Here is a 64190-nt window from a genome sequence, read left to right on the forward strand (position 1 = left end):
TTTAAAACTTATTCCATCCATTGAAACTAGTCTAAGCTGCTGACACTAGTTACTTTTTCCAGTGGTAGTTCTGTTGGGCCATGATTACACAGTGCTATGATGACAGGACCTTGAACTGACTGTAGTTATCCATCTTACATTTTACTTGAAAATTTATTTGTCCAGATATTTCTGTTTTAAAAAAATACATATTTTTTTCTCCCAAGTCAATTCTGCTTTCAAACAAATTATAAGATTATAAGTATATTTTCATGCTATCTGCTAGAATTAAAGACATGCAAGGACACTAACATTGAAATTTCCTTCTAGAAATGTAGACTGAGAAACAGTAGATGGTGACTATGAAGCATAATTTTTGCAACTACTGGGACTTCCTTAAACTTCAAGAAACTGGAAAAATTAGTCAGTGCTGCCCTTCATCGTTGAACTTCTTTCTTTTTCAGTTCCAAGGGTGCAGTTAAAAGTTGGCATCTAACAAACAATAGTGATTCTATACAGATGTAATAGCAAGACTTTCGCCTGTTAGTCAGTTTTCATCATGAGGATCTTGAATGGCTCTTTGGCACCTGTAACTGAGCTCAAAAATTTCTTTTGCCAAGGAGTAAAACAGTGGATAGCAAAAATCTGGAAGTGAAGCTGTACAATACTACAAAACTGGGGTTTTACAGAAAGGTGTTTGTTACATTTCCTGTACAATACCATAAATAAGTTCTTCTGCATGCTAGTATGGAACTTCCTATGTTCAAATTCTAGGCCATGGCTCCTTGTATCACTACACACCACTGAGAAGAGCCTGGCCTCATTCATTTGCCTCCCATCTCCCTTTAGTTATTTATAAACATTAATCAGATCTCCCCTCAGTTGTCTTTTCCCCAAGCTTAACAGACTCAGATTACTCAGCCTTTCCTCATACAGGAGGTGCTCCAGACCCCTAACTCATCCAGACTCATCTTTGTGGCTGGACTCCTTCTAGGAGTTCCTTGTCTTTTCTGTAACTGGGGAGCCCAGAAGTGGACACAGTAGAGGAGGAGGATTGTCTTCCTCATGCTGCTTGCCATGCTTTTTTTTTTTTTTTTTTTTTTTAATGCACTCCAGGATACCGTTGGCCTTCTTGGCCGTAAGGGCACCCAGGTCCTTTTCTCCAGAGAAGAGCTCCTCTCTAGCAGATCAGTCCTTAACCTGTACTGAAGCATGTGATTATTCCTCCTCAAACTGTATCCTTGCTCTTGTTAAACCTCATCAGGTTCCTCCTCACCCAACTCTCCATTCTGTCCAGGTCTTGTTGAATAGTAGCACAGCCTTCCAGTGTGCTTCCATAAAAAAATATTTTAAAGTTGCATGATGTTTCCAAGTGAAAATCTTTCAGAAAAACATATTTACATGTGACCCACAGTCAAAACTAAAGTCATAAATATTTTGCAGTTAAGCAAGTTGGAGTTGCTTTAAAAAGGAACAGTCAACATTTTTTTAATAGAAAATAAAAATAATGAAGGGCTCTTCTTGATCCTTGCGGATCCTTTGCCCTTGAAGAAAAAATTTATCCAATGTACCTTTCAAAATGATTTATTATGTGTTATTGTTACAGTGTTCAATATTGTTCAATACTGAACTACTGTACTGATTACTACTCTCCCAGTCTGCTTTAGTTCTATCATGTGCTTTTATTTACCACCTGAGGCAAAAAAATATTTTAATTGGTTTAGGGAAGCTTGAACTCTCTTTCATCAATGACACATTTCAGAAAAATGGAAGGAAGCCAGGTGTTATATGTACTCTCCCAGTGTGGAAAAACAATAGTTATGTTTGGGGCTTAACTTTGGAAATGGATCTTTGAACTGTAAATTACTTAATCACTTTAAGTTAAGTAAGATAAGTTAAGTAAGATAACAGAATATCTTATTTTGTTCTTCTTCCCTTTTATTAATGGCAGGAAAAACTATATACAGATTTACCTAACTGATAGGAAAGATATAAGGAAAGACCAGTAGAATAATTGTGTATGTTTTGTTTCCTTTGGAATTCAAGCCAAACAGTGGTTGAGGTAAAACACAAAAAAACACAAATATGTAGTTGTGAATTCCAGAGCAGATACCACAGTCAAAAACATTTACAGAATACACGGGCATAATTTACTTACAATTGACCTATCCCAGAAAATGCTCCCTCTGCACAGTTAACCTATTTCTCTCCCAACAAGAAGACAATCAGACTTTGTAGCTTCATCCACCTCTTTCCCCACTTTTAGGGGTACCTTATGTATTACAACTATTTTCTTCTTTGATGGAATTTGTCATTCTCAACCAGTTCAGTTTTATTATCTCCTTCAGTATGAAATGACTTCACTACCTCCTAATTCATAGTTATGTAAATGATTTTGTTAAGCTTAGTAAGGACTTTACTAAAATGAAGTGCAATAAGGAAAGTACATTACACGAGGCCTTACAGTCTATCAGTTTTTGAATTTAAAACATACATGATACAATTATCTGGAGAAGCTCATTACTTACTCCTGCTAGAAACCAGATATAGCAGCTATTAACCAATTCAGGGTGATTATGTGTTTTGAGTGACTTATCTCCATCTTTTTCCTTATAGGCATAGTGTAATAGTATGGCTTCAAGATGCTTTTGAACACTTCAGTCACTGCTGAATACATAATGCAGGGGATTGTTTCATTAAAGCTTCTCAGTGACATTCAGGTGCTAAATAAAATAAGTCCCTCTACCATTATTGGTCTGGGATTGTTTCTGAGGAAGCATTTCTATCTAAAGCCTCCACAGACATAGACAGTATTTGATAACAGGAACTGGTACCAAGATATTAAGACTGGGATTTACATCTAAAAGCCCAAGAAGCATTTCTGCTGCCTTCAGGGTTCTAGGTGAGTTTTCAGAAGAGCATTTGGCAAACCTCTGCCAAACCTGCAGGTATTTCTTTGAGCTTACACAGGTTTGAAAGCATCTGTTGAAAATCCATCAAACTTTGAACTTGGGTGGGCTTAAAGTTCTGATTACCTCGGTCAGCATTACTTTATTTCTTGATCATGTACTGTTAGATATTAAAGGAGAAGAATTTTTTTTTCATGCTTATGAAAAGCTTACTGGCAAAAGAGCAGATAAAGTGTTTGTTGAAAATACTTTAAGGTGTCTCAAAATTATTCCTTGAAAAATACTCCAAAAATAAACGGCAGGAGGTGAAGGTTCCAGATCTGACCCGATTCCCAATGAGTCAGTAACAAATTTGGCATTTATTCTGTTTAGTAATCTAAAATATTAATTTCAATCAGTGAGTGAGATCAAGTATTGAAGACCATGCCTACTAAGAAGCTCAAAGAGAGGTAAAGACCCAGCTACAGCAAGACCTATAGACAAATAGCAAAGAAGCTGTAACATCTGGTTGCATGGGAGAATTTGGCGCTTTATCACTTCATAGTCTTTGCCTTCACAAATCTAGCTCAAAAAAGTGTGTGTGTGTGTGCGTAAATTTAAAGGCTCAGTGTTTTCATATAAGGCTTGGCTAATCTCACATGGAAGAGTAATGCATGCAAACTACGCCAGAATCTGTGATTTACAATGTTTTCTTCAATGTTATTTATTACACTGAATGGTTTTAGATATATAGCACACAAATTTAACATTCATCCTTGATTGTTTTGAATTAGTACATTATTTCTTAAATTCTATTCCTTTTCTTTTGTTATGTTTATTGGGCACAATAAATTCTTATTGTTTTCCTTTGTTTGTTTTACAAGGTAAAAACTGTACTTAATGCCTTATCTTCTGGGCATATAAATGGAACTTGATGGAATACATTGTTATAATTTATACTTCTTCACCCAGAACTGTCTATGTATTTAATCCCACAGTGAGGATATAATGTTTCTATAACTACCATTTATTTCTGAATAAAATTACTTGATACAAGAAATATATAACTATGGGGTGGGGGGGGGGAAACCAACATTTCAAGAATAACAACTGAGAAAGGCTAGAAGCAGATCAGTTATCAGCGTGTGATGATCAACATACCTGAGACCAGATCTTAGACTTGAGTATGCATGGCAGGCTGGTTTTGTATTGGTGCTTTTCCTCTCTGGAACATTTTGGGGAACAAAAATGATCCCTTAATTGATTCCTTCCTACACACAGACTTTTCTTCACACTAAGTTTTCAAATACTGGACTGTCAGAGGGAGAAATCTCAATTCTCTAGCAAGCAATAGGATGTGAAGGCACTAAGAAACTTCAAACTAAGTAGTTAGCCACTAAGCTGTTAAAGAAAGCATTTGACATATATCTTATACAATCTCTTCACACAGTTGTGTTTACTCAAGACAGCTAAATTTCAGGAAAATAATTCTACTCTCCATTAGGGTGAGCCTTCAGAAAACTCTAATGAACTTCTTTTAGCAGTAAGAATGCACAGAACTAGAACAATAATAATGATGCACAGCAAAGCCTCCCAGTTAGATGGAGGGGAATGGAGCATGTGGGCCACCACCAGTGTGTGCAAAAAATGTTGTGATGTGATTACATTAAAAAACAAAACAAAACATGTCCAATTCCTGAAAAGTTTTTAAGAGGCAAAAGATCAAATGAAGTATCAAGAAGATATAGAGAAAGTGGAATAAATATAATACTGTTCATGCACTTCCAAGACTCTTATAGAATACTATACAAATGAAAACTCATCACTCATGTATTTTTTCATTTTAGTTACTTCATCTTTATATTCTCAGCTGCAAAATGAAACTCAATTGGCATGTACCTCATGCTTTAAAAATATGAATGAAGAGTAGAGAAGATAGATCTTTCTGGCTAGAGTTAGCCCAGACATTCAACAACTACCACTTAATACATCTCTTGTATACAATAGTGTTGCTTGGAAAGAATATTATTTACTCCAACCTCTACTTATTGTAGGTCCAAATAAATCATAGTGGGGTCTGTGGTCAGTTGAGTTTTAAGGGATAGAGATTCCAAAACCTATCCAGGCAACCTTTTCTGTTACTGACCGCCATCATTGGAATTGGGATGGAGTTCCCATGTTCCAGCTTCTGGTTCCAGCCTCTTGTCCTTCCACTATGCTTTCCTGAGAAGAGTTGGGCTCTGTCTGCTCTACGTCCTGCATCAGACAGTCATCAACAGCAATAATCTTCCCTGTATCACATTCATCTTCTCTCATTAGGATGAAAGAAACACGTTTTCTCCACTTTTCCTTGTATATCACATGCTCCAGCCTGCTCATCATCTCCATGGTCCTTCACTGGTGTTGCTCCACTTTGTCAATGTCTCCCCCATACTGGGGAGCCCAAATCTGATCACAGGGCTCCAGTGGTGATCTCACAATTGCCAAATAGAAGGAAGCATAATTTCCCTTTATGTGCTGTCTATCCTGCTCTTCGTGCAACTGGCTTATTTTTTGCCATGAGGATACACTGAAGGTTTTCATGAGGTTCCTGGCAGCCTATTTCTGAAGTCTGACAAAACCCCTCAAACAGCAGCCCTGCCTTCCATTACAATGATCATCCTTCCAAATTCGTATTTTTTCCAAACTTGCTGAGGATGCTGTCGTCCAAGTTGTTGCTGAAGACAAACATGATTATCATCACTATCAATTCCTAAGCTGTGCTGCTCAGAACCAGCTGCCAGGTGAGCACTATACCAGTGACCACCACCTTCAGAGCTCCATGGCTGAACCCATTTACCCCCCACCTTACTGTCTGTTTATCCAGCCTTTAGCTCATCAATCTGGCTGTAGTAACAGTAGACAGACTGTTAGAGGCCTTGCTAAATTCAAGGCATCCACTCCTCTCCCTTTACCCACTCAGCAGTCACCTCGGCACAGGGTGTAAGCAGATGTTCCTGCCAGCTCACAATGCACAGAGGGCCTGTGGGCACCCTAAGGAAAGCTTACCACAGATCATAGAATCAGAATCATAGAATCACCAAGGTTGGAAAAGACCTAAAAGATGAGGAGGAGCTGGAGTACACAGAAACCAGTTGCTTGGCAACTGTTGCAAATCAGAAAAAATAAAATCCAGAATCCCGGGAAGCCGCAACCAGTTCTCTTGTGACCTTGTATTTTATTCTGGAATTTTGTAAGGAAACTTCTTTGCTCCCAACGGTTCTGTTCATTGCAAACACAATGCCCTCTGAAACTCAAAAGAAACAGTCAGGATTTTAACTTGGTTTGTCAGTGTAGCAACTTACACGAACATGGTAACACTGAGAGGTACAAGATTTAGAATATACATTCTCATCATTAATTGCTTGAAATGAACTTCAATGAAAAATACAAAGCTTGTTGACGTTTTTTGCCACATTAATCTACACAACAATTTTTCTTTTCAGCATTGTGAAATAGGAGTCCAATCAAAAATGTGCTTCTTTCATCATGTGTTTCTCTATAGTACAAACTTGCTTTCACAGCTCCTGACAAGCTCTTGGGTTTTGCCTTCAGCTGCACTGCTCCAGAATGAAGCTTTCAAAGGCAGAGTAGAAGAAAGCTGCCCAAGGATTGTTCTGTACATAGCTGGTGCCACTGAAAGAACATAAATACTATAATAAAATTGGTGAGGTTATAACAGAAAGTAAAGGATTTTGAAACTTGCACACACATTCTTCATGTAACACTAAGTTTTGTAAAACGCAGTGCAAGAATGTACCATATATCAGACTACAGAACAGACTCTGACACTACCTGTTTTGTACAAATTAATAACAAGCACCTCAACCATTTCTAGTGACTCGAGATGTTTGAATATCAAATTTTCCATTCTGTTCTTTATAGACAACCATGTTAGGAGCAGAGTTGCCACAGTATTCTTAATTATCCTGCTGATTACTTATTTCTTAACGATGGTGCTAGTAACAGTCCTACTATTGGACTGAAAGAGCAGGATTTCCCTTAGCCTTATTTTTAAAGAGTTCACACTTTTCAAAAAGAAAACTGGGCTTAAATTTTCCATACTTTTGGACAGCTTTGCATTAATGACATTTTAAACCTCAGGCAAGTTTTTGCCTTCCTGTAAAGTAGAATGACCAGAGTATTTCATAGTTTAGGATAGTTTTGATCCCTTACAAATGTTCCGGACCTACAATCATTAACAATCAAATAGCAGAAACCATTTAACTGAAACAACAGATTTTTAAATATATTTTTCAAAGTGCTTTATCTAATATTCTTTAATAAAAATGCTATTCAATCTAAAAAATGCAGTTTAAACTTTACAGAACATCATCCAAAGAGAGATATATGTATCTATGTTACATATATATATTTCAAATGTATTACAGTGCACACATAAATATAACCATTAATATAAAGTAACAAACAAACAGAAGTTTGGAACTGGAGATTAAGAATGGAATCTACAGTTGAGAAATGTGGCTTAACATTTAATTCCTTTGAATTTTGCTAGAAGACACACCTAATTATGTGAAAAGGACTACATGATTTTAAGCATAAATCTTCACACAAACACACCAAAACTCTTGTAATTGTGTGTCTCATTTGCACAGGCAATTACTCTCCTTTCACACAGTCACCACTACTGTGATTGCTCTGACTACATGTCCAAATTGGAGGAAAAAAATGCAAGCACAGTTGCACAGTTTCTGCCTCAGTGACTGCAAGTCATTAGTTTCTTCTCGTCTGAAAGGTGGATTTAGCAATACAGAACACACTGGATACAAATGAACAAGTGTGGCTGCAGGGATCTAAATCTCCTGAGTATTAAACTCTTTTACATTGCACTGAAAACAAAGTATGCCAAGTATTGAATATTACGGATGGACAACAGATGTAAACACAAGTGTAGAGAACTACATAATAGCCGTCCTAAGCTATAATAGCTAACATATGATGGGAGGATAATAGCAGTCACATGTTCTGGGAATATAATAATGATGATGGTAGTTGATAATCATTGCCAAGATGCTAAGGAGTAATGCTGGATGAGAACATTAAACTACAGAAAGACTAGCAGAAGAGTAAGTACATACGATTTGCAGGGCAAGTGCACGAGGCAGTAAGAATGGCATAAGAAACACCTAATGAGAAAAGACTGAACAGGTCACTAACGCCTGATGGACAGGTAGACACTGAAATGCAGACTGGTTCCATAGCACATCAAATGTAAGACCACAATAAGAACTTTTCCAAATCTTTTCCAATATCTAAAGATATTTCAAAGGGGCAAAAGGGAAGTAAAATATACATACATATCATTAAGATGCTCAGATGTTTCTGGAAGTGATTGTTATACAAAACGCAAAGAAAAGTGATTTCCTACAAAAAAAAAAAAATGAAACTTACCTCTTTCTGTATGGCTAAATTTCAAAGAAAACCTCTTCTGGTACTTGCAATTATGGTCCCTAACATATGAATCATTCAAAGTATATTATCTCAAGAATAGATTACATTAATTAACAGAGAAATGTATTTTTGAGGATAAACTCCTGTTCACTATTCAGTTTCTAACTAATAAACAATGTGTCTTTGAGGATACATTCTTAATTCATCTAGACAGTTTCAGATCATAACCATCTCACAAAGCTATGACGCTGAGGTAAAGATGCCTATCAATTGTGTCTTAGAATGACAGGAGAGTCTTAATTCTTCTGGTATTAAAGAAAGAAAAGCAGAAGCAAACAAAAATGTCAGCATAATTTTGTATGGGCAGAAATATAAGGGGAAAAAAAAAAGTGTTTTCTGTGTTCAGGAATAAAAGTTGTCAATAAAAATGGCAACAGTATGTGAAACAGTGACAAGTCATAGTTGTTGTGGGAAACCATAAATTTGAAATCCTTCACTTTATGTGTTTCAAAGCAGATGTTCAGCTGCTATAAATCAGCAAAGCTCCCTGACCCTTAATTTCTTAACCACAGGACTATGCCACGGGCTTTTTACACTGAATTTATTTAAACTATATAGCTTTATTCTAGCTATTCAAAGAACTACAATACCCTCTAGTGGGCAAAGAATTTTGTTCATAGAAACTAGAGTTAATTGGAACATCTTGAAGAGATCAGTGGTTGCACTCTTTAAAATGTCAATGCTGAGTGCATGATTCACACAGATAGAGCCTAAATAATAAGCTAAACAAAGGATATAATGATTAATACAATCCTGTGATTTATTTTGGTGTGATAAAATTGTGTAAAGAGGAAGTAGGAACTGGTCTCGATAAGTAAGAATACATAGTCTCATGAAAGAAAAGATCCATCTTAAATTAATTTTTAAGTTACAGTAAGTTTTACTCATGAGTTCCCTTTCCCTATAGTTCCTCATGAGTTGGATGCTTTTCTCAGCACTGGCCAGCATCTCCTCATTCACTGATGTTCACAAATGATGTTTCCCAATAGGGACGTTTGTCTTTGCATTTTTCTTTACATTTTCTTAAAATATGTTGTAAAAAATACACTGAAGTAAACCAAAAAGGACTGCATAGATGGAGCATGTGTGCTCATGTTCTTTATTACTTCCTTTTGTGGAGAAATGTTCTAAGATGCTGTGTAATGAAATTAATAGAACCAAGCTAAAGGAAGTGAGTTTATTAGAGCATAGAAGGGTGAGAATGGTAGTTGCTATGTTTCAAAAATAAAACAAAACAAAAAGCCACAGGAAAACACCAAACAAGCATACAGATGTCACTAGCAGCATCTGACAAAAAATAAGTGAATTCTTAAAAGACAAAATATGTATCTCGCACCACAAAACCAACCACAGGTGGCAGCCCAACAGTTAAAAGGAGAAACTAAAAAAAGAGGGAAACCACTAATAGAAACTATTGGGAAAAAAATAAAAGTAGCTTACAGCTGTGCACTCAGGATACATGCAAGTAATGCTGTAGAGCAGTTAGTCTAAATCTTTCTTGATTTGCTTACTTCTACATGTATTTAAAGTGGTAATACAGAGAAGCTTGCTGTTATCTTCCACCATCTCCTAACTGTACAGTATGGCTGTATGGTTCATCCCAGACTCTCCTGAAACAATATTTAAATAAATCAGCTTCAGAAGTTTAGAAAATAGGATTTCCATGCATTAGTGTGCTATTCTGAACACTCTCCATTCACAGTTTAGTTCCCAGTTCACATACATTCTGTGTCTGAAATACAGAAGATAGTTTGCCCCTTATTGAAGAAAGCCAACCAACTGAAAAAAGTGCAAGTCCTGTTACATTCTAATTCCAAAATATCAGACTTCTGGTTCAATGCTTTTCTCCAAATCCCGTTTTTCAGTTTCCTCTTGGAGTCTTGGAATACTCAAAACTTTAAAGATGATCAGTGAGAGATTAAGTCATAATTTATGACAACCGTGGCCCCATTTGCGTGTAGCCAGTGCTGCTTGCAACAGCCGACTGTGTGGTTTGCCTTTTACCCTTTGTATTACTGAAGCTAATGACTTCAGTGATATTTCCAAAATAATTTCCTAATGCTTTTTCTAACCACTGCGTGGCAGATTGTTGCCTCGTTCCCAGATTCATTAATTCGTCTACATCAAACCCCATGTGTTGTACTGACAACCAAATCATCAAAATGGGTCAAATTGCTTTCCATCTTGTTTCTCATTACTTTGTTTTCATCTGTATAGTGAGTAACTCTGAACGGAAGTTTTCTCATGTAAGTATTCAAACTACATGGAGCAAATTAATAGAATCAGATGTGCTCAGCAATGAACAGCTAGTGAGACATTTTAAAAGTGATATCATTCTTATATAACATGAAGCACGGGTTATATGAGGTTATTGTGACTCTACAGGAGTACTGGCTGCTAGCTCGCCTACTGGTCTATAGCAGACATACGATTGGTGAGCAGGCTTCCACTCTATGACAAGAAAGTAAACCTGTTGCACTTAGGGTTTTTTGGTGCCGCTGGGTAGTAGCATCACCTAGCTTCTATCCCTACAGCAGTGACTATCATCCAGCTGTATGCTCAGCAGCCTGAAATCTTGAGTTATTTCTTCTCGTAAAGACTGCCCATCAGTGAACAGTATATAATTGGCCGGTGCTCGTAACATTGCTCCATTTTGAAATGCTTCTATTAACTTCCTGCTCATAGGATGCTTATATTTTCAAGCCTACTACCTACTACACTCAAAGTATGAAATCCACAAGTAAATTTTTATTTTACTTTATTGCACATCATTGAAGCAAAACTTTTAAATCTAAAGGACACTCTTATTATAATATGTATGGAATCTGATTTTGTTTTGATACTTCAAAATCCAATTAAATTCCACTTGCTTGGAGCTACTCTTTCTTTATGCAAAAAAAATCTAAACCTGGACATTTTTAGCATTATTTGCCGAAAACCCAAAATCAATACTGTTAATCAATACCGAAAGAAAGAGATAGCTTTTCAGTAACTCAGGAAATACTCATTTGTGCATGCACTGAAAAACGCATAGCAATCAGAAGTACAATCACACCATCTTCTGATCAGTCTGTGGTATTACATGTGAGAAAGCTCAAACACTCCAGCGCTGGCTGTTCTCACTGTTAATTCAGCATGATTACATATGTAACAGTCTCAATAAACATTCAATCTTTGTAAAGGTAATAATTGTATGTTGAATAAAAAGAGATGGGCACAATATTCCACATCAATTTCCAGATGGAGAATTTTGAGCGGAACATAAATTGCAGTTTCATCTAGAAAGACTTCATATTGAAATGTTTTGTTTTCCTTTCCGACAGAACACCCTGAATCTATCTAAAAAAGCAAGCTCTCTCAATATGTTGGTAGTACAGCTGAGTTCCCTTACTTAACCCAGCCACATTAAAGATGAGAGCTCTTCACACTGAGTTCTGTTTGCCTCATACTAAACCTAAAAAGGCTCTGTTATGTAGTGCAACTGTCCTCACCGCTGCTGCTCCATTGCTCACAATTTCAAATAAAGCATCTAGGACAAGTAATAAGGAGCAGCAAAAACTAAAAGGGAGCACATGCAGCATCAGGGCCAGAGATCAGAGTTACAGAACTTTTGGAGTTGTAAGGGATATCTGGAGACCACCTAAGCCAATGCTCTGCTAAAGCAGGTTCCTTATAAGTTACACAGCAAAGAATCCACGTGGGTTTTCAATATCTCCAGAGAAGGAAATTCTACAGCTTTTCTGAGTAGCGGTGTGGGGCCCTTGGGAAAATGATGCACCAGTTTCTCTTCTTCATGTTTGTACGGAACTCCCCTTTCAGTTCCGTGCCCATCACCCCTTGTTCTGCCACTGGGCACTGCTGAAAAGAGCCTGGCTCCACCCGCTCGCTTCCCGCCCTGAAGGTATTTATATGCCTTGAAAGCCCAGGAGTTAAGAGAGGGCTGAGGACACTTGTCCCAGGTAGCTGTGACAGGATGGGAGGGAATGGCCTTCTTGTCGTGCAAGGGGAGGTTCAGGTTGGAAGTTCTCAGGAAGCGCGGTGAGGCGCTGGCACGGGCTACCCGGGCAGGTGCTGGAATCACGGACCCCGTGGCCGTTTGAGAAACGAATAGATGCGCCACGGACATCACGGTGGTGATGGGGCGAGGATTGGACTAGGTGACCCTAGAAGCCTTTTCCAAGCGTAAGGATTGTACGATAGCATTCTGTCCTTCTGTACAGGTACTGCTGTCGCACTGGGGCTGCTCACGACGCGCAGTACTGGCAGTGGGACACCATTTGGCTTCACCTTTATACACTCCCCAAAAATCCCGCACACTGTGCCGTGCCTTCACAGACTGCCGTCGCGCTGCCGACCGCATCAGGGACACTGCACTCCTCGCCCGCCTATCCTCAGGCTGCGCGAGCACGGGGCGCCACACTGGAAGCGGAAGCGCCAGCCGGGGAGTAAGAAAAGAGGCTGCGGCGCCTGCGCAGCTCCGCTAGGAGCCCGGCTCGGCCCGGCCCCTCCCCTGCGCAGGGGCAGCGGCTGCCGTAGCCACCTCCTTCGCCGGCCCCGCCTCGCCCTCCCGGCCCCGGGGGCCGCCGCCGCCGCCCCGTCATGTCCGAGGTGGGCCAGGAGCTGGTGCACCTGGTGTGGGGCAAGAAAGCTGGGCCCCGCGGGCTGGCCGACACCATATTCTGCCGTTGGGCTCAAGGTAGCTGCATGCGCGGTGTCCCGCGTTCCCCTCCGCTCGGCCCGGGGCCCGCGGGGCCTCCACCGGGCTCGGCTCCCACCTGTGGGGCGGGGCGGCGCCGCCCTCTGCCTCTGCGTGCGTCCCCGCGTGCGTGCCAGGGACCCCGTGGCCCTGTGGCACCGTTTGGGGGCGCGGGGCAGTGTGAGGGCACGTTCCCGCCACGCGCGGCGTGGAGCCCTCGGGAAAATGATGCAGCAGTTTTGGTTCTAAGTAATTGGGGTGGATTTGTTTGTTTGTTTGTTTTTGCAGCTTGGGCGTCTTTTGCCTCGAATTTGAATAGGAAAGGAAACGTGTTTCTTGCATGTCTCTCAAGGGTATCTTATTATCTTGCATAGCTTGTGGAAGCAGGAGTGCTGCGGTGCCTTTCATACTTCAAAAACAGGGCGGTCACAAACGGCCTTTTCTAAAGCAGGACAGGCGTGAGTCAGAAGATGTGGATGTTTGTAAACGGGTTCTTTGGCAGCTGAAGCATGTGCATGGTAATAAGATGGTGAAGGGTCTGGAGGGGAAGACATGAGGAGTGGCTGAGGTCCCTGGGTTTGCTCAGCCCAGAGCAGAGGAGCTGAGGGGAGGCCTGATGGCGGCTGCAGCTCCTCACAGGGAGCGGAGAAGCAGCGCTGGGCTCTGCTCTGTGTGACAGCGACAGGACCCGAGGGAACGGCATGGAGCTGTCAGGGGAGGTCACCTTAGGTATCACGGAAAGGTTCTTCAGTGGAGAGTAGTCAGGCACTGGAACAGGCTGCCCAGCGAGTGGTCCTGACACCAGGCTGGCCAGAGTTGAAGAAGCATCTGAGCAATGCACTCGGGGTGTGGGTTGGTTCTTGGGTAGTCCCGTGTGGGGCCAAAGAGTTTGACTCAGCGGTCCCTTCCGACTCATGATATTGTATGATCTTTGCGAGGTGGCCAGAAACAAGGCAGCAATAGTGGGCCATAGGGTATTTGTAATGTGATTTTCTTTTTTTTTTTTTTTTTTTCATAGTAAATTACACGTGAATCCTGTGCATAACTTCTTGATGGGAATTTTCTGGTATTGTATGAAACCTACAGTTATAAGGGATAATAAGGCAACTTACTGATAGAAATGACACAAAAAATGTCAGTCTGTGTCCCTGTCTTGTCTTCAATGTATTCTCTGTAACATATTATGGGAGCACATCAACTGATGCATGACCAGTTAGCAAAACTTAACTGACTGAAGTGGATATGCAGTTTGAAGATAATGATGGTTCAAGAATTGGAAATAATTCCCACTCCATGATGCATTGGCAACTTTAAATACCTTCTTTTGATTCCAGAACTTGCAAACACAAAATTGTGAAGCTGTTGATTGTTTTTTATTTGTGTGGTGGTTTTTTTCCTGTGTTGTTGTTTGTTTGTTTTTCCCCTCCAAGAAAAATCTTTCTGCATGATTGCAGAACTTGCAGTTTGAACCCAGGGAATTTCATTTATCAGAGTGCTCAGGGTGTACTCCAAGCAAGGGCTTACTTGGTCTGCACTTCACTGTTTCCCCCTGGACTGGGGAAGGTGGTAGGAGGGCTGAACCCTAATGAAGCAGGCATGTGTTGGGAATACTTTCTTTCATTGATCCAGGATATAGATTCCATTCATAAAGTTGCTCTGCAGATCAGCCCTGAGGTGTGCTGCGTCTGTGCTATGCAGCAGTTAGTGTCTGGCAGGTTTGAGTGCAATGTCATTTTGCAGTTACCTAAGCTGTTTTCTCACTGGTCTTTGGAAAGACATGGATCAGCCTTTTCAAAAGAGTTGCTTAACCTCAAAAGCATAGTATGAATTGATAGTGCTATTGACATACATATGTGTAACATACAGCATAGAGAGATCTGTTTCCTTCCAGTTCTCATGTCTCCCGTTTTCTTTCCAGGTTTCCTTTTTTGGATCTCTTTTGTTTAGCCTAGTATGTTTAAATAGCACAAGATTGGCTTTTTTTGCATCCTTAGTTGAGGAGCTACATTCTGCAGTATAGCTTATAAGTGTCTGGAACTTTAGTATTGTTAGACCATGAGCAAATCAGGGATTCCAGAGGAATGTATTTTTACTAGACAAGCAGATACGTTTCTTAGGAGGAATGATGCGCCTGCCTCTCTTTAAGTCTGAAGTGGAGCTAGCAATTTGAAGACTGTTCATTTGAATTTAAGTTAATTTTAATTCATTTGGGTGATCAGAGAAGAGTAGTGACTGTTAGTTATGTACTTTTTAGTATTTTAATAACTAAGCTTTATGAAATATCAGCGTTTTTCTGTTTTCTGTCTCATTGAGTTCCATGCTACTCAATGCAAACAGTTAATCAGAAAGAAAAGAAATATGTTTTTCTTATTATTTGCAGTTAAGGTGCAAGACAAATGTTGGCATACGAACAGGTGGAAGAAGTGATTGTAGTTTTTGTCCCACCCATACTTGTTACTACTGTCTGCTCTAAGTACTCTTTCTTTACATTCTTTGGTGAAACTATTTTTGAAGTTGCTGTTTTACCAATGCTATCAAACTTAAGAAAGTATACCTTGGCCTGTGGCTTTTGAGTTATGGTCTTTGGAATGCTTCTGAGAGCTCTGAAATCAGCCAAAGCTCCTGTGTAATTGAGATGGGTCTGTGCTGACAGAAGGTGCACAACTGACTGAGCAGTGGGTTCCTGCTTCACAGGAATCATCACTCATTTGATTCAGGACCAAATGAATCCTTTTTTTTTTTTTTTTCCTTGAAATTTGACAGAGTAGGCCTTCCCTCAACCTCCTGTCTATCCACTGTCACATATGCAGCACATATCCAGTGTTATAGACTTCATTGCTAGTTTCTGTGCTACATTTAGTGAATTTCATTTTGTATCAAAATGGTGAAATCTGCCATATCATGGAGTTCGATGCTTTGAAAAGGAAGCTTTGGCGGGGGAAATATTTGTTCATTAGTTTATTTAGAGGAATTGTTATTATCTGTAAGTAACACCCCCTCAGCACTGTTAAACTTGAAGAGGAACAGAAGGTATCATTCACTGCCCAAAATGGGGTGTGAACATGTAAATTAAGTTAATGAGAAGGTTATATTCTCTGGCTAACAGGCAGGCTGATGTAGTTGGGATGAAGTAAAGCAATAAGAATGTGAAATGCCCATAACACAGTTATCTAAATAGTGGAACCTGAATCTCTTTGCTGCCTGGATCCAAAGAGGAAAATTGGATAATATGCTGTCTTTACCTTAAGAAAGGCTGTAGTAGTGTCAAGATACCTCTCCTGATAAGGGTGACAGGCTTAATGAAAGCTCTGGGCAGTGCACACATCTGTTGAAGTTCTGAAGTTTCACAGAGCTATATTTTTGACAGATCTGAACAGGAGGAGACAAGTTGGAACCTTACTTTGTTTTCTAGCAGGTAGTTGCCCAGTGCAATCAGCAGCCTGCCATTTAATTGGCGTAATTTCCTCAAATCCTTCCAGGACATCCTGACCTCTTAAGTAGAGTTGTTTGGGTTTTTTATGGTAGCAGGTAACTAAGCTGTACAGTTGTTAAGCAAAACGTGTGCAAAAGAATTGAGAACGAGACATAAGAAGTATGTGCATTGGTAAATGTCAGATCTGGGGAAAATGAGAAAAGTAAAACGTTTGTCAAGAGTAAACGAAGTACTTGAAGACAAATTACAAGTAGTATAGACCCTATATCTGAAAATATCGGTGACAGCGATTAAAACAGGAGTCTGAATGTACTCCACACAGACAGGAGGATAAGGCAGAAGAACAGTGGAGGTGGAAAAACAAATGAGGTCAGTGGAGCAGTTGATAAGGTTGTAAATGGCATGCAAGGCAAATGATACTGGTGTGATTGATGTAATATGATAACAGTACTTATGGATTAAAGCAGGTAGATGGTAGGGGAACAAAAGGGTTAAATCAGCTGCATTATTTTACCTTGGTGGTTTTTTTCTTGAATGAAAGGAGCCGTATGATGGAAATAATTTGTTGAGATTGAGAATTAGTAGAAAATAGGACAGATGGGAGATGCTGGTCTTATCTGGTAGCTTCGAAGATGGCCAGACCATTCTTGTGGATCATTGCAAGAGTGTGGGGGCAAGGAGTTTTTATAGAGATTGCTCAAGATGTGGTTATTTTGAAGAGGAAAAAAAAAAAGAGATGTGATTGCAGGCTGTGGTAGTTTTGAAGCCAGAAAGACTTCAGTGCTGGTGTCTGAAATGCTACCGGAGCTGACTTCAGATTTCATAGACATTTTAAGAAGGAAAACAACACCTTTGGTTTGCTTGGTTTCAGTGGGTTGGTTTTGTTTTATTCTTGCTCCATCATGACATCTATTGAGCAATAAGCAGTGATTACCTGAAAAGAAAATACTGCTTTAGGTTTTGCATGTGATTTTGCTGTGGTTGTGTTCTGTCAAGCTGTGGATGGTATTAGTTTTGTGTCATCTTTCCTGAATTTCTCCTTGGTGAATCTCACTGGATTTTCTTTTTTTAGGAGGCAGTTTTGAAAAACAGGGCAGGGTGAGCTGAGACAGTTCGTGCTTTCTCTAAGAAACTGGAAAAATATGAAACAAGGCCAAGAGTTCTAAGTGTGGCTTAGTGGTGCCACATCCAAGTATGTTCTTCTACTGTGGTGGTTAAATCATTAAAATAAACTAAAAAAAATGTTGCTGCAGTGTGCTTAGCTGGCATGCAATAATGCTTCAAAGCAGAAAGAAACACATTTTAATGCAGATAAGTGTGCGCAAACTAATTCAGATAGTTGAAATGATGGGCATGTTTCATTTTAGGGCACCTGAACAGTGAAATTCACACTAGTGCAGGTTTTGAAGTATGGATTAATACATTTTCATGCTGGATCTGAGGCATAACAGGTGCCTGAGGTTTGGATATAAAACACATCTGCACATTGTACTGCACATGGTTCAGAAAAGCTAGAGCCTTGCAGTCACATACAGGGGAAAGCGCACTTTTCAGACCTGCAGCTGTACTGTACACCTTGCAGGTTTTTTCACACTGGTGTTGAACAAGTATCATTTCTGTGATGAAAGCTGCCCTCAGATGCTCTCTGGTGCTGTTTGGGATGATGTGGCTCTTGTGCAGAAGTCTGCACCAGGAGATACGTTGCCCTCGTTCGGACTCGCACCCAGAAGTTGGGGGGGCTATCATATGATACAGCAGGATATAATGGTACAGAACCAGGGAAAGGAGAAACTGTGGGAAAGGTGTGTTGAATATTCCACTGAGACTGACACTGTAAGGAAGTATGCATGTGTATTTTCTTTTTTTTCCTGTCCCCACTTGCTTGCATTTGTTAGTTAGTTACTGGCTGTAGTTGCATGGTTTCTAGATTACATGAACGTTACTTTAGCACTATCTTAATGGCACTTAAAAAATAATGTAAAATGCCACTCACTGTAAGTTGTTGTGCATCAGCTTCATCGAATTAATTGTTCATGTGCATGCTTTTACCTGAGAAGTGCAAACTGTGAATTAGCATGTCTTGAGAAGTTTAAGAACAAAATGATAGCAAATAATTCTGCAGTCTTGGTTCCAGCATTTGCCCTATTATATGACAGTAAAAATAAATCTGCTTGTAAAGATGGAGAAGGGAAAATAGGTGGCGTTGCATTTTGCTTAGTACAGTGTCTGTACTGTGAAATGCCACTGCTAAGATGCTTGCTTTGGTGGTTATAAGTGAGTATTTGAGTTAATCGTCATATTTCAGCCTTATTAGGCAGCACTGATACATAGTGCTCTTCATAGGCAATGAAAGTGTACCATGTGTGCTCAGTAATGCTCAAAAAGTGATTTTAAAAAACATTTTTTTAATGTATTCGAGACAAAATATTTTAAATAATAAACACAATTTAATTGATTTCTAAGATATATTAAATTAAAAACTATGGTTGAAATATTCAGCTACACATACTTTGATAGTCTTACTGTTTAAAAAAATAACACTCTAGTTGTTAGCTCTTTATGTCCGTTATTTCTTTGCTGAGATAATTATTTCTCCTCTTACCTGTTTCTTTTTGGTTCAGATAGTTTAAAGACATTCTGCTGCATGACTGGGGGCAGAGGGAGATCTAGGAGACTTGTTTAATCTTTTAAAAACAAACAAAACAAATGTCTTTTCTATTAGGGGACAATGATATTTAAACATCCTTGTTTATGTATTTCACTAAATACTACCTGTTTTCCATTTGACAGGATTTGTCTTTAGTGAATCTGAATCAACTGCTTTAGAGCAATTTGAAGGTGGCCCTTGTGCAGTGATTGCACCTGTGCAGGTAAGATGTATTTATTGCAGCAAGGATTTAAGATTAACAAGCCCAAATTTTGTTCTTTTCAGAGCATATGTGGAACTGAAGTACAGAAATTATTGCAATAGATTACTGGTGATTGTATTGGTTCTCTTTAATCTGTTGTGCAAATTTTAATTTGCAATGGTTAAATCAGCAATTTGAGTAAATACTGAAGGGGATTTTTGCTCTCTGGGTGACTCGGTACTCCTCCTCAGTTGCATATTGCAAAATTTGCATCCGTTACTGAAGTCCTGTGAGTCTGGAGGTGTTTGTTTAAATACTCTGAAGTGTGCTTGATTCAGTGTTACTGAGATTGAACCTAATATTTTCAGGCACCTCTGTGGTTACATTGAATGGGAAAAATCAGTAAACAGTGCAGGCTCCAGGTGCCTTAGTGAAGAACAAGAAGCTTGAAACTCTAATAACATGCAGAAATACTTTGGTATAGAGCTTGTAGTGAAATGTAAAATTTGGTGCTGTTTGTATTTTAATCTTTATTTGATGCTTTGATATTAAAGGCGTTCCTCTTGAAGAGGCTTTTTGCCAGTGAAAAGTCTACTTGGAGAGACTGTCCAGGTACTGAGACTGCTTTTTCTTTTATTTCATGTGGAAAAAAAAAAAAAAGACATAGTATGTATACTATATAGAATGATGGGATGGTCTGGGTTGGAAGAAGCACAGAGATCACCTAGTACACTCTCCTGCCACAGGCAGGGATATCTTTTGCTTGATCAGGTTGTTCAGAGCCCAATCCAGTCTTCCAGTGATGGGGCATCCGCTGCTTCTCTAGGTTACCTGCTTCAGTGCCTCACTGTCATCACTGTAAAATATTCCTTCCTCATATATCATGTAAATTTACCATCTTAAAGTTTAAAAACCATTGTCCCTGATTCTATTACTACAGGCCCTGGTAAAAAAAAAAAAAAAAATAGCGTTTCTCTCTCTTACAAGCTCTCTTTATATAACAAAAGGCTATAATGTTTTGCCAAAGCCTTGCTCTCTTCACGCTAAACAGCCCAAAGTCTCTCTGAATTCCTATTTGTGAAGTTCAAGTCAGACCACAGCACTTGTGTGCTTTAGAAATACTTGATTAACTGAAACCTATTACTAAAACAGGGAATAGGTTAGAAATCATATTAAAACATGTTTCTCTAAAGATGGCTTTATGATTCTTTGGTCCAGTATTATCACAGAGTAGTCAGCATTAATAAGTTAAGGTGAACTTACATAATTGTTTAGAGTATAAAAAAATACTAGAAGCATATGTAAGATACTGATTAGCAGCAGTTGAACTCATGTAGATTTCTGATCTTTCAGAAGTAGAGCAGAAAAACCTTCTCTGTCACACATTATGTGATATTTTGGAAATGGCTTGCTCTGATAACTCTGAGTCGTACTCTCTGGCAACATGGATAAGAGGAAAAACAACTGAAGAAACTGCTAGTATTTCTGAAGGTCCTGCAGAATCCAGTCATCAAGAGGAACAACCTTGTAAGATGTATTTATGTTCTAAATTCTCTATTACTTAGTAAAGTATTGTGTTCTTTTTAAGGGTCTCTTGCTTTTATTAGTGTACAGATGAGGTTTTCACCTTTGTAATTCCATTAGCAGTAGTAGATATTTGTCTGTTTTAATTAGGCATTAATCCTTTTTGTGAAAGGCATATGATTTCTACCACCAGGGTTATTAGAGATGTTATTCTCTTGAGTTTGAGCAATTTGCACGAACTTTTCACTTGTTTTTGTAATTCAAGGCCTTTTTCTTTTAACCTTGGGGAAAAAAGGCATGCTTTCTGACACCAGAGGAATATTTTAACTGGCCGTTTGTAGCTGTATTTCAGAAAAGCATTTACAAGAAACTCTTCAGAGCTAAATTGGTTCTGAAATATTCTGGATTCTGTTGGGAAGAAGTAGCATTCTTCCCTTTGTTTGCTTCCATGTGATACCAGAACAGCTTAATCAAGTGACCTTTTAGTAGATTAACCGACTATTTTGTAGGTTAGAATTTTTCCTTTACCTACTTTATTCAAATGTCTTGATTTCTTCAGTAGTTACTGAACATCTCCTGTTACACTGATATGACATCAAGTCATATGTAACTATTGTGGTTCCAGTGATTTGGAAATTTTTTTTGTGTGCACGTGATCATTGAGATGTATTTATTAATCATTAATAGGGGATATCTAACATGTTAAAAGTTAAGCTTCTTTTTCTTTTAGTTTTTGTTCTCAATGTGCCCTTTGAGAAGTATGAAAAACTCTTCACATGAGAACATGCTTATAAAGGTGCCATCTTTTGACGGAAGGTATCTGTCATTCACCACTTTGTGACATAATTACAAAGTAAGAATTGTAGATCTGTATGTGTAAAGCTAGCTACAGCAATTAGTAGTGCTGGAGCTCTTTATGGCACAAGTCATCTTCATCTGCTGTCAAATGCTTCATGTGTTTTAGAGGGCTTAAATGATAATTTTACTTAACTGGGGAAAAAAAGTCACTACATATAAGTTCCAAAGTGAGCTACATTTTATAAAGAAGAAATACTACATGGGAAGTTGTATCTGCAACTCTTCTGCATTTAAAAATGAAAAAAAATCTTCCTTTGAAAGTTGAAGTGGTTGTAACTTTGAAATTCCTAATTTTGTCTGCTTTTCCACGTGTCTGTGAAGCTCTTGCTCATGTTATGACTTTTCATTTGAAGAGAAAGTGAAGCAGAGCCTGTTTATCAATAGTTTATTTCCTTTTGGGTTAAAATATGGCCTCGTTCTGAGGAACTCTGACAAGTGTGTTCAGGAGGTCTTTTTAAGCACAACCTCAACGTTAACAATTTTATCCTCAACATTAACAATGAACCAGTCAGTTGTATCTGTTTTTCCTGATTGTCTACAAGTCCTGCCTGCCTTTGTCCTTAATACCCTAGAATGCAATCACTATGAGCAGAATGCTTTTGTCATGAACATTAATCTCCTTGAGCATTCGTATTCTACTAGAACTATTCTATATTCCTGCTAGAGTGTGAATGTCCCTGTTCTGTGTACCCTACAGTTCAATCAGTATTTTAATTTTACATTATATAATGCCATACGTTCCCTGATTTAAGATGTACTTTGTTAGTGCTTTCTTTTTAAAATCCTGCTGCTTTAACTAAAAAAGAATCAGCTGCTGCCTGGTTAGACTAGGGAGAAAGATATGAGTAAGTAGGTATTGTTAATAATGCGGAGTTGTGTTGTTGCTAGTGCAAAGGAATGAGTTTATTTCTTGCTTAGTTGCTATAACCAATAAGAATAGAAGCTGACATTGTCATAGTTTCTGGGACTTGAGAGGTGATGTAGGGTGGCAGAGGAGTCTTAGAGATGCAATTCCTCGTGGCAGGCTAGTGCTACTTGGGAATTGAATGTGGGAATAAGTTTTCAGTAAAAATTGTGATATATGGAAACTTAAAATGTGATTAGATGGTTACCACACTGTAGAATTCCTGTATTACTGTATTTTTCACATAGCTCGTGCTCTATTGCAGTTCATACTTTCCCTTTCCACTAAGTACTGTCTTTATAGCTTTGTTTGGGTTAAGTCTGTCTGCACTTCTCTTTAGGATTTCTCCTTCTTTACCTTTGTTTCGAACAGTGCTTCTCTAACCATTTCAATCTGTTCTGTAGTAACAGAATGGAACTGCCTGTAATCTTGGTGTGTGAACAAAACAAGGATTCAAACACACTTACTGAATGCAGTAGCATTTTTCATCTGCTTTTGTGATGTATTCTAGTGATTGTTGTTGGCCATGCATTGGCTGTAGTAGTGCAAGTTCCCAGGTTCAAAGGTTGCTTTATATGGTTTATTCCCTCTAAATTTTCTGCTGAAAAGGCGTCAACTCTTTGGAAGGGAATCCTTTAGCATTTAGTCTTCTTTATTAAAATACTTCTGTGTTAATTCAAAAAAAAAAAAAAAAAAAAAAAAGGCTTGGTTTGGAAATTTTCTGCAGTGTAGTCTAATATTTTGTTTCATATTTTTCAAAAATATTTTAATCTTTAAGTCTAATTTTGCTAATTTTGTTCTTGGAAACAAAACCCAGTTTTGATGGGTTTTTTGTAGTTGTAATTGTTCAAAAGATAAAAATAAACCACTGCCTTGTTTCTGGGGTAGGAAATGAAATTATTCTGCTGCTGGAGAATAAGTTATATTTGTATATGGGCAAACCAAACACACCTTTCAGAAAACCAGTCAGAAAAGGGATAAAAAGCCATTGCTACAGTTGTGGGAAGAATTGCTTGGTAGGTTTAACTCCAATGGCTTCAGGTCTTCAACAGAAATCCTAGGAAGCCATTCAATAGCTAAATGATCAGACATTATTTAAAACGTTAGCAGAGTGGTCTGTGTCAGCAAGCTGTTTTATTTTTTACTCCATTCACAGGCAGATAAAGTACTTAAGGGAAAAGGGCACTGGAGACTTCTACAGTCTTAATATCTGAATGCTTATCAGAATTTGATAATTACAGAACTGGCGCATCTTTAAAAGTTCATTTAATCTCCCTGGCTTGAAAATGTTATGAGGGGGAACAAAGATATAAAGCCTGTGTTGAACTTGGGAAGACACTAAATGCTGTATTTTTTGTTTTGTTTTGTTTTAGAAGTAACACTTGGGAGATTATGTAACCATTATTAACAGAAAATAATGGAAAAGCTTGTGTAAAAACAGAACATGTAACACTTTAATTCTGCTCTTTTTTTTTTTGTGATAAGTACTGAATTAGTATTAAAAGAGGAAAAACAAGAAACAAATTTCAGTAAAAAGAAAAAATACAGCTTCTCTACATTGATAAAATGATCCCAATAATCATGCTTGCTTTTCTAGGAAATAATACTTACTGACCTGCGAAGTTACATCTGTAGCATGCATATGCTTGATGACTTTGACAGTCGTGATTTGTGTAAAATCAACAGCTTAGCATTTGACAAATATTATAAAAGCTGCACAATCCAGTGGCTTTGTGCTTTTAATAAATTGATTACTCCAAATAGAAATACTCACTGATTTGTATGGTGGAATCTTAATGTTGCACTTGATCAGTTTTACACTAACGAGTTAAAAAGTGAAAATGTCAAGGGAGGATTAAAAATATAGTAAAGCTTGAAAGTATACTAGCTTGCTGTGTGTATCTTGTGTCATTTTTTGCCATGTGTAGTGCTGAAAAGTGTCTCTTGTGTATAGCTGCCTTGGCTGTGGAAGAGCTTGGCTTTGAGCGATTTCATGCATTAATTCAGTAAGTAATATGTTGTAACATTTAAAATATAATATTTTGAAGTAACACTAATATTCATAGCCCCGGAGGGGCTTTGTTGAAGAACTTCTTGTGTGTTACACATCAGATTAAATTTGGATTTCTAATTTCAGTTTGGGGGTTTGGATTTTTGTTGATTTTTTTTTTTTTTTTTTGTTTATTTTGCATTTTCAGTTTGAAATTGAATATTGTCTGGAGCAAAAAAATTTGACTTTAAAACTGGAGCAATGTAATAACGTGGAATTGCTGAATAAACACAGCTAGTTAAGATTCATATTGAATTAAGTTTAAGATCTCCAGTACATAGAAGAACTGAAATAACTGTTTGTTATGATTTTTGTCTTCAGTAGTAATAATAGGTTGAAGGAACAAGCTATAGTTGCATAAAGAAAGAAGAGAACATTACAATTTCCGTAACTTCATCTAATCCAAACACTTATTTGTTCCCTAATCCCAGTCTATAAATTATTTATACCCATTTTGATTTTTCACCCCTTTTTCTGCCTTTTGAGCAAGTTGAGCAGTAGATTTCATGAATTTGCCTTGACTATTTAAATTTTTCAAGTGTTGGCCGGAGAAAACTCGCATATGGGTTCAAATGTACGGATAAGCAGAGAACGTGATCTAGTTTGAGTTACTCAACGAAAGCTAATATTTGTTTGGAAAGCAGTGCTCAGCTGTTCATTTCCCAAGAAGGGGCAAGTGTGTTACTTCACTGCAATCTGATGGAACTCTTCCTTTCTCCAATTTTTACTTTACCTTTTATTTTTAAATACAAGATCACTTGGCGTTACGTAATTGTCCAGGCAGCATCCAGGTATTTTCCCAAATGTGGATGTACCACTTCAAATGTTGCTTTTTCTTTCTTTTTTTTTTCCCCAAAAGCTGGAATATAATAATGTCAAATTCTCAAGGGAAATGTAGTAATTACTTCTAAAGGCTGAAATACTTTTTACCTAGTGATATTTTTCTCTATCACTTATGATCTGAAGATCTGTCAGTATAGTGTGCAATGCAAACTTTATTCTGGGGCACGTGGTCTATCATCATTTCAGTAACATTTAGTAGAATTCCTGGTTTAAACTACTCAATTTGTTCACAAAAATACATGACTTTAACCTTGTTGATTGTGTTTAAAATGTACGTTTTTACACCTTGCTCCAGATTTATCATCATCTTGTGGGTAAATGCTCATGACTCTGTGGCAATTATAGTAACTACAGAACAGCTGCTATGTGCATAACACTAGTTGTAGACTGTTTTACTTGAACGTTTTCATGTTAGGTATCTTAATATGGCTTGCTTGTGCTTCGTGACTATTTCATCTCAATAGATTCTTTTTTTCTGTTGCTTTTTGTCTTTAGCAAACGTGCATTCAAAAGCTTCCCTGAGCTGAAGGATGCAATTTGGGATCAATATTCAGTGTGGACAAACAGATTTGGAGTATTACTCTTTCTGTACTCTGTGATACTGACAAAGGTTTGTGGGTTGTTTGATTATTGTGTACCTTCGTTAACAGAATGTTTGGTCATGTAACCCTTTCTCTATAAAACTGTAACACTGAAGTCAGCTGATAAATCTAAGTGGATAGAATAGTATCTTCACTCATGCTGCAATTCATATGCAGCATAAAAATATGAAAAGTTCAATCCCTTGTTTCAATCTCTTATCTGGGAGAATTACAGATTTTAGAGCATCCTTGTATATCCCTGGTATCAGGAGAAATGAGTGTGTTTTGGTTTCTTTTCCTTACATAAGAACATCAGTCTCCCTATAGCATTGTTTCACTACTGCGTTTTCTTGCTTTGTGGTTCTATTTGCTGTCATGAAAAATAATGTGTTCATTATGTGTTATGTGTTCATGTCTCAGTTAACATGATATCAGCCTCCTAATGTTGTGGGATTGTGTTCTGTTGTAAATGTTGCTGTTCAATCCTGAAGAGAGCAAAAACACTTGTTATGTTTCTGCAGGGTACTGAAAACATAAAAAATGAAATCGAGGATGCAACTGAGCCATTGATAGATCCTGTTTATGGTCATGGAAGGTAAGTTGGAAAAGGTGTGGTTGCTGCTACTTAAAATAGATAAATGTGCTCATTGTTTTAAGAAATTACTGGCATTATTAGAAGGATTCAATCACGGCTTTACAGCAAGTAAAAGCAACAATTATCACAGCATATCTGTTTTCACTGGTTGTTCCCTCTTGTGAGTTCTGAGCAAAGTCTCATGTTAATGCTGAGTTTTCAGAGGAAGAATTCTCAAATTCAGGGCTACATTTTTATATGAAATCATTTGATAGAAAGAGTTGGAATCATATTAGTGTTGTTGAATTACAAATACGCTGTAATTTTTTTTTAAAGAAAGTATCTCCTCAACTGCCTAAATAATAAAATACTTTTTCTTTTGTTAAATGTAACTACTTTTTAAGAAGTAATTTTTATCCGTTTTAATAGGCTGTTTCTTTTTATTACATAGCCAAAGTTTGATTAACCTCCTGTTGACGGGGCATGCTGTTTCTAACGTGTGGGATGGAGACAGAGAATGTTCAGGAATGAGTAAGTTGATTATGCTTATTCATAATTTTTACATAGTATAAGATGCTCTCTTACACATTTGGAATACCATGTATTTCGCTTTGATTTCTCCTTGTTTCTGTCCTTGGATTTAAGCAGACATGTAATAAAAATAAAGCATACTTGCACAAAATCGCTGATGTTGGTATCAGTGATTGTCAGCTACAGACTGAGATGGTAAGATACCTGATGACTTGGATCATGGAATGGCATGCAGTCTCAGCAAGTCATGAAGATACACCAGTGCACGGGAGGCAGGCCACTATTCAGTGTGACTTCATCAGGCTAGATAAATGAGCTGTTGGGAACCTCATAAAATTCATCCAGGGCAGATGGAATAATCCTGTGCACCAGCGTTAGCGAGCATTGTGCAGGTAGTTTTTTAAGAAAGTAGCCTAAGCATGTGAACAGCAGTTTGCACATGAGTCATCAGAGTGTGTCCTTCTGAAGAGGTACAGCAGCATCTTAGGCTGCATTAGAAGGAGTCTAGCCAGAAATGATGTTTCTGACTATTTGACCCTGGAGCTTTCTGTCCCATTTTGGGCTCCCCAGCGTGAGGGAGGCATTGACAAAGTTGAGCAAATTCAGTGGACGACCGTGAAGGTAAGTGGGCTGAGCACATGATGCACAAGTAGAGGTGGAGGGAGTGCTTTTGCTTCATTTTAAGAGGTGAATTCAATGCAGGGAACTTATATGACTGTCTTATGGGAGGTGTTGAGAAAACAGCCTGACTCTTTTTGGAGGTGTGTAGTGGAAGAACAAGAGTCTGTGACCAGAAGCTGTAACATAGAAACTCCATCTCAGTACCAGGGAAATAACTTCTCCCAGTAGAATGGTCAAATGTTGGAACAGGTTGCCTGGATAGGTTGTGGAATCCCCATCCATGGAGATGCTTACAACTCAACTGGCCACAGCTTTCTGCAGTCTCTTGATATAGTTGGGCCTGCATTGAGTAGGTGTTTGAAGTAGGTATCCTCTAGAGATCATGTTCAATGTGAATTATTCTGGGGTTCTACCATGCCTGGTTACAAGTACTTAATGATTCTTTTACTGATGTGCTGGTACTTGTCCAGATCCTCATTTGTTTTGTTTTCTTCCCTTGATGTTGTCTTCTTAAGTATTGCACTACTGTGATTTTTTGTTGTTGTTGTTTAATTTCCTTTATTTCATACAAAAAGAAGATGGTCTTAAAGCAATAAATGCTTTGAATTCTGAAGATGTTCATCTTCTCTCCCATACTGCTACGAAGCACATCTCAGGTTCATTGGCACATATTTCACAAGGATTTCCTGTAATGTCAGTCATTGCGGAAATGCTGACTTAGGATAGGTTCATATTAGTCTCCATTCAAAATCTGAATTGAAATGCACTGGTTTTACAATGAACAGTTAGTGTAATCTCCTTTGAGACATTTAGACTTCTTCTTGATTATGATTCCATGGAGGCTATACTTTTGCATCAGGCTTGTCAGCATGTCATTTGGGTATTGTAGCGCTTTTCTTTGCTAGGCTTCTTTCCAGGGCATTAAGATTGGATTACTGTGGTTTATTATTGATGAGTCTATACTGGCTGTTCTTTGATTTTGATCATTCTCTTGCATGCATATTGATTACTGTTGCAAGATTATTTGGAGGTTAAAATCATCCTTTGTTCAGGGATTTTCTTTTCAGCATTTTTCATTGTTTCTCTTAAGTACCCTACCTTATTTTCTCTTTTCTAGTCTCTGGGCACCTCCTTTCTCTTTGATACATAAAGTAATAATTAATTTTCCCAGATGTATTTTATCTAGCTACAGGTTGATACGAGGAGTTTCATTAGGATCTGCAACCTTGAATGTGTCTGTCTTAACTATTTTTAAGATCTTGCAGTTCTTTCCCTTCTTTATCTTTCATATTACATTTCTGAGAGACCTTATTCATTAGTACTTCAAGATGGAAATCTTTTTCTAAGAATACTAAATTCTTATTCTATTTTTTTTTCCCAGAACTATGTGCATAATTGTAGAAAGGCACAGGGAGTAGTGTTTATTTTTAAAAGACAAATATATGACAGTTGTTATTAATTTGTCTGTTCCTCGTTCATCAAATAATTTTGGACATAGCTAGTTGAAGTTAAATTTTGCATCTGGATTTTTAGGAAAGGTTCTTGTGAGTTTCATGGCAAGTGAGAACTGCCAGAGACAGACAGGCAATGCACACGCACAAAAAAAGGGGAATTACTGCCTCCATTAGGAGTGACTGCGTGTAGAAGTCCTTTGTTGCCTCTTGCTTCATCAGTCAACAGGTGTACTGGTAGTGTAACTACTCTGCCTATGCAGCCTTCCTAGGCTGGTAGTAAGGAAATAATGGAAATCAAGAGGAGGTGTTGAAGGGGAGCAGGGAACAGGAAATACTGCAGAGGAGTGGAAGTCAAAGTAGTTAAGTTATTGTTTGAAGAGGTTCTGAATACAGAAATCCTTGAGAAATCTTTTTTATTTTTACATTCGGAGTTACATGGCATCTGTATTTTTGCCTCAGCTGCCCAGCTTATTTTCAGTTCAGTGTTTTTCACTGATGTTAGAGTGAGCTTCCTGTTGTTCTCAAGAACAAGAGGAAACAGCAATTTAATATGGAAAAAATGAAATGCTGTAATCATCTTGGTGTGTTTTTTTGTTTTTTTTTTTAAATAGTTCCAAGAATTTGTGATGTTTCAATCCATCACTAGGTGGTAGTATTCTGATACTCTTTGTAACAGTCTCATTAAATTTTGAAATCATTATTAGTTTTGCCAGAACATCCTTCAAAAGTTCTGATTTTCTTCCTTTTTAGAAATCTACTTACATTTGCAAAAACTTTAAAAAAGAAAAATCTGACTTTCTGACCAGAGGCATATATACTCAGTTTTGTAGATGATGTTTGGTGTTACCGTAAGGTTTCTTCAAAGGTGCTACTTCCTTCTGTATGGAGAGGATATGTGCAGGGTTTAAGTTTGAGCTAGTGCTGCTAGATTCCCTTTGTATGCTGTTGTGCAGCCTAACGGATTTTTGTTTGTCTCTCTTCTGTTGGCTGATTGTTAGGTGAGAGTTTCTTCTACAGACTGAAGCTAACCTAATAGCTTTCAGATACATGGTCTGTCTAGCTTGATTACTGGTTACTTAAGATATTCATACTCTGCTGCTACTTAGAATGGTTAGAATCGTTGAAGTTGTAAGGCATCTCTGCAGGCTGTATGGTCCAACTCCCCTGCTCAAGCAAAGATGCCTAGAGCATATTATCTGGGACCATTTCAAACAGCTTTGGAACGTATACTTGAAAGAATGCTCTGCCACATCTCTGGACAGCCTGTTAGTTATAACTTGAATGATTATTTTCTGAATAGTGAATGTTACCCCTTGGTCCTCTTCCTTGCGTTCTGAATTCTTTGTTTATCATTTGTTTCCCTTCGTATACATATTAGTGTGTCATTTAACAGTAAAAGCTGTTCCCTAGTGTGAAGGATCTTGAGTTCTCTTGACTGTGGCTCAAATGAAGATGAATTATCTAAAATACTGCAAACAGCAGTTTTAAGTCAGTGAGATAATGGAGTTTTGAATGGTAATATCTATGCAATCCCACGTGTGAAGATAGATCTGAAACTGTGCGTTCAAGGATTAAGAATTATAGGCTGCAAAGAGGTCTTTCTACATGTATAACTAGCAGCTCTAAAGCTGCTTACAGTCCACAAAAGTATTAAATGAGCTAGTTTGTAAGTTTGGTTTTGTTTTTCTCAATAGTGGAGAAAAAAAACTTAAATCATCTATAATGACTGTTATCCACTGCTGGAAAATTCAGTGAGTTAAAGTTCTTGAAGGAAGCATGGCACTGATATTGGTTCACTGTTGAGATGGCATATATGTAAGCCCAGAATTCCTTCTAATCCTTACAATTATGATTGGTTTCTAAACCTGAATTTGTACTCAGAAAAACATCAAAAAAGGCTCTGCAAGTGCTCTTTCAATCCATTAGTATGTAAATAGTTCAGCTGCTTTGCCAGCTGTGTGTGATTGAGGTCTGTATGATAAATGAAAGTTGATATAGAAAATAAAATGGGGGAACAGTTTATTTTTGTACTAACAACTATTATTTACAAAATTCTTATTATTCAGAATGTGAAATCATTAGGATAAATAAAACAGTGGAACTGTTAGAAAAAGGGACTGTTATAATGTGCACGTGCTCATTCATACATGTGTGGTTTTTTCCCTTTAGAAAGGCAGTTTTTCCTATTATTTTTCAGTATAATTTTAGTGTAATTTACAAGTGTTTCTTCTAATAAATCCAGCAGCTTTTGAAAAGAGGCTATCAACAGCAATCTTCATCCAAACACACCTATTTGGCTCTTATTCCTTTATGAGAGTGAAATTATTAAACTCTTGTCTTTTTTTATTTTACTATAACTTATGCTTTCTGAAACTGCATGACTTTTAAAAACTGTTACTTAACCAATTTTGAGAGCAAGAGAATGTGATTTAAAGAAGCTTTGCAGATTTTTCTTTCAGTTTTGGGTTTTGTTTTGAACAGAACTTCTTGGCATACATAAACAAGCAACAGTAGGCTTTCTGACTCTGATGGAATCTCTGAGATACTGTAAGGTAAGCTGTTCTCTGTATGGTTTAAATTTTTTTGAGTCATTTGAGCTTTGACAGTATTACTTAAAGCTCCACTGTGAATGATGAGAGGAGGTATTACAGCACTCTGAAAGGATGTTCAACTTCAAATTAAAACTGAGAATAATATTACACTACACGAGATATATAAGGCAATTGTTAAATTCATCGTATTAGGTAAATGTTGTTTGATGCTATTTTAAATGAAAATTTTATTGCACCAATTTAAGGTAGTCAGAAACTTATTTCTGTTAACTGATACAATGCTCACTGTAGTTCTGTTGATGGTTAAAAAACTTCATGATATCAAGTCCCAAGTTGACTCGCTAATTGCGAGTGTTGCAGTTTTATTGTCCGTTTTTTATGCTGTCACTGCCTTAAAATAAAACAAGCCCTGAACACAAGTTCAGGCTTGAACTGAACTCCTATGAAATGTATTCTGAATTGGAAAGATTCAAGATACAGATGTTATCCTGTGTATTTATTTGTATACATCTAAACACTACTGAGGTGCGACTTGATCCATGTCATCTCCCATGATGACACAATTTCCTTAATTATTGTAGAAAACTTTGTGCTTTACAAATATGATTTTTGAAACAGCATTAGCACTCTTAATTTTGAGTGGCTTTTTGCTTGTCCTTGGCTTCTGTTTCGATTGTGTAGTTTGCGGAACATTGACGCTCTCATTTATTGATTAAACAGCAGTTCTGAATCAGTATATTCAAAATCAGCTCGTAAGTCAAGTGGACTTCTGCTTCATTTTGGTATCTGATTGTATTATTGTTAGACACAGGAGTAGTTATTCCTGTGCATTTTCAAGCATGTCTCCAAGGCTGAACTATTTGATATTGATGATATCAATTTCCCAGTGATGTTGTCTTTCAGTTAGCATAAGTTGCATCAAACAGGAATCAGAGATGTGCGCAATAACTATTCTACATTATTTTTTATTTTCCAGGGCATTTAATGTTAGTTCTCAAACCATTTGGGTCTTCACAAACTGATTTGTTATTAGCTTGATCATTATCTTGATGAGATTTCTGGGTTTGCTTTGTGACTCTGATTTCATTGCACATTAGGTTGGCTCCTATTTGAAGTCTCCAAAGTTTCCCATCTGGATACTCGGCAGTGAAACACACCTCACAGTCTTTTTTGCCAAGGTATGTTAGATGTGGGTTTTTTTGTTAGTTCTTTTTTTTTGTAACCTCAAGCTTTTTTTATATAACCTCAAACAGATAAATTACATAAATCCAAAGTTCAGATGTTACTACGACTTGAATTTCATGTGGTTGTAATATAAAACATGGTTACCAAAACTTTTGATTAAGCCTTCCATTGAAGGCAGACGTGTTGAAGTGGTTTAATGATATCTGTTAAATTTTAATGAAGTCGTTTGGTCTTAGCTTAATTCACTGGTGGAGGAAAAGAGGTGTGATTTAGAACACCATAATTGTGATGTGCACTGTCTTAAATTGTGGTGGTGCAAGAGAGATTATCTGTTGATTCCTGTAAGTTTAATCTTTCTGACAGTATTTTCACTGATTTTTAATCTGTAACCATATGTATATTTGTTCTAAATAAATATTTGTTCTACCTTAAAATAGATAGAGGTCTGTTACAATAATTCCTTACATCTATTCTAACCTATACTAATGGCAATCTGTGGAACATATAAAATACCTTAGGTATAAGTCAGTTTAAAATCTTAGACCAGAGCTTCTGAACAGGCAGTTCTGAATTCCAGTTGTCTGATGAATATTCTTTCTCCTCCTACTCTGTGGCCATAGGAAAAATCTATATTCTGTTTTGCCTGCTTATTTTCTGCATTACTATTTCTCTAAACAATCTTTTCTGGTATTTTAATTTCAATTTTGAAAAATTTATCAGAATTATATGAGGTCAGTATAGATACTAAGTTGTAGACATAAAATAAGTAGACATAATCATTCTATTACACAAATAAGATATACCTGTGTAGAGTGTTTCATATCTACAGGGACCATTTCCAAGTAGAAATCCTTTTCTAATGCTCTCTTTTTTTAATATTGAGGGCTGTTTCAGTTTAAAGTAACTGGGCATCGACATCTAATGTTTCCATTATAGAATGGCTCATCTTTTCTTGCTGAACTCCACTTAGGCTGTAGTAAACTTCATCTTGTGATTAGTATCTTGGGAACTAAAAAGCGGGAAAAGGAAGCAACAGTCTTCCCAGAATTCTTTTTTTTTTTTTTTCTTATGAAGAAAGGAGGGACCTGAAGGTGTGTTGAAGTTCTAGGAGTGTTTTGTGTGTCTGCTGTCACCCTTTGTAAAGTCACGGACGATCCATTTCAGATGGACATGTCAGCTATGCAGTGGAAATACTGAGTGATGTTGACAGTCCATTCAGTCCATGCCATCAGTTGAATACCTTGCCAAATGGTTGGTCAGTAAGTTGTATGTGCAGTTGTCTGAATGGTTCTGGTACTAAATGTAACTTCTAGCTTGATAGTGAGTTTGAATGCGTGAGAGAGATTTTCAGAATGGAGAGAGGAGCCAAAAGCAATTCAGAGTAAGTTTGGACAAAAACAAATGCGTCTTAATTCTCTGAAGCAATTCTGATTTATAGAAACCTAAATCCTTGTGCATATATGGAACATAAGCAATTAGTAAGCAGTTCAGTGGTCACTTTTGCAGTTAGGTGACTAATTGGGCCAAGAAATGCAGAAAGGCAATTTTTCTGTTCACAATGAAGTTTCTTCGTTGTTCTCTTAGGGACCTTTATTGAGCATGAAAGTTCAAAAACCAAAAAGTTTTACTCAAGTTTTGCATACCATCCTACAGTCAAAAAAAAAAAGACAGTTCTTTAAAACTCAGTTGCTTCCTTTAGATTTTACATTTCATATGAAGTGCAGCAATAAATACTGTCCTCTTCACTGTGAAATGGAAGATACCAATCTGGTTTTCTGTCTCAGAATACTTTGAATACTGAAAACATTATAGACTGCTGTTGCTGTCTGCCAGAATATGTTTGCAGTACTCTAAGTCTGAACTCTTCTGCTCTAGCTGTGACTTTCAGAGAAACATTTGGTCAGAGTTTCTAAAATAAATCTAAAATAGTCCATAGCGATTCTTAATCTTTCTTTCCCCTTTGCTTCCAGTAGTTTTTAATAAATGATGAAAGTGTAGCACAGCATATTTCTGCTGAAAAGCACATTTATTTGTGTAAAAATAAAAAAAATGAATTGAAATACATAAATGTGCATAAGTTCTCTTGTAACTGCTGTTGCCTGATATAGCCTTAAGTGGTGACAGCTGAGTCAATTCTGAGTTTTAACAGAAGTCTACCAGCAATTTCCCCCATTTTTAATAGTATTTGAAATAATGAAGATTTTATTCTATCTACTTGTTTTTCATCTCTTCATCAGGATTGTCAAAATTCATTCTGGGTGCACAGAAATATTACTGGCCTCATTTTATTACAAGGAATTGGAGGTATGAATAAATGATGGGGAAAAATTTGTTCCTTAACAGTGCAATTTTGATTGAAGCACAATTTATGACACAAAAAAATCAATAGCTTTTTCCTCCTGGGCCTTAGCTGACCTGTCTCCAGGCAGAAAATTGTTTACAGCTAGATATTTTTGACGCCATGCTGCAGTCAGAATATGTTGCAGTGCAGTAGATGATGTCTTATACAGGCTACGTAAGCATAAGAATACCCATCAAAATGTCTCCTTCTGTGGAAGTGTTCTTTCTAAATGAAAGAAAACAGATGAGAACTGCCTTCTGTTTCTCACACACTAAGTGTCCCTGTCAGATGGTGCTAATTCATATAGGTAATAGGCTAAATGCCCTCTAAAAACCAACATTAATTTTAAAAAAATATTAAGTTGTAGGGAAGAATCTGAGAAGCCGAGTGGCTCTGACAAGTAGAGATGAGGGTGCTTTCATTGAAATACTGTGTGGTCAGTTCTTGGTTATTTTTATGACCCTTGTAATGGGGAGTTATGACAAGCTGAGGCTATTCAGAACCTTTAGGAATGTCAATGTCATCAGGCACTCTGTAAAATAATACAAACAAATTGAAAGGTTATGAGATATACCAAAAAATGTGTCAGAGAAAATATTTTCTCTGGCTTCTAAATATTACCAGCTGACCGTTTTATATGCTGGCCATTTTCAGTTGTAGCATTTTTAGACTTGAGCAACCAGATAAGCAGAGGAAACTCCTGATGAAGAGACATCTGAACATTTACATATTAACGCTTTTCAAAGAAAGTGTCCCTGTTTTGCTGTGTTGGGTCTGTTCTTAGAGTTTTTTCTTTGTCTAACTTCGATCGCTGTAATCTATTCTCCATATTTTCGGGGCCTAAATTGGTTTGGGGGCATTTCTGTAGTATCCTTGATAACATCATCTCTCAGGGGAAAAAAAAAAGCATTTACTTCTCTTCCTAAACGATCCTTTTAGTGAAAACGGTGTAGAACAACTGAGCAAACACTGACATTGCTGTCGTAGAATTCTGAATTTGGGTCAGTGGTCTTTGCCAGAATTGTACTGAAGAGGAGCGTTACAGTGTATGGCATTTAGCTTCAAAACATTAACATAGAATGTCACTGGCCATGATAGAAAATAAGATACATGTGGAAAAATCCTGTTGTTACTTTTGTACTGTTCAAAAGTAACCAAATAAATCACCAGAGAGGAAATCAGAATCAGACTTTTGAAGAATTCCACGTCGGGATGTAGTTGCATAGCATGTAGTCCCTGAGTCTCTGATTTCTCTGATTAAGTGGAATTGTACTCAGTAGGATTGTCCAGATATCTGGTAGAAGGAATATAGATGTGTAGGACAGTGGCAGGAAAAGCTGCTGGACTGTAACAGGATTTTAGTTTTGTGTTGCTGATTAAGAGCAGAGAGACAGATGCTGCTCTGTTCTTGACAATAGCCCTGATCAAATTAGCTGTGACTTTTCAGATGTACATATCAGTTGTACATTTCTGAAAGGAAAAAAAAAAAAAAAAAAAAAAAAATTTAAAGTGAATTTTAGGGCAAAGTGTTCCCTGTGGTATCTGTGGGCCTATTCTACTGGTTGAGTTACACTTCATAGTATAAATGCTGTTGTTGAACAAGTGAATTTAATTTGTTCTAAATAATGCATAGTTCACAAGGGTTGCTTTGTCCAAATAGTTTCTTAGGATAAAGGCCAAGTTTCTTTAGAATAATAGTCTCGCAGTTGGAAAAGGGCACCTCAAAATGAAATACTTCTGTAAGTTATCTACTCTTCCAGCTTTGCAAGATCACAGAGCATGACTGTGAAACCTTATTCTGCTTTTTGCAGAGCTACTCCGATGAAATTGTTCCTACTACAGATACGTATTTGTCTGAGAATGTGCTCTTCTGATCCATTCCGTTGTTTGTTGTTTGGAAGGCTTTCTATGGAAAAATCTGCTTTTTTTCATCCATATAAATAATTCACCACAATTTACCAAATTCTAGGTGGTTTTTTGTTTGTTCTTTTTATTTGGTAGAATGACATTTTCAGGTGAAGTGTTTCCTTGCTGCAGCATTGTATGTAGAGGAAATGTGGAAAAAAATAGTGAAGGCACTGCTTAATAACCTTTATTCGTGCTGTGTTGGACCATGTTGTTTCAGTTACAGCTTTTGTCCTCATTACGGTTTAAGGATGCCTATGCTTTTGTATAAAAGTTTAGAGGAGCTTGACCTCAAGGCAGTGTTGATTCAAAAGCTTACTTAACTTTGTAGTTAATTATAGTGTAGCTTTCTAAATGAGAATGTGAGAACCTGACTTGAAGCACATAAGAGGGCAGGGAGGGGAATAGTGTTTAAACTTTGCTGCAGTAAAAGAGACTGATGCATCTGTGTATATTTGCAGATATATTTTTAATGAAGCTAAGTTCCATGAAGTGATGGTGGCTGTATTTTCTCTAAATGTGAAGCACTGTTGTTTTTGAAGTCTCCGTATTTCTAGTTCTCGTTTGTTTTGTTAAAATAAAAATTGTTTCTTTAACTGGAGATAGTTTTTCTAAGAAGCCTTAACAATTACATTGTTTTGGGCACTCTTCAGGTGAACCACTTCTCCTTTCTTCTATTTTCTGTTTTTCAGGCTATTGCAATTAGCAGCCAGTTGTTATTGCTGCAAGTAAAAAAAGCGCGTCTGTCTCCTTACTTTTATTAAATCTGGACTTCATCTATACTAAAAAAAAAAAAACCAACTAATTTGTGTAGAAATAATTGAAGCTCCTCAGAATGGTTATACCAACTTCTTACAGGAAACATTCTTTTTCATGTATCCTGTGTGAGATTTGGGAAGGAAGAAAAGGTTGAGGGGAAGCTGGGCATATCCTCTGCAGTCCCAGAGAAGACATGAAAGACAAATTTTTTTTCCACCTCTCTGGTAGTGCTTCAGGCATGCAGAGTACAGCGGAAAGCTTGATTGAAAAGGTTAAGGTGTATACAGGTCTACGTTAGGCAGGTGGGTCTGAACAACAGAGATAGAAGGTTTGAGCTAGAGGACATCATTGCTCTGTAAGAAATCCCACGAAAGACGTTGGGCTAAATCACATCCTAAAGACTATGGTTACCACATACACTATTGTGTCCTGAATCAAAAGGCCAAGAGGCTGTGCTAAAATTTTTAGGTAGATCTGACTTGGATTTTCCAGCCTTAGCATTGCTGATTCTAGTCCTCACAAAGTTGGGTAGGACTGTGTTTTTCTGAGTCTTTACAAGAATAAAGGAATTTAGTACATTGACAAAGAATGTAGAGCAAGGAAAGGAAAGGTATAACCTTGGACTCAAAAGTTAATGCGATTGACTTTTATCAAGGCTAGAGTACAGTAATATACTCAGATATGTTGAGGAGATTGCTTTAAGCACAATCTGGTGTTCTTACAGCTCCTGAGGTTGAGAAGTAAAAAAGATGATGTCTTTGAACACTGGAGAAACTCATCTGGTATTTTGGTAGGTATTTTGATTGTTTGTGGCAAAAACTGTGTTTAGCAATTAGGTCAAGTTTCCTTAATGCTTATGCTGCTCTTGTCAAAAGCGCTGCATCTCCTGACAAGAGTAGCATTTAGGAGGACTGACTGGTTAGTTAAATCATGAAGAGGTAACTTAGTCATGGTGTTTGCGTTATTTGTTCAGAACAGTTGAAGTACTGACCTTTACATTATGATTTCTCAGTAAATTGAGAGAGCATAAGGCTCCCAATGTTAGTGAAGCCAGCTGTTTGGGATTTGCTGTCCAAAAGACTGTTTTCTCCGTTCATCCTGATTCTCTGACTAATGTCAGCTACTTACCCTTATAAATAAAAATTTCTCAAGCTTTACAAAACTTAACATTCATCCTATTACGTAGTGCTTGACTGTAATCGTTTAAGGACATTGCTCATGCTTGGCTGATACAGACCATGAAATGTAATTGTATATGCCCCTAAGCAAATGAATTCCTTTCCGGAAAAGGCTTTTCGTCTGTCTTTAGAAAGGAAGTTTCAGTTTTTGTACATGAAATAGATGATATAGGACAACTTAGGTGTTGCTTTTCATGTATTCATTACTCCAGTTTTTGTGTCGCAGAATTATTTCTTCTGAAATACTATGCTTAGATACTTTTTTTGTACTGAAGTAAATGAGGGACTGATTTTATACTGTCTCCTTGCACACGGTTTCCAAGCCTTGATGAAAATGTGTAAAATGGGGTGGAAAATAGTTCTAGCACTTCCATTAGGGACTTTTGATTCATTACAATTTATATCTGATAATTCAAAATAAAGCAGTAGGTGTTCCACCTGGACACCTACTTCTGTGACCTGCTGTAGGGAACTTGCTTTGGCAGGGCGGTTGGACTCGATGGTCTCTGGAGGTCCCTTCCAACCTCTATGATTCTGTGTACATACTAGTGCTTGTTGTGTGAGGCACAATTTGAAAGAGAATGAGGGAAAGATGAAATAGGAAATAAAAGCAGCACAATATAAGGAATGTTTTTAGATCCACAAATGGAAAAATGAAGGAACTTCCTGTGACCTGCTAGGCTCTGTTTTATTTACTGTACGAGCACGTCCAAATTGAAAAAGCTATGAAGAAAATATGCTTGAGTAATGACCATGTATATCACACTACCCATTTTGTGTTCCTTAGTCATTTCAAGTCTATTTAAAATGCAGTTAAAAGAAGTGGTTCTAACCTAGCAGTTACTTATTTAGTCTATTTTCCTACTTCCTATTTCTCTTTAAATCCTGTGTTCAGTTTCAGTCTTGAGTTTACATTTCCAGTTGATTAAGAAATGAACTTTTGTCTGATCTGTAAAATTAGCAACAGGCTGTAGGAATATATGTTAGACCTGTGTGGAATTGCCCCCATGAAACAACTGCTTTGGCCATGACTTACATGATGCATTGTTTCTGAATGCTATAGCATTTCTAGTGGAATAGATTGTAGTGGATGTATAAAGTTACTGTTGCAAAAATCATGATATATTTACTACCCATTTGTAGACAAAGAATCTGCGATTTTTTTTTTCTTCATAGTACAGAGAATGACTTTAATACATAAAATGAAACTGGGAACTGAAGAGTGATGGATTGGATCCTACCTCATAAAAGCACTTCCTAGCATCTAGAAGGACTTGTAGCCTTCAGTGTCAGAAATGAGCAGTGTCTAGTTTGTGTGTCAGTCTGTCTGACTTCTGAGGAAGCAAGCTTTTTCTTTCTTTCTGATAGCGTGTGTAGAATGTCTTGAAAATGTTAAATGCATCAAGGACATTGCTAAATAATATCTATAAATTATAAGTCACTGTATCAAGTAAATTCTGAAAGTCAACACGTAGAAACAGGCTGAGAAGATCACTGTATTATTCTGTATCCCTTTTAGGTATGAAACCAATGTTGGTTCCAGCTATACTTGATACAGTAGTGAAGACATGGGGGCCTGAGTCATCACAGGACGGGTAGTATTCTGTTTTTCAAATTTGGAGGAATAGGAATCCCGGCTCATTATTCAAGTTATGCAGCTTCTATAGTATTTTTTAAATATCAATCATATTGATATTTACAGAAAAATGTTGTATAAGAATGAAGTCATTCCTAATTCCAATTCAAATGAAGAACAAAGTGCTAATGGTTTTTTCTCCATCATTTGTTTTTTCCGCTGATCAGGTGCCTTGGTGTTTCCAGCTTCAACTTCAACTGAATTCTGCCATAATTACCATTCTAGTTCCATTTCAGCTATACTATGTAGCCAAGTATTGTTTATGATATTGCCCAGATAGCAGTACAACAGGATACAGTTGTCCAGCAAATATTGTTCTGAAGTTTTATTATCCACACCTTTTTTAATATAATGTCTCTCATGTGTTGCATTAGTTTATTTTTTCCCTGGCTGGTCATAAACCATGTCTACCTTACTCAGTTCATTAATGCTTACCAGTTGCAGTCTTAATTCTGCATTTGGCATGTGCTGTGTTTGCAGTTGTTCCAGTCTGCAGGTATTATTTAAAAACTAAGTCTTATAAGTGTCTTTATGTAACTGCTTTACAAACAGATCCCTTCTTTCTCTTCTGTAGTTATCACTGAATACTGCATGAAACAACTTAGAATCCTTCCTATATCTGACAGCTCCTGTCTTGTGTATGCTTTTAAGGTTAGCTAATAAAGCTTGAAAATTACAGCTGCTTCAAAAGTCATCTTCTCATTTGGATGTTTAAACCCTAAGTTTTTGATTTCCAAAATGATTTTACTCCCCCTAAATAATAATATAACTTTTTTTTTTATTTGAACAGTTTTGGTAATGGAGCAGAGTACTCAGTATTTGTGAGTTGATGGAGGGGAAAGGCATAAACTTCTATTTTTATCCTGTAAAATCTTTCTAAAGTCTTAGCCCAAAAGCTATGACTAATAAACTTGGTGTGTTTTTGTTTCCTGCTGGTTTACAAATTATTGTATAGTATATAATCACATGCAAGGAAAATGCCAGCTTTCTTAATAGTTAAGCTGCCATCAAGTGAAGAATGGAAAAAAGAGATTTAGTTTCATGCTGTAGAGTACTCCTTTCCAGAAAGTAAATAAATGCAGTAGTGTGTTCCAGTGTTCACATCAGATTTTGGCATAACTGAATACTTAGGAAAGAGATAAGGCAGTGGTAAAGGGTACTGTTCTAGTCATATGATGCCGTCTCAGTTATGTGGAAGGGGAAAAATCTGGGTTTGCTTTCCACGCTTTCAACAATATGTAGGTATGATTGTCAAAGTTTCTGAATTAATGCAGCTCAGTGAACAAGTGAATTTGTGTCAGCAGCTGGCTCATTCGGAGTTACTGGTTGTCTTCATGAAATCTTTCAATAAAGGGAATATTAAGAGATTTTATTGAGTTGTTTCAGTACAATGTTGGTGGCTTTTTGTTTTTTGTTTTTTTTTTTCCTTGGGGGTCTTGAATACTAACACGCTATTCTTGTAGTATCCAGACTCAAAAATCTGCACAACACAGACTTATGGATAGCTGTCTTTGGGTGAGAACTTTAAAGCTTATTAGTTGAGTTCAGATAATGCTTAACATGGTCAAAAAAACTGTATTTTAATCTGTTGTTAACACTCGATTGCATTGGATTAAAATCAAGATAAAATAGATACCATTCTGTAAAGGGAATTTGTACAGTAAGATTGTTATAAATCTTTAAGCACCTGTTCATTGTCACATTGAGATTGACTGATTTTATGATCAGAATAGTAAAGCTAGAACTTCCTAGAAATATGGAACAAATGAGATTAGAAAGATCTAGTAGAGGTTTGAGGGTTAAGACTTTCACTGAAAGCAGTTCCTACCCAGAGCAGGTTGCTCAGGACCTTGTCCTCTTGCATTTTGATTATCTCTACAGCTTTGTTGGACAGCCTGTTCCAATGTGTGGTTTCTTTCATCTCAGAAGAAGAAACTGTGTAAATAATACCTAGTCAGAATCACCTTTTTTTTTTTTTTTTTCTGACTTGTACCCATTGACATCGTGCCTTTCCCAGAGGAGTCTGGCTCTGTCTTCCCTATGTCCTATAGTTAGGTAGTTTAAGATTGTAGCAATGATTCTTCTGTTCAGACTTGAGAAATTTAGTCCTCTTAACTCCTCCTCCTAGATTACATGCTCCACCACCCCAGTCATTTCGGTTGTCTTCCTCTGGACTGCTCCGGTATGTCAGCATATTGTGCTTGGGAGTTGGAACTTGTATCCGGTGTTTCAGATAAAATCTCACAGGTGCCAAATAGAGGGAAGAACTGCTGATGACACTCCTGCTAACACAGCCTTCCTTGCTGCTGACTGATACTCAACTTGTCCATTAGAACCTCCATGTTATCTTTGCAAGAAATGAAGTAATACACAGTGAATGTTTTGTCAGATTTACATGGTCCCACAGGGTGAAAGTGCTTCCAAGCCAAGGTACATTGTGCAGTAGGAGACCATCCAAAGCCTGTGTTTCAGCAGGTTGTCTCCTAGACCCTTAAATTTTTTTCTTCTTTCTTCTTTCTATCTTGTATAGTCTGTCTTCTCTTCCCATACATATATGCAATAGCATATGTATGCTGCTGTAGGGTACCACAGGGTACCACTTAACTACTGCGAAGGCCTACAAGAGCCAGGCGTACAGTCACCATTTTGAGCTTGCGCCTGTGGTGGTTGAGGTTTGTCTGCCTATTGCCAAACACAGTTATTAATAGCAGTGTCTGCCTTCAGTCTGTCTAGGAATGCAAACTTATGCATTTCTTCTCTGCCTGGCTTCCATTTGAGTGATAGGCCTTGAGATTCCAGTTGGACAAGGGATTCAGAAATCAGTCAGAGATACAGGAATTGGTGTCAGATCCATCAGTCTTATTTTGATAGGAAAAAGTTTTGGAAAGATTACTGTCTTGAAAGCCACAGATTATAGCATTGAAAAACATGTTTATCTGCAGTGGAAGATCATGTTAAATCTTCATTCTTGCAGCTCAAATTAAATTGTAGTGAATTAAATATTTGATAAGTTATCAATGTTTCCATATTTTTTTTTTTTGGCAAATTTTTCTGAAGAAAGTACTGTAATATGTAATTTTTCTATGTATCAGTCAGCTGTGCTACATGTGTAACTACAAAGTAGCCCATACACAAACAGAATTCATTTTCAGGGGCAACAGGTCTTTCAGAGAGGAGTCTGTAAAAATTCATGGCCAAAATGTCAATGTAGCTTAGTCATTTTGTTCTGGTTTTGATTTGTAGAATGAAAAACTCTGGAATGTTTTCATTAAAACTTATGAAGAGTAATTTTTGCCTCCAAGGGTAGACATGGGATTTTAAAATAACTGGTAGTACTGATGAGAACTTTTCAAAGTAATATAAAGTGACTTGTTTGCGTATTACGAGAGCCAATGGGCGAAACATGATCTGGGGGAACGTGTTGTACTTAGTATTGAAAATAATTATAATAATCAACTGTTGATGAGATTCCCTTATATGGAACTTCCAATGTATGGGATACATCAAAATACAATTCATGGGTCTTGAGGGTGGGTGTATATTTTGGCACATGAAATGGAATATCAGCCTTGTCAGCTGAAGTATGTGTTTGTTAGATATTTATATGTTTTCAACTCTGCTGCCAGGGAGATATGTTTGGAGGGGGGTTGTGTTTGGTTTGGTTTCCTTGGCTAGTTTGAGGAGGGGAGAAGTTGATTTTTTTAATTTTTATTTTTTATTTTTATTTTTATTTTTTACCCCAGTGGAAATATATGGACTAATTGAACTTTAACTTTCTGGGTAGTGGATATGAATGATATTCTACGTAAAGGATATTAGGGGTTTGTATGTACTCAGTTAAAATCTTGGTATTTTAAATTATTTATGGAACAGCAATCTCAGTGAAGGGTGAGAATTATTTCAAAGATGTGAAAAGGTTTGTTTGTTATTTTGTCATCCCTCCATGGCAGGTAACTTTTCTAATTTACCCCTTCAAATGACTTGCTTTGAGTATCAATAAATCACGCTTTGTGGGGGGAAGAAGTTTTAATAGAGAATATGTGAGATGCTCCAAAAGTAATGCCTCCTATTTATTTCCATGGAAGCAGCTACAGATAGAAAAAGTACAGTAATACCATCTGAAAGAGCAAATTCTTAGCAATAGATTGTATTTCAGTACAACTGCCATCATTAGCCTATTTGCACAGATAAATTGATCAAGAGATTCTTCATTTTGTAGTGTGTCAGCTGTGTGTGTGGCCATCTTGAATGTGATTTCTTTCATCTTGCTGTTACCACTGCTGAAATGCACCAGCCACTGCCTCACTGTGCTCACATCCATTCTTTGGTCTCCATAAGCGTTCAGAAAGCATTAGTGAATGTCACTGGGTACCATTTTTTTTCTCTGCAGGGAGGAATTTGGTGACACACCTTTGCTTCAATGCACATTTCATGTCAGATATCATTCTGTCAGACTGCCCCTCTGCTGCCATCTGTCACATGGCAGCAAAATGTAATAGAATATTGTTGGGAAGATTCAGCCTCCACTGCTGTACTGCCTGCATCTGTCTCTGACATCATGGGCCAGTGTAATAAAATAGGAGGCATTAATTTCATCACAGTCCTTGTCCTGTAGGGAGGCTCTACCACAATTAGAAGTTCAGTCAAAAAATGTAAAGAATTTTAGGTCTGGAATACGTAGTGATTTGTTGTGTAAAGTCTTCCCATGTACATGTTATATAAAACAACTAAGGACCCGAAAAACTAAAATGCTGACAAACATACGCAGTATCTGCAATTGGACTATCAAGCTAATCTGTGGGTAGTTGCTGGAGACTTTAAAAAACATGTTTGCATTGCTTGAAATTGTGGAGGGTACTACATTAAACACTGCAGTTTGAGGGCAGGTAGGACCAGAAGTAGTAGTTTGTGCTCTTGCTTTATATTAAGATTTATGGACAGAACTGAATGTTTGTAAGTAGAAGCGAAGTGTAACTTGGTAGTTCATGTTTGAAATAATGCATCTTTGCATTTGAAAGGCACTTTGGTTATATCCTTCCATACGATGGAAACTTTAACAGTTATCACTTGTGACATTGTTTCCACTACCTGCTAACTCTTCTGTAAGAACCTACTATTTAAAATATCACCTCTATAGAGTTAAATCCCAAATATAGACATCACTGATCATTGAATTGTTAATAAGCTCTATATGCTTTGGCATCTATTTTAAACTGGCAACTATTTTAAACTATTTTAAATTGCTCTCATTCACTGTAATTCACTGTATTCCTTAATACTGCCCCCTAAAAATGAAACTTTTCCAGTTTTGCGGTATTCCACGTCTCTTATTTAAGAGTTAGTCACACGTTATCAAATTCTACATTGTATGTACCTTAAAGAATCACTTCAGTGTTCCGTTGTAGCATAATGTACCCCTTTTGGTGTAGTATCTCCTCAATAACTGCACAACTTGGTACAGCAACTGCACAGCTTGGCATCATGGAAATAATTATGTTGAACTCCGTATGTTATTAAAACTGTATGGTTTGGCATGAGGCTTGTTTTCAATTTGAATTTTAGCCCATGTTTAACATGGAAGAGCTGTATCTCTTGTTAGTTACTACTTAATTCTGATACCATGTGGATTTACTGTACCTTGTAAATTAGCTCTTTGGCATCTTTCTGTTCCACAAGGAAGACAAAATAAGCCATTACAGTTTTTTCTCTATTTTAATTTAATCTTCATGTAGAAAACTTTCAGTACTTGTAAATTTGTTTTCTTGACCAAAAAAATAAAAATAAAAATGCCGGAAGTACAGTATATCCTGCAGACAAGATAGTTACGACTAAAGTAACGTGATGGAAATGTATGGATGGTCTGAATGGCTTGAAAGAAGCAGATCATGGACTTCCCACATTTGTATAACATTAAGTACTAAGTAAACTTGAACTACAAGCACTGTCATATGCAAATGTGGGCAGCTCTGGGTTCTGCATTCCCTGGAAATCTTTCATTATCTTTTTCTTTTTTAAAAATGAATTATTGCATTTTGTAAGGCTTTACAGACATTGCATTTTTTTTCTAATCCTCACATTTCCGGAGTCCTTTTTATCTATAGAGTATTTCAGAAATGTCTGATTAGTACATAATTGTGAAAGCATGCCGTTAAATGATTGAGCTTTGTAAATGCTTTGGTTATCACTTATAACCACTAGCGTATTTTTCATGAGGCAGTTTTTTGTTCTAAATTAATAGTATTTGCAGAACCTTAAAATCGCACTATGATGATGGTATCGAAATAGTAAAATGTAGTTTTTAATTTCCGCTAAATTAAGCGAGCAATTTACGGGTTGCTTTCATCAGGAAGTAATAAAAGATTGAAAGGACTTCTCCCTGATTAGTTGCTTCTGTACCCTTTTTCACTGGGAGGTTGCATGGTTCAGTGATATATCGTCCTGATTTCTCAGCAGGACAGCCTACTTCTGTTACGAATAAAGATGGGCTCAGAAGTCCTGTCACTGTGAGATGTGACACTGTCTGATATTGCACATAAGGACACCTTTCAGAATGCCTTGGCTGCTGTGTGAAGACAAGCAGCTGGCTCTGTTTCTGCACACTTTGTGTCTAGGGCTGCATGCTGCAGAATGCACAGATGCAATATAGATACCCCTCAACAGATCGCAATAAATGAAACCCTAATCCTTCAGGCACTGTGCTCCTTAGTAGTGCAGGTTTTTGCATAGTGGTCAAGCAGCAGTGGTGTAGCCCTTACAATTGAATGTGCAATGATCTGGTGAGCTGGAGCATCAGCAGGCAAGTCAGATATCTCCTAACTTTCTAATGCAGCCCTTCATAGACCAAATACTGATCTGTCGCATAGAGAGTGATAAGGGGAACTTTGTAACCAGTGATGTTAGTAACCTGGTGTACTTACAGCTTACTGATACTTACAGCTGTATCTTCTTTGTATTCAAAATAAAACTTGCCTCTTATTTTTGAAAGTGTGTTATGTTGCTTGTTACCCTTTTTGTATATCCTAGAAGAGCTGGCTTTCCTTCAGGAAGGTTTTTAAGTGCAAGCCAGGTACCATGAGGTGTATACTTGAAATTCTTGGCTGACTTGGAGTCAGCTATTAAGAGAAACTGGATAAGAGTGGAATCTGGTTCTTTCCCTGCAGCAGATTTCTTATCCTGTCCAAATAACAATAGATCTCTATGTATCTTTCAATCTTACATTTTCTTTTAATAGGAACTTGCAACAGGGAACTCTGGTTTAACTTGTATCACTTGTAACAGACAGATATTGTTATGATTTTCCCTTTAAATCACATTCCAGAAAGCAAAGTTGAGCTGAAACTGGAAATAAAAAGATCTATGTATTTTGATTTGTGAAGAATACATTTACTTTATACAGTTTCTTCCCACTGTAGATTAAAAATAGCATGTTTTTTGAGGTTTATTTTTATTCAGAGGTATGCCAGCATGTTGGTTTTTTTTTTTTCTTCTGTTTCCTGTTCATAGCAGAGTGGATTACATTGCGTTTCCACTTTGACAGGAAGGAAAACTACAGGAAGGCATTGTGAAATGCAGTGTTTTCCTCTGCACAGGCTTTTCATTTTCCTTTTTGATGTGAGAAACAAGATAGGTGATCATAACTCTTCAAGAGGAGACATAGCTTTCGAAGAGGAGTACTTCAAGTACTCCTTATGAGCAGTATTTGATGTTTCAAGTTCTCTGTGAATGTTGTGGTTCTGTACCTTTCAAATTGAATGATGATGCTGAATACGGTGCATTTCTTAGCCTTTTTGCCACCTTATTTTGTGTGAATAACCATCAAATTTCACTTTTAAAATGGTTTTGACATAAACACAGAGGTATGCTTTTTGTTAGTTTTACAGTAGTATGTAGACATGTGCTTGCTTGTATGTAAGTTCAGGAAAGCATAATTGCATCTGAGATGAAAAAGTCACATATGAAATATTACAGCAGCTACTATAGAAATTGTGGGTTTTTTTTAATGTACCAAACATGTTCTGCTTATCTGTGGAATGGACTTCAAAACTTTCTTACAGCTTTGTATATCAATAAATTTTCTATCTGTTTCAGTGTGTGTGTAGTGAATCTCACTACACTTTATAGCTGCTTATTTGTGTGGTCAGTTATAAAGAACAGTAATATAAATCAAAATCTTTGTAAAATATTTAACATCCTAGTAGCTTTTCTATGCCATAATATCTGCATGAAAAAGCTTACATAAAGTTTGTATAGAAATTTGAATTGATAGACACTGTCATCAGTGTTTTCAAAGTACCTTCAATTATTCTTCTTATATTTAAATTTGCTTTAATTTAAGGTCCAAACCTGTGTAGAATGGTACAATATTTCTTTGGTAACAGGGATCTGAATTTAAGAATGTTCTGAAATCTTCTTTTTTTTCTTTTTTCCTTAAGGATATGGCTCTTGTTGCTCCTGAAGCACCTTCAGAACAAGCTAGGAGAGTTTTCCAGACATATGACCCTGAGGGTAAGGGCTGTACTCATTCTGTGGATACAAATTTTGAATTGTAATGGATGCAGAATTCTGTGGAGTATCATGAGGTTTAACAAAGTCAAGTGCAAGATCTTGTACCTGAGTTGAGGCAATCCCCAATACTAATACAATCCATAGAATCATACAAACTGAGGGATTTAAGGATAGAAAAGGAGCTGGGTGTACTAATGGATGGCAGCTGGACTTGAAGCAGCACTGTGCAGTCCAGAAAGCTGACCTTATCCTGGGCTGCATCAAAAGAAGCGTGGCCAGCAGGCTGAGGAAGGTGGTCCTGCTAGTCTGTTCTGATGAGACCTCACCAGGCAATCCATATGTGGAGTCCTCAGTAAAAGAGAGACATAGACCTGTTTGAGTGTGTCCAGAGGAGGGTTGTCAAAACGAACATCTCCCCTATGGGGACAGGCTGAGAGAGCTGGGGCTGTTTAGCCTAGAGGGGAGAAGACTCTAGGGAAACCTAAGAGCTGCCTTTCAGTATCTAAAGGCGGACTGTAAGAAAGAAGAGAGCAGGTCCTCTTGACAGGGTCTGTGGTGATAGGATGAGGGGAAATGGTTTCATAAAAGAGACGAAATTTAGGTTGGATATAAGGATAAAGTCTTTTATAATGAGGGTGGTGAGGCACTGGAGCAAGTTGCCCAGAGAGGTGGCTGTTGCCCCATCCTTGGAGACATTTAAGGTCAGACTGGGCCAGGTTCTGAGCACCATAATCTAGCTATGGGTGTTCCTTTTCGTTGCAGAGAAGTTGGACTAGATAACTTCTAAAACTCTCTTCCAACTCTAAAGATTCGATGATTCTATCTCTTCAAAAAGGGAACCATTATTTTATAAGATCTGTTCCAAATACTGCACTTTCAAATCCATTGTTCTTTCTACATCATGATAATATGCTTTTATTCATGTGCTAGTTAAGCTAGTTAAGAGAAGAATTAAGTACTTAGCACAAACAACATTAAGTTTTCAATGCAATAGTTAATCTGCAAGTGAAATGAAGGAATTATCTGAGAACTACTTCTAGCATTCTTAGAGCATAAGCTTTTAAGCCTGGTAATAGTCTTGGTAGTTAATGGAAAGCTTATGTATATTTTGTCTTCTTTTACATTACGTTTTCATAAAGTAGCTGATCTGCTATGACTGCCTTCAGCGTGAAATTTTGTTCTTAAATGTGTATGGCACAAGCTCAAAGTTATGTTTTGGAAATAGATAATGCCTAACATTCAGGTATTATTTTAACTGTTCAGAAGGGGAAAAATGTACAATTATTACCCCTGTCGTGTCAAACAGATTGCTATTGACTGAAGTCTTAGCAAGTATTAAGCTTTAAGTGTATGAGTGATGAGCTTACAGTTTCTGTATTACATTCCTTCTTTTCTTTTTCAAAGTGTTATAAAAGCTGTTAGAAAACTGTATTCCTTCTAGAGCCAGTCCACTGTTTTTTCAGTTTTAAAGATGTACAGTATTTATATTTAGTGGAATTTGTTTTCCTGAAAAGCATTTTGTTTCTTTTCCTAATGAGTTTTGTTTCTTTTTTAGATAATGGCTTTATACCTGACACTCTCCTAGAAGATGTAATGAAAGCTCTGGACCTTGTTTCAGATCCTGAATAGTAAGTATAATAACCTTTCAGTGTATAGAAATATAAGTTAATTCTCAATTTTTTTTTATTTTTTATTTTTGCCTGTACTCAGGGCACAGGATGTTATTTTGGAGTTCTTAGGTCAACTTTAAATGAAACAGAATGGAAGAATTAGAATTAATGTCTCTAGCTTTGGTAGTAATGAGTACAAGAAACATCCTTGTGTCATTACTCTATGTTGAAGAGAGTTTTGTGAGTGTATTCCTGTGTGTTGACTAAAGTGAAACAGTGACAAAAAAAAACCTGAAACACCAAGATACTGGAAGGCATATTGAATACAGATTAACATTGGACGTACGTGCAAAGTTTGAAGTGAAGCTGCTTCAGTTTTATTCTTGTTTTCAGGCACCCGGTACTTTGTGTTCATAGTTATAATTTAGTTGAAGAAGTGACGCCCTGGTTTCTAGAATTAGAGTCAAAGCTATTAAGAAAAAGGTAATATATTTTTTTATATCATGTGAATGACAGGACTAGCGTTCAGTAGCAGCAGTTAACTTTCAGTGCCAGAGCTTACCTTCCAATTAAATTTCACCACTAAATGTTCAACCCAGAAAGCATTGAGATGTGCTTGGACGATTTTTTTTTTTACATCTCCAAAAGGTGGTTTTGCTCTTTTGTAACCATATGTTCTAGTTTATTGTAATCTAAATAATTTGTTTCTGTAGAATGGCTGTGGAGACTGCAAGCATACTTACCACAGACATGAAATTTGATTGAAGTGGTTTTCTATCCTTTAAAATGTTACAAATGCAACAAAGTTCCCTGAGCTGTTCTCTGTGGAGGAGTGAAAATTGAAGTTAAAAGACACGCATGGAACTAGAACCAAATAAAATGTGACCAAAATGCTAGCGTTTGTGTCATGTCAGTAAACAGTAAAAATTATCAAAGTATTTTGTAAAGAGGTCTGAGAAGCTTTATTTTAGCCTTTTGTGTTCTCTTGTCTCAGTGAGTTCCCTTTCTGCACTGAGCAGTTCTTTCATTTGTCTGTTTGGCCTTCAGGACATCTGTGGCATAACCCTGGTGTATTTTGTTGTCCTTACCACATCAAATATAAACTGACTTAGGAAGAGCCAGTCAGAAGGCCTGCTATATGGAAAAGACCTCACTGAAGATCAAACCATAGAATATTTGGTCTTGAAACGCTTCTTCTTAAGTAAAAAATTTTGTCCAACATTACTGTGTTGAGGACCTATTGTATTTTGTTTTTAGTTGTCCCGTCTGTTTAGGGGAATAGAAGTATAAGTAACATATTGCAAATAGCCTATAGACTTTTCTGCTTTTTTTTTGTTGTTGTTGTTGGTTGGTTTGTTTTAAAGTAAATGAAAGGCATTGCTTCCAAGAGTGCTATTTACACCTTTTAGTTTGGGATTGAGATGGAAACTCCATGATCAAGTTGAATAATGGTCAGACAACCTGCTTGGAGCTTGTGAAGGATAGAGGAGAAACTTTGTAGTGCAGCTATGAATTAACAAGTTAATCAACCAATTCGGTATTAAGCTAGTTTATACAAACAGCATGTGATACTGTAAAGATTTTCAATCTTGTAGAAAATGCTTCTGAAACATCACATCTTACATAAACATGGGATAAGAAGAAAGACTTTGTTCTACAGTGGTAATTGATTCAATGATAGAAATATCATTTTTTGTAGAGAGTTGTCATTAGGGGAATCCTGTGAGAATTTCTGCTTAATCTGTGAAGTTTGGTATGGCATAGGTGAGATTTTAAAGGTAAGGATTAGTACAATGGTTTGTTCCTTCAAAACAGTACAGAAGTTTTCAAGACATAAAAAAAAATAAGCTAATGTGGAAGAACAACAGCATCTACTAGAAGATAAGGTGATAGAGGTCTCAAATAGACATTCTGTGAGTTGATGTTACATGGGATAAAACAGTCTTGATCTTTACGTGCACAGTGTTGGACTGCAAATTAGATGCTACCACTCAGGAAGGAGTTCTTAGATTTGAATTGATGCTGAATCACAGATGACATTTGGAATGAAGTATCTGTGAATTATGCCATTGTATAAATGTGTGACATTCATTCTCTATCAAACCAAGTGTTTACTGTTACTCAAGTACAAAAATAAGGTGTCATCAAATTGGATCACCAGGTGGCAGTTTCAAAACATAGGATGCTTATTCACAGAATCTTATTTAATCTTATTTTGTAATATGTGAGTGGAATTGATTAAAATCCACAAGTTCGTGGGTTAAAAGCCAATTAGGTACATACATGGAAAGAGAAAATAGGTATCTCTGTGTTTTAGGTCTCTCACTGAAGATGTCTTTGAGCAGCAGACTGATGGAAATGGGGAGGGTAAACTAAGGATATCACTGTATGCTTGCCCTGTTTTACTCTATTGTAAGCGTCTTCTGTTCGGTGTCAGAAACAGGATACTGCACAAGGCAGTCAGTTGGTTTTACCCAGTGAGGGCATTCTTATGTATGGAACAATTTGTAGACAGAAGGGTAGGATAGTTACAAATAAATGCTTTAACAGTCTGATGTCTGTAGAAATACACTGCTGAAGTAGGAACATGAGAGTATAATTGGCATTTGTTGTAATGTCCTAAAGTCGTACCATATTCATTCAGAAAAGCTTTCAGATTAGTCCAGTGTACTGCTAATTTTTTTAACTATTTTTATATGAAGGGCACAATGTAAATAAGAAATATATTGGTTAAACTTTTATTTTGGTATACTTAGTAAATCTTGGAGATTATTCAAGTCTCTGTTAAAAAACATTGTTCAGCAGTTACAGGGCTGTTTAAGAGATGACTGTTTTATGTATCTAAGCTCAAGAATGCTTACAAGACAGCAAAATGCCTTTTGGGCCATAAACTGTGTTTTAGACTATATGAGTTTCAAATTACTTTACCAAATATGGTGATCCTTCAGAATTATCGCTTATTCGAATTAAGATAACAGATTACTTTTACTTAAAAATAACTGTTTTGGCAACTTGTGTGTCATTTTGGTGCATTTGTCACTGATGATTAAAAATAGAATACTATTGATATGCTTGGCAGCCAGTACTGTGGTAGCACAGAATAGTTTAGTCATGCAAAAGTAAAAATGTTTTTCTCTTACTTTTATATCCAATGTTTTTCTCTTAGTGTAAACCTCATGAAGACCAAATTAGACCCAGAAGGGCTGGGCATCATATTACTGGGTCCCTTTCTGCAAGAATTCTTCCCTGAGCAGGTAACCAATATAGTTTTATTGCTAGGGAGTAGTGTCTACTTAACTTGTCTTTGAGAGTCATTAAATCCTCCTACCAGTATCACAGAGAGAGTTTTAAAATGTGTTGTATTTCTTTGGCACATGTGACCAGCAAATAACATTATTATCTTTCAAAATGAACTGTAGATTCTGTTCTTGCAAAGTGCCCCTGATTTTATGAGCTTTACATTGGACAGAAGTTCCATTGTAGTGTCAAGTTCAAAAATTAAGCTATGAAAATACATAATTACATTGCACATGAAGTTTAACTACTTCCCTACTCAGAAAAGTGAGTTTATTTTTTTCTCAGAATGCAGTGATCAATTTGGTTTTATCAATATTAAAAACATCTACTAGAATTGCAAGCAAATAGGTAAAGGTTGCAATATATCTAAAATTATTTGTGTATCTCTAATAATGTAGAAAGTTCAACAAAAATCGTTACAGATTTATGTTTAGCATGAAGCAGATGAAGAGTTCAAAAGTATTTTTCCATGTATTCATTAAGAAATCATCACCTCTAAGAAGTATGTGTTAACCTAGCACTACTATCCTCCCTTTCACCTGGGTCACATTTTCCTTCTCTCGTGCTCCTTCCACCAAGAACATCTTTGTGCAGATATATATTAAACCACAACAGGGAACTGATTTTGATGAGAGCAGTCTTAGCAGTTTTGTGGGGGTTTGTTCAAATGCCAGTATTGGCAGAAGATATTGGGTTTCCATAGGGACAGAAAGATAAGCTTTTGGAAGCAAGAGAAAGGCTGAGAGAAGTAATCCTTTGGAGGCTTTTGTGGCTTAGTGTATAATTGAAACTCTGTGGCTTAATTTTTATGGCCAAGAAGATGTGAAACCAGTATTTTTAAAGTAACTTCAGCAAGACCATAGAGTTATGTGGAGTACTACACCCAAACAGTACTGCACTATGAAACAATCCGGTCATTCAGAAGAATGCTCTGCCAAAGATGGTAGTGAAAGAATACATCGTTAAGAGACGACTCAGCATCTGGAGGAAGAAAAAATGAGTGTTCATTTGCTTGGGATCTACAATATTAGGTCCACAATGTGTAATTGCCAGCTATTTCTTTTTCCTTTTATTTGTACATCAAAAGTAGAAATACCTTTACAATGAATATAACTTGATCTTATTTCTCACAATTATACCACACTTGTAAGTGGTATGGAAGTACGTATATGTAAGTGTGGAAGACTCCGTATGTCTAGAGTGGAGTTTAGAAAGCCAAAGTGCATGTTGAGTACTGCGTTCAAACCTGGGGCCCTCAGCCAGCACAAGAGAGATGCAGAGCTCTTGAAACGGGTCCAGGGCCACTAAGATGATCAGAGGGCTGGAGTACCTCTCCTGTGAGGAAAGGTTGAGGGAACTGGGCTTGTTTAGATTGGAGAAGGCTCCAGGGAGACCTCATTGTGACCTTCCAGTACTTGAAGGGAGCACATAAACAGGAGGGGAACAACTCTTTACATGGATTGATAGTGGTAGGACAAGGGGGAATGGTTTTAAACTAAGGGAAGATTTAGGTTGGATATTCAGAGGAAGTTTTTCACTGAGAGGGTGGTGATGCACTGGAACAGGTTGCTCAGAGAGGTTGTGGATGCCCCATCCCTGGATTGCAATATTTCCAGGCCAGGCTGGATGTGGTTCTGGGCAGCCTGGACTGGTGGTTGGCAACCCTGCCCGTGCAGGGGGTCAGAAACTAGATGACTTTTAGATCCTTTTCAACCCAGACTATTCTGTAATTCGATGATCTTCTGTAGCTGACTGTATCAAAACTGTCCAGTACTGTGGGCCATAGTTGGAGGAAAAAAAAATCCTTTGTTTGGAGCTGCTGTTCCTGTTGACTGCTGCTGAATGGCATCACTGAGTGGCCAAGGGGAACTGGAAAAAGAAGCTTAGTGTAGTCTTGGACAGATCTTTCCTCAGTCACTTGAAGACTTGGTGGAGGAACTCTTCACCTGCTCTGAATTTGGAGGCCACAAGTCAGTGATTGTCCATCAAGCACTAATTCTCTTTTGCATATTATTCTCTACCACTCAGTTTCCCCTGGGCTGTTGCTACCTCTAGTGCAAAAGGTGAAAAGTATTACTGTTCAAAGAGTACAGTCTGAACAGTTGATATAATTTGGCTTGGGAACTGCCACTATCTGTTATTATTAGGGCATGATGAGGGCATGGATGTGGCGTTAAACCTGCCTGGGGCTCTCTGGATCAGGTAGGAGGAACTCTTCCCCATACTGATACCTTGTTCAGAATTCTTTCCTGTCTTGTCTTAAAATATTGTGAGGAAATAGCAGATGCCAGTGATGGTTAGAATTGCCGATATTCACCCTTACACAGTATTTGAACAATTACCTAGTGGTCAGGGCGACCAGATTTAATTCCTTTTTGTTGAAAATGTTCAAATTTCCCTCTTTTTCCTAGAAAGTACTTAAATCTGCCTTGAGCCAGAAGGGGTTTCAGCCTTCCTTCTCAAAGCTGTTGACTGAGATGAAAAATTTTCAAAGGTCATTTAGATTGAGAGAGCAAGCATGACTCCTTAGTGCTTAGGTAATGCTTGGAGAGGGGGGAATTCCTGAATTTCTCTGTATGTCCTTTTTTGGGGCATACACAAAATTCTTAACATCTGTGGGACAGGAACTGGAAACCAGCACTTCTGTTCCTTCAAGGTGAGCATATCCTCATGATGGAAAAGAATACATGCCCTCTTTCCTTCACTGCAAAGCCTAGTTCTATACGTGTCTGTGAAGCAAATTCTGTAAGAAGACTTACTGCTTAACTCTCTTCTCCACCTTCCCTCCACTAAGTAGCATAACTTGCTGTGTGAAACCCGTAGCTAGATAAGGTTTTTGAGTCCCTCTAGAGGAGAAAAATGAATAGGGGTATTCTGTTAACTGATGAATGTGCTGTAACCAGAGCAGCTGTCTCCTCATTCCAGCATTTACTGCTGTGTACTTGAAAGAGGGATAAGCTTTTATTCAGAGCCTGAACCAGTAGGTATGAAAGAGGTGATATTACACCTAATTTGTTTTTCTGAGTTCAGTTCATTGTGAGGCTTTTTAGTCCTTTTAAGACTGAAGCACATATACACCTGGAGTAGCAAAGGTTGACAACTGCAGTACATCTACTGTTGGGCATTTTCTGAATAGGGTCCTCAGGATTAGTTTACAATTAGGCAGGCATGGGTGTAAATTACTCTTTGGCTTCAAATGGAGGGTTGGAGACTGGATTTAATCTTCAGTAAATATTTAAGTTAGCAGCATCCAAACAGTCGTAAGTGCATACAACTGAGGATACTACTGAAGGTGTCTAGCTTGAAAAGATAAGACAGTAGTATAGCTGAATACTGAAATGATTTAAAGTATCCAGATGAACACAGAAAATCATTACTGGCTCTTGAAAATTGCGGGGGAGTTGTTATCTTTTAATTTACTGACATTTTTGAATTGTTTGTGATGAGAAAGACAAGAAGAACAAAATCTTCCGAATGATACATCTAAAAGAAATAGTATTACATATACATTACATGACATTAACAGTTTTCTTTCTGCTAGGACTCTAGGGTTTCGGAGTCATTTACTGTCTACCATTACAATGGACTGAAGCAATCTAACTATAATGAAAAGGTAAGATGTAAAAAATGTAAATCTGGCCTTAATAACAATCAGTCTACAAAACTCACTGTTTGGAATTATAAAATTGAGCATAGTTACAAGTAAAATACTCTTCAGAGTATTTTGTTGCTTTTTTCTTTGCCTGTTTTTTTGTTTTCTCAAAAGTACTCTGGTTCATTTTATTGCAAAATGATGTATTTGAAATTGGAAACTGCTGTCTGATTCTGGTAATATTTTAGATATTATACTGGATCACTTAGCTTAACAACACCTCTTCAGCTGTGCATTTTGAATAGACGAGCTTGCTCATCTTGACAAGTAGGATCTGAACTGAAAGGACAGTGGAAGTGGAACTCAGACAAACTTCAATTTCATCCAGTCCAACTGTCCACTTGTCACCAATATTTCCCACTGAACCATGTCCCTCGATACAATATCTAAACATTTCTTGAATACTTCCAGGGATGGTGACACCACCTCCTCCCTGGGCAGCCCATTCCAGTGACTCACCACTGTCTCAGAGTAAAAGTACTTCCTAACATCCAACCTGAATCTCCCCTGGCACGACTTGAGGCCATTCCCTCTAGTCCTATCACTAGTTACATGAGAGAAGAGGCCAACACTCACCTCACCACAACCTCTCTTCAGGTAGTTTAGAGAGTGATAAGGCACCACTGAGCCTCCTCTTCTCCAGCCTGAACAACCCCCAGCTCCCTCAGCTGCTCCTCATGAGACTTGTGCTCCATATATGTCACTAGCTGTGTTGCCCTTCTCTGAATATGCTGGAGGGTCTCAATATATTTCTTGTAGTGAGGTGCCCGAAACTGCGCACAGTACATCAGTGTGTCCTACACCAGTACACACCGGTACAACCTCACCAGTGCTGGGTACAGAGGGACAAACACTTCCCTGCTTCTTCTGGCAACACAATTTCTGATAAAAGCCAGGATGCCATTGGCCTTCTTGGCCACCTGGACACACTACTGGCTCATATTCAGCTGAGCATCAACCAGTATTTCCAGGTCTGTTTCAGTACTCCACACACTTCCAACAGAAGTTAGATTTTTTTTTTTTTTTTAGCTTCTTATTTGGGTACAGCAATAACCTGTTTCATTTTCAGCTCTCTCATAAAGAGAGGGCTGTACATAGCATGTTATGCCTGCTTCCAAGTTTGTTCCTGAATGAGTATTTAGGTGAGAAGAGTATAATAATATAAGTAACAAAAGGCATTATAGACACAAGTAACAAAGATGACCTCAAGTGAAAAGGCTCTGCCTGAAAATAGATTCACTCAGTCTTCACATTAACTTGGAATTAAGTCATTATAACATGCTACTGTGAAATCTTCAGCAGTTTCATAATCCAAGTGTCAGTGAAAGCATTAAAAGCGTTTATCTTTGCTATTGAACACATCTGTATATATAATAGAGAAAATTTACACTAAGTTTTAATTTCTGAAAATTCAATTTTAAATATTGTGTGAATGGAACTGTTCAACAGAAATTTCACCTTAAGGAAAAAGTAATTCTGCAAAGCTAAGTCTAAGGAACACTGTCTCCTATTAAGATAACAGTATCAAATATTGCAACTGTACCAATGCTAGTCCTTTGTCACTGAATTTTTACATGGCATTTCCTGGATATTTATTTTACCCCTTTCTTAGCCTTCACTGTTTCTTCAGATAAACCATCAAATAGATATGGCCTTATGTTATAAACAAACCTCAGCTGACATATTTGGATTATCTTGGCAGGTCATGTATGTAGAAGGCACAGCAGTTGTTATGGGCTTTGAAGAGCCAATGCTGCAGACTGATGACACTCCTGTAAAACGCTGCTTGCAAACCAAATGGCCATATATAGAATTACTGTGGACCACAGATCGATCTCCTTCTTTAAACTGATGGATCTCACGTGCGTGACGTGCTACTATCGAATGCTTGGAAGGGGATACAGGGATTGGTGTTTGCTTGGAAAGTGGTATACTTTGACTGTGTGAAGTTGTACACTGGTATCATTGAATTGTAAATAATGATTACAAACACTTTTTCAGTGTTAATTGGAATATTTAATTTTTTAATCAGATTGATTTCTATTATAATAGTTTGTCTTTTTTTGGCCACCGTAGTACTGTTAATGTGAGTTATCCTTAAAAAAAAAAAAAAGACTACTTATAAAGTCTTAACATTATTTTGCCATCTCATGAAGACTTGAAAAATGTCTGATATTGCAAAATCTGAATATTAGATGTCAGATCTTTAAAACATATTCAGCTGCTTCTGAATCCATATAGGCATGTTTTATTATTTAAATTGGCTGACATTACAGTACCATGATGTGTGGACTAGACTGGCCTTTGCACTCGTTATGTTTAAATTACTTTAAACTTTCTGCAATATTTCCTAAAATCCAGTTTTAACTGAAGAGCTTGCACAGCGTGACAGGAATATGATACATTTCTAGGACTATTAATAAGTATAATTCATAAATACTCTTTCTTGGCAGTTGTATATTACTGTGGTTTAGTTATCGGGCATGTTAAAACAGAACAAAAAATCTGAGAAAAAAATAGATGTATTAATATTTATTTGAATTTGTATAAAAATGTAAAAAAATAAAATAAAATAAAAAATGAAACAGCAGAATTTCTTGTTCTATAATCTCTAAACTATTCAAGCTCATAATATTGCCAAATACCTCTTCTCAATTTGTCCAAACAGCAGTGTAAGCCAGCGTTATTGTATGTGTTAAGTGCATGAGAACATCTGTTACTGCATTATTATATTCCTTTATTTATTATCAACTTGTTAGCCCTGAAATAAATTTTTTTCTTGAATCTTAATGTTCTTATGTTTAAAATTTTACTGCACCACCTCTCTAAGATGATGAAAAGAGACCTTGGGTTTAGAAATGTCAGATTTTGAGATAACTGGTGGGAAGAGGGTGGGGATAATTGCTTGCATCTTAACTGCAACTTATGAGCCTCCGTTATTGCCACTAGGGCTGAAATTCACATTCAGAATTGTTTCTTCCTGTTTAAAATTTGTCATGTGAATCCAGAATGATCATCATACAGAAGAACAAGCTGACATGATCAAAAAGAGCATATGTAGTTTTAGGAAGAAACCTTTGTTTCTTACAGTTTGCACTGTAAAGTAAATGGTAATGCCAAAAAGAGAATATTTCTTGCATGACATTTGCAGATATGTTCTTTGGAAGACTGTAAAATGTGTCTATTGATTGTAATCTAGAAATAGTTCAAGTAGGACTTACTTAAAAACACAACTCCTGAAATGAACATGACCATTACTGGATGCAGAGCTGATAGCAGTGTATTTCACCTCTGAGATTTATTTCTCTGAAAAGGAGGACTTCTTATCAAGTTGACTTAATGAGTCTAGTCTTGCTTACTCAACTCACTGTGTGTGGACTGGATGCTATGAGACTTGTGCAACAGTAGGATTGCCACTCAAACATATGGAGACTAGAGAAATCTGTTCCTAATATTTAGCTAGACTGCCTGACAAGTCTGAAGTTTTAGTTTTCCTAGAGGGCTCATGCTTGATGGGTACTTGCTTCAGCTGATTTTGCTACTTTATGATAAATATCTTCAGACTTTTATTGTGACAGTTCACTTCTCCTGTTCTTTTTCTTAGATTCTGACATTGTCTTGCCTTCTGATAGAGTGTTTCCCAACACAGCTTACACTGAGTCTGTTAGAATGATGAGCAGCCTGTTTCTAGTCCACTGTCAGACACACTGTGTGTTCCATATCAAAGAAAAAAAAATTAGTAGCCCTGCTGATGTGAGATACAAGCATTTAAAACTTAGTACTCTAGGAGGAAACTAGCTGATGCATTGTGTATTGAAGGAACGCTTACTCCTTTCTTTTTCCTTCAGATTTCTTAATTTGAGGCTTGCTAGACTTCAGGTTACACTGTCAACTAGGTTAATCACGTGAAATCATTTGTAAATCAAGATAAAATTTATTTCCATGAGACCTCTAGAGAAGAAATCTCCTTCTGCTTAGATTGCTAGAAGACTTTGTCTGCTCATACTCGAAATAGCCTTCATATATGAATCACTTTTGCTGAGATTTCTAACTTGGACAGTGTTTGCAGGGCTGAAGTTCAAAACCTAATGCCGAAAATCGTTTGTTGGCATATCATCCTGAACTCACATCCCAGCAGCTAGCACACAGGGGGAAGAGAAAGGGTCTTGTATTAATAAAATTATTAATCTAAGGGAATCTAGCAAACCTTAAAGTAAAGCTTAATGAGTTTGCTATTTATTAATTTAATTGGCTACAAGCAGTTGTGTGTTGAGCTTTTTGCTCACAAATGTGTTTCTTCACTTAATTGTACTCACGTACTGGCTAAAATTCATCATTTTTGGTTAGGAGAGACAAGCAGGTGTTCCGATTCAGCAGCTGACAAGAACATGGCTGTTAAGTCATGCGTTTTGTAGGACATGGTTTTCTCATTTTATCCTCTTGCTTTGTGACACCATAATCAGTATTCTCTGGGTAACGGCTTTAATTGTAGTTTAGTAGGTTTCCTGCCTACAGAAAGAGTTACTAGGAAATATCTCAGAGGATAGATAAGCTTTTCTGTGGGAACTGGACGCTGAGGATTCTGTCATGGCATGTTTTAGGAAAATCTAGCAGCAAAATTGGCATCAGTTTTGACAGTATTTACGTTAAAATCCCATACAATTCTTTGAAATGCTTCTGCTAGCAGATAGATTACTAAGTAGTAGCATAACATAGGATTAAAGCTTTCATAATATAGGCTCATATGAAATGTTAAGAGCTTTACTAAGGCAAAACTTTCTGTAGAAGCTTTCACTGACTTATTTTTAAGACCGTAATGATATGTTAACTTCACCAACTGCATATAATGCAAGCTGTAGAAATTCACACCAGGAAACTCATTAGTCTGTGCAAATCATTTGTTTCTATGTCTGACCTTCCTATATAGTAAATAGGTTTATAATGACCTTAAGAGCATTTAGCCAAAGAGGCCAATAAAGGCTTGCTCTCTTGGCTCCTGATCAGAGCCCATTAAGACTGTTTAGTGCAGTAGGCAAAGCAGTCAGTGTATCGAGCAACCAAACTTCAGTCCAACGACATCTGAGGCAGTTGCCTGAACTATGCAGATCACTGCAGTGCAGGCAGTTTTAAAATCTGGGGAACCCAAGTCTGGAATAAGTTTCCAATGGTTGGAACAAATCTAGGTTATTAAGGGTAATGTGCCAGTTATCCAAATGTAAAGATCTTTGGGCTGATGTCACTGGAGAAATGACTCCTTTCTGGCAACAGTTAAGAATATGTGCATTTGGTGGTTTGTCTGCTTTAGAGATGCAATGAGTAGATCTGTCATTCATCTGTTTGAATCGAGTTGGCTTGTTCTACACTCACATCTATGTTTGAGATTAAAAAAGAAAAAAGAGAGCAATGTTTGCACTAACTAGCTCCAGTGGTATGTACTTCGCAAGCAGGACAAGAGGAGCACGTGAGAACTGCAAGGCATTATTATGTAGTGAATGCAACATTTACAGTGGCTGAATTTCTCTTCACACGGATCATGATACACAACTTTCAGTTGCCTTCAGGTGCTTTGGAAATGTGTGACTTGTAAGGGCAGGTGTTACCCCCACAAGTCATTGAGGTACTTCTAAGTTTATTGGTGGTGCTCAGGTCTCTGAGTGACCCTTGTCCAATGTAAAAGAGCTGAATAATGTCATCTTTTGCTCTAATAGGAGTAAAGTCAGTAAAAGAATGAAGGAGTTACAGGCATGTGGTCCAGCTGCGGGTCACGTGGCTAATAATGGGAATAAACACTGCTCTGTTTTTGTGAGCAGGAATGTCCATCTTATCAGAATGATCTTGCCATAAAGCACTTAGAATAAAATAAACACAAAAGTAAAGAAACCAGAGCCTCAGAACAAAACAAACAACTCTGCTTTCATAGGTATGCTCTGCTAGTATATGTTTATAAATGGGTTTCGCTCTGAATGTTCTCAATTTTTCTGAACTTTCTCTGATATTTTTGGACACATCTGTATTATAAATGCTGCAAAACAAACCTTTTAGTTCAAATAGAGTGGATTAAGCAGAAATTACAATGTTGGCTTTTTTTTTTTTCTTCATTTTCTTCCTATCTTTGAATAGATCAGAAGAAAAAAAAAAAAAGAATTGCATCCCTTCAAGATGCAGTGCCTTGTCTCATTTAGTCTTGCTGGGAAAGCGAGTGTTATCAGGCAGACGTGCTTTTACACAGAGTCAAAGCATATCCTGTATTGGAAGGGACCCATAAGGATCATCA

The 64190-nt window shown here is 37.3% G+C and overlaps 1 protein-coding gene across 3 annotated transcripts; it reads left to right on the top strand.

The window, feature by feature from the left end:
- Positions 1-12886: 12886 nt before the first annotated feature.
- MINDY3 (MINDY lysine 48 deubiquitinase 3) lies at positions 12887-60706 on the top strand. 3 transcript variants are annotated; one of them, XM_052694990.1, is made up of 16 exons: positions 12974-13074; positions 17580-17699; positions 19298-19377; positions 19911-19968; positions 20710-20883; positions 24597-24648; positions 26031-26145; positions 26638-26711; positions 27142-27221; positions 31778-31848; positions 32946-33026; positions 49285-49357; positions 50913-50985; positions 54134-54221; positions 57806-57877; positions 59619-60706. In XM_052694990.1, exons 5-16 carry the CDS (start codon positions 20760-20762, stop codon positions 59766-59768), a joined length of 1053 nt encoding a protein of 350 aa, XP_052550950.1. In that variant the 5' UTR covers positions 12974-13074; positions 17580-17699; positions 19298-19377; positions 19911-19968; positions 20710-20759; the 3' UTR covers positions 59769-60706. The 3 variants fall into 3 exon arrangements, with proteins under 3 accessions (XP_052550949.1, XP_052550950.1, XP_052550951.1); XM_052694989.1 differs by lacking the exon at positions 17580-17699 and having other exon boundaries at positions 12887-13074; XM_052694991.1 differs by lacking the exons at positions 12974-13074; positions 17580-17699; positions 19298-19377; positions 19911-19968 and adding an exon at positions 21611-21696 and having other exon boundaries at positions 20779-20883; positions 24571-24648.
- The last annotated feature ends 3484 nt before the right edge of the window (positions 60707-64190 follow it).

This window comes from Tympanuchus pallidicinctus, unplaced genomic scaffold (assembly GCF_026119805.1).
Source record: "Tympanuchus pallidicinctus isolate F22 unplaced genomic scaffold, pur_lepc_1.0 scaffold3, whole genome shotgun sequence".
Lineage (NCBI taxonomy): Eukaryota > Metazoa > Chordata > Aves > Galliformes > Phasianidae > Tympanuchus > Tympanuchus pallidicinctus.

Bases quoted from the DNA above. Each gene is read 5' to 3' on its own strand.
- MINDY3 (XM_052694989.1), top strand. From the start codon at position 12,978: ATGTCCGAGGTGGGCCAGGAGCTGGTGCACCTGGTGTGGGGCAAGAAA. The intron at 27,222-31,777 runs GTAAGTTGATTA...TGTTTTGAACAG, and splicing joins CAGAGAATGTTCAGGAATGA to AACTTCTTGGCATACATAAA. The intron at 31,849-32,945 runs GTAAGCTGTTCT...ATTGCACATTAG, and splicing joins AATCTCTGAGATACTGTAAG to GTTGGCTCCTATTTGAAGTC.